Here is a 62,269-nt window from a genome sequence, read left to right as displayed (position 1 = left end):
TTGTAAATTAGCATACAAGATGATAAATTATAGTGCGAAGAGCAGCTGGAGGTGAAGTACAGAGGATCAAATTGAATGATGTAATGACAATACCCCTGTAACTGCGAATGCTTCAGGCGAAGGGACTCTGCAACACCGAGAACATCGAGAGCCCTCCATAGTAGTCTACATACACAAATGATAGTTTGAATATATTGACTAGTCACTAAACAAAGAATGTAACTTATGAATTCATGAGGCAAGTGCTAGAATGCAAGGTTTGGAGCATACAGATAAATAAAGAGTATAATTGAGTAATTCCTAATGAACAACTAAAGTAGCTTACTTTAAATTGTGAGTCTCCTTATAGCTTCTACTCTAAACGCAACGCTGCATGCCTTGAGATAAGTTGTGTGTTGGCCATTGTGGTCTTATTGTTTTGGTGATCAAATCCTGAATGCATGAGGGAAGAAACAATAATACAGTGAGCTTTTACAATTTCTACATCTATGTCTGCTATGGTCTTGCATAATTTCTGAGACATTTATCAGCCAAGAGTTATGCTGGCATACTTACCATTTTCCAAAGCTGGTGTACGAGAGCTATTTGGTAAATGCTGAAGGGAAGGAAGTCACCTGTGCCCTGTAAATTGGCATACAAGAAGCTAAATTATAGTGGGAAGAGTTGTTGGAGGTGAAGTACACAGGATCAAATAGAGTGATGTAATGACGATACCCCTATAACTACAGATGCTTCAGGCGAAGGGACTCTCCAACAACGAGAAAATCGAGAGCCCCCCATAGTAGTCTGCATACACAAATGATAGTTTGAAGATATTGACTAGTCACTAAAAAAAAAGTGTAACTTATGAATTCATGAGGCAAGTGTTAGAATGCAGGGTTTGGAGCATACAGATAAATAAAGAGTATAATTGAGTAATTCCTAATGAACAGCTAAAGTAGCTTACTTTAAATTGTGAGTGTCCTTATCCCTTCTACTCTAAACACAACACTGCATGCCTTGAGATAAGTTGTGTGTTGGCCATTGTGGTCTTATTGTTTTGGCGATCAAATACTAAATACATGAGGTTAGAAACAATAATACGGTAAGCTTTTACAATTTCTACATCTATGATTGCTATGGTCTTGCATGCTTTCTGAGACGTTTATCAGCCAAGAGTTATGCTGGCATACTTACCATTTCCAAAGCTAGTGTACGAGAGCTTTTTTGTAAATGCTGAAGGGAAGTAAGTCACCTATGCCTTGTAGATTGGCATACAAGAAGCTAAATTATAGGTGGAAGAGTAGTTGGAGGTAAATTACAGAGGATCAAATTGAATGATGTAATGACAATACCCCTGTAACTACAGATGCTTCAGGTGAAGGGACTCTGCAAAACTGAGAACATCGAGAGCCCTCCATAGTAGTCTGCAAACACAAATGATTGTTTAAGTATATGAACTAGTCACTAAACAAAGAATGTAACTTATGAATTCATGAGGCAAGTGCTAGAGTGCATGGTTTGGACCATACAAATAAATAAAGAGTATAATTGAGTAATTCCTAATGAATAGCTAAAGTAGCTTACTTTAAATTTTGAGTCTCCTTATAGCTTCTATAACAATGTGTAAACCCCCAGATACTTGTTGCACTATTCCTGTTATATATGCTCCATGTATTAGCTCAAATGCTCTGCATCTCCTATCCTCCGCATATTTCTTCAGTGCTGCTTCATTTCTTTTGTCTTCTTCTAGACCATTCGTGATTGTCATTTCTTCTCCCAAGCACCTTCCTAGCACCACTGCATCCTCAAGTGTAGAACATACACCTTGTCCTAAGACTGGAGTCATAGGATGCATTGCATCCCCTGCAACACAAACATTTCCCTTACATAGTTTTCTGAATAACACTGCCCATTGCAACCTGAAGCTGAGTGTGTTAATGTTAAAGTGTCTATTTGAGTTTTCCTTACTATATCCAGAATCTCCTCTGTATAGTCTCGAAGTATTTCCAATGCATTTTCCAATATACTCTTTGGATCACGTCAAATATTTGAATATACAACACATCCATTCAGGCATGCCTTATATTCTTGTTATTTTATGTCAAATAGTTCATAGAGCTTGTGACTACTATATGAGGATTATAATATCAAGATAAAAAATTCAAATGCAATGCAGTTGTTCAAAATTATCTGAAAGCAATATAATAGAAGGTTTCAATAATTTTTGAAGAATCCATTTTTAAGATTGATGATTTCCCACACCTACACATGATCCATAGAACAATTATAACAAAGGGTGCTATAATATTATAGCACAAGGAAGTGAACTCTGGGTTGTGAACCAGCAAACATCCTTCTCATTGCATGGAACAAAACCTGCCACAAATGTTCTCCCCAAAATAGCTGCGCCTTTGGCCCGAACTTATGTCCTTTAGGGTACGTTGCCAATCCCCTAATAACAGATCTCCCAGAAAGACTAGGGGCTGGAGACCCGACCATTCAACTACTACAGTATTCCCTCCATCACATCCTATCAGTACCTGTGAGTAGAAACAAATTCCAAATGGTTGAGAGAAACATGATAACATAGAAGATAGATTTAATGATCAAACTTGCATTCAACAGGCCCATATCATTTTTTCTCAAATACAAAAGGACATCTGGTACTCGTGTATCAGAGAAACCACCATAGAAATTCATGTCTGATAGAAACTAGTGCATATGGGTTATTAATATTACCTTTGTTTAGCAAGAGGGGATTCAATTCATTACTAAATTTACGCCCAAGTTTTACTACTTCCAATGGGGGTCAGAAGTTTGGATTTAAGATGCTACCTTAGCTTTGATAAGCATTCCATCTCCCAGTTTTACTATAGTTAAAGAAGAATCTGTAGACTGTTGAATGGAAACAACTTTAGCATTGAATTTGATTGTTCCTGAAGCCAATTCTTTTGCAAGGTTATCCAGAAGCAAACTCCTCTGCATGCATCGAACTTCATGATTTCCACTGATAGACAGGAAAAGTACTTATTATTACAAAGCATGTGAAAAGAAGATGACCGAAATAGTTAATGGGATAGAATGTACATCATGTCATAGTGGCAATGAGGGAGTGCTGAAGCCATCTCCTAGATGCAGAGATGACCAGGAATAGAAATAAAGAATACAAACAGGTATACCTTAGACAACGAAGCAACAGGTGAAGCATTAAAGTTGAAACAAAGAAGCAGAAGAATTAGTTTGAAAGAACCAAGCAGACTAAATTGAGGGATTTGAGATGAGAAGCATTGGATAAAATAATGGGAAAATGAAGAAAACATCCGATGTAAGTGATATTTTTTTTTAAATAGAAGTTTAAGGTACCCTCTAGATGTGAAATAAAAAGCTACCTAATATCAATCTGGATAGCCATGTTTTTTCTCCTCTGTTTTATTATGATTTTTTTGGATACCAGGTTTCATAGGTGCTGTGATTGCAAAGAATGTTAAGAATGTTGTGCCCAATAAGAATTGGCTTATATGATTTTGAATTTCTATTGGTTAAACTCAGGGTTCACACATTTTAGGAGTCCATATTCTAGCATGGCATGGACTATCTGCCATGGAATACCCCTCTAGTGAGCCCTATGGTCATTGTAATCTTCAAAATATTCAAATGAATATGGACATTTTTCTAACTGTCCACTGGGTGCACCTATATCAACCCCCATGTAAACGGTAAAACTAAAAACCTATTACTCTAAATGCAATGCTGCATGCCTTGAGATAAGTTGTGTGTTGGCCATTGTGGTCTTATTGTTTTAGCGATAAAATCCTGAATGCATGATGGTAGAAACAATAGTATGGTGAGCTTTTACAATTTCTACATCTATTTTTGCTATCGTCTTGCATGCTTTCCAAGACATTTATCAGCCAAGAGTTATGTTGGCGTACTTACGATTTTCCAAAGCTGGTGTACGAGAGTTGTTTGGTAAATGCTGAAGGGAAGGAAATCACTTGTGCCCTGTAACTGCGGATGCTTCAGGCGAAGGGACTCTGCAACACTGAGAACATCGAGAGCCCTCCATAGTAGTCTTCATACACAAATGATAGTTTGAATATATCAACTACTCACTAAACAAAGATTGTAACTTATGAGAACATCGAGAGCCCTCCATAGTAGTCTTCATACACAAATGATAGTTTGAATATATCAACTACTCACTAAACAAAGATTGTAACTTATGAATTCATGAGCTGAGTGCTAAAATGTAGGGTTTGGAGCATACAGACAAATAAAGAGTATAATTGAGTAATTCTTAATGAAGAGCTAAAGTAGCTTACTTTAAATTGTGAGTCTCCTTATAGCTTCTACTCTAAACACAACCCTGCATGCCTTGAGATAAGTTGTGTGTTGGCCATTGTGGTCTTATTGTTTTGGCGATCAAATCCTGAATGCATGAGGGATGAAACAATAATACGGTGAGCTTTTACAATTTCTACATCTATGTCTGCTATGGTCTTGCATGCATTTCGGGACATTTATTAGCCAAGAGTTATGCTGGCGTAATTACCATTTTCCAAAGCCAGTGTACGAGAGATGTTTTGTAATAGTTAATGGGATAGAAAGCACATAATGTCATAGTGGCAATGAGGGAGTGCTGAATGTTGAAAATAATACTGAGAGGGGGGTTGAATCAGTATTATCAAATTCTTTTTAAATTTATACAAAGATTTGTAGATGAAACTTGTGTATACCTCCCAGACTTATAATTTAATTTATTTTTCAGATGTTGATCATTAATCTGTGTGTTAGAATCATATAAGAGTAAGCAGGAACATAAAAGTATAGCAGACAGTCACACAAAAGAACACATGATATAAGGTGGAAAGACAATTTGGGTGAAAACCACGTGCTACAATATGTCTCTATCTTCTTTCAATTAGAAAATTCTTTTTACAATGATTCTGTATTGGTGTAGTCTTATACCAGTACGCAGGCTTCAACCTGTAGAAGGCTACAACCTTCTCTCATTCTCCAGACTCTTCTGGAAAGGAGCTACAACCCCCTTTAGCTTTTGTACTAGCTAAGGTACTAGTATGTAGGTGCTGATCTACATAATACTTCTCTTTTCTTCCCGGGATCACATCTCATAAATTTTCAAACTGGATCCATGAATATCAATCAAACATCAAATAGATCTGCAATCAACCAACTTCCTTGTACAAATACGGAATCAATAACTTCTCAAAACACAATACCAGTAACCAGACACCAATTCAAAACCCTGAACACTGCAGTAATAGACAAAAGCATATAAAACATATTTCCAGAAAAGTCTACAACTTCACCACTGGAAATCTGCATACATATGCATTATTCACTTCCTTAACCTACGGGTATCAACGCCTCCGTTGTGTTGAGCCTGCGGGTATCCGCGCCTGTAGGTATCCGTGCCTGTGTTGTGTCGAGCCTGCGGGTATCCGCGCCTGCGCTGTGTCAAACCTGTGGGTATCTGCACCTACGCTGTGTGAACCCTATGGGTATCCGCGCCTACGCCATGTCACACTTGTCGGTATAGTTAATTTATCAGACTTCACTTATGCCCTAGATTATCATATTTACAGATCTGATCATGCGCCAAAGAGATCTCGACCCATCAGTAGATCTGTCTTGTAATGCTCAGGTTTCTCCTTGATTCAGGTCCAGCTATAACTCACCAACCGATCACTAGTATTTTAGATCTTACTCATCTCAAGATATTCAACATATTTGTTGCTCCAGCCAAATGATCTCCTTTCCTTTTTATAGTCTAGGCCTAACTCAAACCATGGTCCAAAACCATAGAGATTTAATAATAGGGACCCAAAACCTGGGTTCAATACTTTAGATGCAAAACCATGGACCAAAACAATAGGATCAAAAATGTTGGACTAAATACCATGGACCAACCATAAGAATTCCCATGTGCTCACTTGTCTCTGCATGAAAGTGCGTGTACTCTATGCCCACACTTTTTGTTTGGAGCACTTGCGTACTTATCTGCACCGTTTGTGCGGCGCACCTGCATATGTCCACAGCTTTGTGAACAGGAACCTGTGGGTATCTCATTTTCTACAATTTTGAGATCTTGAAATTGTGATCTGCTATTTGAGTGAGTTGCCATCACGGACAACATTATGTCATCAAGCCAAACCTGTGTCATAATGCCAACAATTTCCCCCTTTGGACTTGATGGCAACCCAAGGTCACTCGAAGTCTTTTCTCCCCCTTTGACATCAAGGGAAAAGGGTTATGCTCTCCCTGAGTACATGCTGAAATCTCTAATCTGTTGTGCTGTCCAAGCTCCCCCTGACATATAGGCAAGATCTACAAGAAGATGTTCTACAAAAGAAATATGACTTTATACATCATAACAGACCTTCCTATCACCAAAGATTCATACATGCCACTCCCAACCAAGTGGGGATATATGATATAATAAGCATACTACATGATCCATCCTAGGCATAGTGGGGCAACCAAGATAGGCTGTTACATGACCTTGACAAAAGAAAGATAGAGATAAAATATCAGCATCATCTATCAATGATTATTCAGATCAGTATCTATGTTCCCCTTCTGGACTTTCTCCTCCTGAAATCAAAACAACTGAAGAATTGAACCAAGATCTTCTATGATAATGCCAAAAATGCATTATTATAAGAATATATGCTCCCCCTGAACCCATGCCAGATTGTCTCTGACAGACCCATATCGGACTCTTCTCATCCTTGCTTTTCTTCAAGCGACTGTACCCACATAAGCCAGCATATGTATGCGTATACCCCATATGAAACTCATGTACAAGCAAAAATCTCTAAAAACAAACAAGACTCAACAGCAAGATGATGCATCAATCACCCCCAGCTTTTGTCTGAGGTATTCAAAGGTCTTCCTGGGCAGTGGTTTCGTGAGAATATCAGCAACTTGTTCCTTAGAGGGAACATACTCCAATTTGACCTTTTGTTCAAGCACTTTTTCTCGGAGAAAATGATACTTGATTTGTATGTGCTTAGTCTTTGAATGCATGACAGGATTCTTTGAAATATTGGTTGCACTTGTATTATCACATAAAATAGAGATAGGTGGAGTGCAGGTGATTTGAAGATCTTGCAATGTTTGCATCATCCAAAGGAGTTGTGTGCAGCAAGATGCAATAGCTACATATTCTGCTTCAGCTGTAGATAATGCAATAGAGCTTTGTTTCTTGCTAAACCAAGATACTAATCTAGGACCCATGAAGAATGCACCACCACTAGTGCTTTTCCTGTCATACATGCTTCCTGCCCAATCCACATCAGTGTATGCATGAAGTGTGAGATCTGTACCTCTAGGATACCATAAGCGATAGTTTTGAGTTCCTTGAAGATACTTGAAGATTCTCTTAACTGCATGAAGATGAGTTTCCTTTGGATTTGCCTAAAACCTTCTAACTATTCCCACTGCATGCATAATGTATGGTCAGGTACATGTTAGATAGAGCATATTACCAATCATGGATCTATAGGTTGGTTGATGTACAGCTGCCGATTCATCATTTGCGCTGAGGCTGTCACCATAGGGGTACATACTGGTTTTGAATCCTCCATCCCATATTTCTTCAAGGTCTGCTTGAGATATTTAGTTTGTGATCGAAAAATTCCATCTTTGTTTTGTTTGACTTGTAAACCAAGAAAATATGTGAGCTCACGAAGCATGGACATTTCAAACACTTTTTGCATCACCAAGGCAAAATTTTGACTCATGTCTTCTTCATTGCTACCAAATATGATATCATCAACATACACAACAAGTATCACCAACTTATCATTGTCAATTTTTATATATAGATTTCTATCATTGGATCCTTTCAGAAAACCTTGTTGATGGAGGTACTTATCCAACCAATAATACCATGCCCTTGGAGCCTGTTTAAGGCCATAGAGAGCCTTTTTGAGTCTGCATACAAGTTTTGGATCATTTCCAAGAATAAACCCATCTGGTTGTTCAATATATACTTCTTCATTTAAGTCTCCATTCAAAAAGGCAGATTTTACATCCATTTGAAATACTTTGAACTTCTGAAAGCTAGAGAGAGCAAGGAACATTCTTATGGCCTCAAGTCTAGAAACAGGAGCAAAAATTTCTTCAAAGTCTATTCCTTCTTGTTGCGCATATCCTTTACAAACAATTCTTGCCTTCTTTCTAACCACATCCCCATTTTCATTCAGCTTATCTTTGAAAATCCATTTTGTCCCTATGACATTCTTATCTTTTGGCCTAGGAACCAACTCCCTAGTGTTATTCTTTTCAATCTACTCAAGTTCTTCTTCCATGGCCTTGACCCAGCATTTATCTTTGCAAGCCTCTCTTACGTTCTGCGGTTCAGTGGAGGAGAGCAATGCTAGATAGCTTGAAGCTTCTAAAATGGTTCCTCTTGTTTGTACACCTGCCTCTTTCTGCCCCAAAATTTGAGATTCTGGATGATTCCTCTGAATGTATCTGGATGGAGTCTTTTCTTCTATCCTTATCTGTTCTTCTGATGCCTCATGGGTTTCCTCTTCATCATGAATCTGATTTGATGTTGACAGATAGTCTTCACCATCTTCAAAATCTTCAGATTTTACCTGCCTAGGAGTGTTTCCTTCTTGATCAACCACTACATCAACAGTTTCAACAATTTTACCAAGTCTTTTATTGTAGCATTTGTAAGCTTTGCTATGGGGAGAGTAGCCAAGTAGAATGCCTTCGTCTGCTCTAGGTTCAAACTTGCCAAGGTTTTCATCAGTCCTTTTAATGTAGCATTTGCTTCCAAAATTTTTGAAGTATTTTACCATGGGAGTCTTACCGTACCAAAGTTCATGAGGAGTCTGAGTGTTGTTTACCCGGACATTTGTATTGTTGAGAATAGTAACAGTGGCAAATGCCGCTTTACCCGAGAAGGTTGCGGGACTTCTAGACTCATCAAGCATAGCATGAGCCATTTGTTGAACCGTTCTGTTCATCCTTTCCACTACTCCATTTTGTTGAGGAGTCCTCACAGTAGAAAATTCCCTTCTTATTCCATGTTCTTCACAAAAATTGAAAAATTCATCTGAGGTAAATTCCCCTCCTCGATCAGATCTGAGGCATTTGATTCTGCGATCTGATTTGTTTTCAACCAAGGCTTTGAATGGCTTGAACTTTTCGAAAGCTTCATCTTTATACTTCATGAGTCCTATCCAACACATCCTTGAAAAGTCCTCAATGAACAATATGAAATATTCTTCTCCTCGAGGTGACCTCTTCCTAGTTTGACCACATATATCGGTGCGAACAAGTTCAGGTGGCCTGCTAGCTGATCCTTCCTTCTCAGGGAAATTAGTTCTAGTTTGCTTACCAAATTGACATGACTTGCATATTGTATTGTCTGGAATTTTGATGTCATGAAGATCATGAACTGCCTGATATTTTCATGCTTTCTTTATCTGAGAGAAGCTAAGATGCCCCAGTCTTCTATGCCATAGCCAAGGTTCATCATTCTTTCTTTAAATAGAATTGTTGTTGTTCTCCCTTGAGTACATATAAGTTATTTGGAGTTCTTATGCCTCTAATCACTGTCTTTCCTGTGTCAAGCTCACGAACAATACATCCATTTGATCGAAATATTACCTCAGTTCCTTGATCACACATCTGGCTGACACTCAATAGATTATGCTTTAAGCCATCAACATACATAACATTACCAGCCCTGACCTTTTCTTTCAAACGAACAGAGCCTTTACCTTTTATGAATACAGGGGTGTCATTTCCAAATGAGACCTTATTTTCCTTTTCTAAGGCACTATATGACTGGATTTTTTCTTTATTACCTGTCATATGTTTCAAGCATCCACTATTGATGTACCATTGATTTTCCTGTCCTTCCGCATATAAGGCTATCCCACATCTTTCCAGTTGTGTTTCTTTCTTTTTCAATGTTTTGGAACTCAATGAGGATGGCTCCTTTTGAGTTGTTTGCCGAAACCTGCTTCTGCATTCAAAATCTTCGTGACCGAAGTTGTTACGAATAGAACATTCTATTTCATTTTCAAGAGCTAAGAAGTTATTGTAGGTTCTTTTCATGATTCCTGTCATACTCCTTTGTTTTTGAGCTTCCATAGTCATGATGGTCTTGTAGGTAACACATTGAGTAGCTTTATGACCAAATTTATGACAAGAGAAACATTGGCCATTGAAGAAATTCCCGCGATTATCAAATCTACCAACCATATGATTGTAGTTTCCATCCATTCTTGAGCCAATATGAGAATGATTTACCTGTGGTCCGTTGAGGCTTCTGTTCATCCTTGGCATAGATTGCCCCCGATTTACTTCATAATATTTGATCATTCTTGAAGCAAATTGTCCCTGATTTACCTGGTGATCTGCATTATGATTTTGCTGTCGATTGTCAACTTGTTCACTTCTCCTTGCTGCATCAAGATAACTTTTGGAGGTGGATGGATTCTACACTTGCTTCTGAGCTTGAGATGCTTATTCGAAATATCCGAGACCAATATTGATTAGAGGAGAATGCTGCACTTTGATAATCTCATCTAGAGTTTCAGATCCTTTAGCAAATCTGAGATTAAGGGCTTTTGCTTTCTCAATTTATTTTCTAAGTCCCACAATTTCACATTCTAACTCTTCATTGTGTTTATCTTTTTCAGAAAGTTTGAATGTTAGAGTAACTATAATCATATTCTTTTCCTCTAAACAAACTTTAAGTTTAGAAATTTCTTCATAAAGACCTTCTTCATTTATAGCATCCAAGAAATCATCATCTTCAAAAGCCATAAAAAGCCTATCATCATTACCTTGTTGATCTCCATCACTATTTGACAATCCATCACTGTCTTCATACATGTAATAGCTCTTCTTATTTACATTCTATTTTCTGTTCCATCTAACAGGTTCCTTACCTTTGTCTAGTTTATCTTTGTGAGGACATTTTGTAGCATAATGACCGACTCTACCACAAGAAAAAAATTTGAAAGGCAGCTTACCTCTGAATCTTCCAGTTCCCCATTGAAGGTTCTTGACAAAATTTGATTCTTCCTCTTCTTCTAACATATGTCCTGACTCATAGTAATCTCGTTTTCCTGAATCCTTGAATGCAGCTTCTCTCCTGTCTGATGGTCCTCCTTTTCTTCTATTACAAAAACTTTTGGATCAAACTTAGGAGACAAAGATCTTAGAACCTTTTCAACCAAAACAACTTCTTTTATTTCTTCACCCAAGTTTTTCATATAATTTACAATTTCACCTATACATAGGAAATAGCTAGCCACACATTCATCATTATGTATTATGAGACTTTCATATTGAATTCTTAGAGTTTGTAGTTTTGCTCGTTTTACCTGTTCATCTCTTTCATAGCTCAGAACAATCTTGTCCCATATTTCTTTTGCGCTTTTGAGCTGCATATCCTTGACGAATTCTAATTGAGATAGACTTCCTAATAGAGTATTGACAGCTTTTTCATTTGTTTCATACTACTTCTTACCAGTTGCATCTGTAGGAGTTGTTGATGGAAATGTGTACCCTATTTCCACAATATCCCAAACTTCTATACCAAGAGATTAAAGATAGGCAATGATTCTTACCTTCCAATAGACGAAGTTGCACCCATCAAAAATCGGTGCCCTGATAGATGCTTCTTTTTCATAGTTGCTCATGATGATAGATTTTCCTTCAAGCGATCAAGCTTTTCCTGAAGGACCTACTCTGATACCAATTGTTGAAAATAATACTAAGAGGGGGGGCTGAATCAGTATTATCAAATTCTTTTTCAATTTATACAAAGATTTGCAGATGAAACTTGCGTATACTTCCCAGACTTACAATTTAATTGATTCTTCAGATGTTGATCATTAATTTGTGTGTTAGAATCATATAACAATAAGCAGAAAATCACACAAAACAACACAAGATATAAGGTGGAAACCCAATGTGGGTGAAAACCACCTGCTGCAATATGTCTCTATCTTCTTTCAATTAGAAACTTCCTTTTACAATGATTCTGTACTAGCACAGTCTTATACCGCTATGAAGGCTTCAACCTGCAGAAGGCTACAACCTTCTCTCGTTCTCCAGACTCTTCTAGAAAGGAGCTAGAACCCCCTTTAGCTCTTGTACTAGATGAGGTACTAGTACGTAGGTGTTGATATACAAAAGACTTATCTTTTCTTCGTGGGACCACATTTCATAAATTTTCAAACTGGATCCATGAATATTAATCAAACATAAAATAGATTTGCAATCAACCAGCTTCCTTGTACAAATACTGAATCAATAACTTCTCAGAACACAGTACTAGTAACCAGACACCAATGCAGAACCCTGAACACTGCAGTAATAGACAAAAGCATCTAAAACATATTTCAAGAAAAGTTTGCAACTTCACCACTGGAAATTTGCGTACATACGCAATAATCACTTCCTTAACCTCTGGGTATTCATGCCTCCGCTATGTCGAGCCTGCGAGTATCCACGCCTGCGTTGTGTCGAGCCTGCGGGTATCCGTGCCTGCACTGTGTCAAGCCTACGGGTATCCACTCCTGTGCTGTGTCAAACCTGCGGGTATCTGAACTTGCACTATGTCAAGCCTGCGAGTATCAGCGGCTGTGTTGTGTCACACCTGCGGGTATAGATAATTTATCATACTTCACTTATACCCCAAATTATCAGATTTACAGATCTGATCATGCGCCAAAGAGATCTCGACCCATCAGTATATCTGTCTTGTAATGCTTAGGTTTCTCCTTGATTCAGGTCTAGCTATAACTCATCAAGCAATCACCAGTATTTCAGATCTTGCTCATCTCAAGAGATTCAAGACATTAGTTGCTCTAGCCAAATGATCTCCTTTCCTTTTTATAGTCTAGGCCTAACTCAAACCATGGTCCAAAACCATAGAGATCCAATACTAGGGACCCAAAACCTAGGTTCAATAGTTTAGATGCAAAACCATGGATCAAAACCATAGGATCAAAAATGTTGGACTAAATACCATGGACCAACCATAAGATTTCCCACGTGCGTGCTTTTATCTGCATGAAGGTGCGTGTACTTTACGCCTGCACTTTTTGTTTGGATCACCTGCGTACATATCTGCACATTTTGTTCGGCGCACCTGTGTTTTTCTGCGGCTTTGTGAACAGGAACCTGAGGGTATCTCATTTTCTATTATTTTGAGAGCTTGAACTTGTGATTTGCTATTTGAGTGAGTTGCCATCAAGGACAACACTTATGTCATCGAGCCAAACCTTTGTCATAATGCCAACACTGAAGCCATCTCCTAGATGCAAAAAAAATAATACGTTGAGCTTTTACAATTTCTACATCTATATTTGCTATGGTCTTGCATGCTTTTCGAGACATTTATTAGCCAAGAGTTATGCTAGTGTACTTACCATTGCCCAAAGCTGGTGTACGAGAGCTATTCGGTAAACGCCGAAGGGAAGGAAGTCACCTGTGCCCTGTAAATTGACATACAAGAAGCGAAATTATAGTGGGAAGAGAAGTTGGAGGTAAAGTACAGAGGATCAAATTGAATGATGTAATGATAATACCCTTGTAATTGTAAATGCTTCAGGCGAAGGGACTCTGCAACACTAAGAACATCGATAGCCCTGCATAGTAGTCTGCATACACAAATGATAGTTTGAATATATTGACTACTCACTAAACAAAGAATGTAACTTACGAATTCATGAGGCAAGTGCTAGAATGCTGTGTTTGGAGCATACAGATAAATAAAGAGTATAATTGAGTAATTCCTAATGAACAGCTAAAGTAGCTTACTTTAAATTGTGAGTCTCCTTATAGATTCTACTCTAAATGCAATGCTGCATGCCTTGAGATAAGTTGTGTGTTGGCCATTGTGGTCTTATTGTTTTGGCGATCAAATCCTGAATGCATGAGGGAAGAAACAATAATACGGTGAGCTTTTACAATTTCTACATCTATGTTTGCTATGGTCTTGCATGCTTTCCGAGACATTTATCAGCCAAGAGTTATGCTGGCGTACTTACCATTTTCCAAAGCCGGTGTACGAGAGCTGTTTGGTAAATGCTGAAGGGAAGGAAGTCACTTGTGCCCTGTAAATTGGCATACAAGAAGCTAAATTATAGTGGGAAGAGCAGCTGGAGGTAAAGTACAGAGGATCAAATTGAATGATGTAATGAAAATACCCCTGTAACTATGGATGCTTCAGGCGAAGGGACTCTGCAACACCAAGAACATCGAGAGCCCTCCATAGTAGTCTGCATACACAAATGATAGTTTGAATATATCGACTAGTCACTAAACAAATAGTGTAACTTATGAATTCATGAGGCAAGTGCTAGAATGCAGGGTTTGGATCATACAGATAAATAAATAGTATAATTGAGTAATTCCTAATGAACACCTAAAGTAGCTTACTTTAAATTGTGATTCTCCTTATAGCTTCTACTCTAAACACAATGCTGCATGGCTTGAGATAGGTTGTGTGTTGGCCATTGTGGTCTTATTGTTTTGGCCATCAAATCCTGAATGCATGAGGGCAGAAATAATAATACGGTGATATTTTACAATTTCTACATCTATGTTTGCTATGGTCTTGCATAATTTCTGAGACATTTATCAACCAAGAGTTATGCTGGCGTACTTACCATTTTCCAAAGCCGATGTACGAGAGCTGTTTGGTAAATGCTAAAGGGAAGTAAGTCACCTATGCCCTGTAAATTGGCGTACATGAAGCAAAATTATAGTGGGAAGAGTAGCTGGAGGTAAAGTACAGAGGATCAAATTGAATGATGTAATGACAATACCCCTGTAACTGTGGATGCTTCAAGCGAAGGGGCTCTGCAACACTGAGAACATCGAGAGCCCTCCATAGTACTTTGCAAACACAGATGATAGTTTGAATATATCAACTAGTCACTAAACAAAGAATGTAACTTACGAATTCATGAGGCAAGTGCTAGAATGCAGGGTTTGGAGCATACAGATAAATAAGGAGTATAATTGAGTAATTCCTAATGAACAGCTAAAGTAGCTTACTTTAAATTGTGAGTCTCCTTATAGCTTCTATAGCAATGTGTAAAGCCCTCAGATCCCTTTTGCACTATTCCTGTTATATATGCTCCACTTATCAGCCCAAATGCTCTCCATCTCCTCTCCTCCACAGATTTCTTCAGTGATGCTTCAATTCTTTTGTCTTCTTCTAGACCATTCGTGATTGTCATTGCTTCTCCCAAGAACCTTCCTAGCACCGTTACATCCTTAAGTGTAGAACATCCACCTTGTCCTAAGTTTGGAGTCATGGGATGCATTGCATCTCGTGCAACACAAACATTTCCCTTACATAGTTTTCTGAATAACACTGCCCATGGCCACCTCAAGCTGAGTGTGTTAATGTTAAAGTGTCTATTTGAGTTTTCTTTCCTATATCCAGAATCTCCTCTAGATAGTCTCGAAGTCTTTCCAATGCATTTTCCAATATACTCTTTGGATCACATCCAATATCTGAAGCCGCAACACATCCAGTTAGGCATGCCTTATATTCTTGTTATTTTCGGTCAAGTAGTTCATAGAGCTTGTGACTACTATATGAGGATTATAATATCAAGATAAATAATTCAAACGCAACACAGTTGTTCAAAATTATTTGAAAGGAATATAATAGAAGGTTTCAATAATTTTTGAAGAATCTATTCTTAAGATTGATGATTTCCTGCACCTACACATGATCCATAGAACAATTATAACAAAGGGTGCTATAATATTATACCACATGGAAGTGAACTCTGGGCTGTGAACTAGTAAACATCCTTCTCATTGCATGGAACAAAACCTGCCCACAAATCTTCTCCCCATTTTTAATACTACCTTTGTTTAGCAAGAAGGGATTCAATTCATTATTAAATTTATGCCCAAGTTTTACTACTTCTAATGGGAGTCAGAATTTTGGATTTAGGATGTTACCCTAGCTTTGATAAGCATTCCAACTCCCAGTTTTACTATAGTTAAAGAAGAATCTGTAGACTGTTGAATGGAAACGACTTTGGAATTGAAACTGATCGTTCCTGGAGCCAATTATTTTGCAAGGGTATCCAGAAGCACACTCCTTTGCACGCATTGAACATCATGATTTCCACTGATAGACAGGAAAATTACTTAGTATTGCAAAGCATGTGAAAAAAGATGACCAAAATAGTTAATGGGATAGAAAGTACATCATGTCATAGTGGCAATGAGGGAATGCCGAAACCATCTCCTAGATGCATAAATGACCAAGAAAAGAAATTAAGAATACAAGCAGGTATACCCTAGACAAAGAAGCAACAGGTGAAGCATTAAAGTTGAAACAGAGAAGTAGAGGCATTAATCTGAAAGAACCAACCAGACTAAAAATTGAGGGTTTTGAGGCGAGAAGCATTGGATAACAAAATGGGAAAATCAAGAAAACATCCAATGTAAGTGATTTAAAAAAAAAAAAAGAAGTTTAAGGTACCCTCTAGATGCGAAATAAAAAGCTACCTGATATCAATCTGGATAGCCATATTTTTTCTTATCTATTTTATTATGCTGTTTTTAGATACCAGGTTTCATAGTTGTTGTGATTGCAAAGAATGTTAAGAATTTTGTGCCCAATAAGAATTGGCTTATATGATTTTGAATTTCTATTGGTTAAACTCAACGTTCACAACTTTTAGGAGTCCATATTCTAGCATGGCATGGACTATCTGCCATGAAAGACCCCTCTAGTGAGTCCTACAGAATCTTGAAAATATTCAAATGAATATGGGCATTTCTCTAACTGTTCACTGGATGCACCTGTATCAACCCCCTGTACACGGTAAAACTAAAAACTAAAAACCTATGGAGGCTTAGAACACATCCTCTAGTCACAAGGTTTGGAAATTCTGGTAGCCTTACATTTATAGAAAGACATTGATCATCCTCCCTTACGAATCTTGATAAACAATAGCACAGGAATTTGTATGAAGAGACTCGAGCATTAGAAAAATATTGACAGGAAATAGATGAGTGCATGTGTTGTGCACGCTCCATCTCATAAACAGAACGAATGTGTAACAATTGTATATACCTATTACCTAGTTGGATGTGAAAAATGGTGTATATATAGAGCGTATACATGAATTAGAATTGTAGCAGAATAAAAAATGCATGGAAATGCTGGCAACCTTAGATTTCTAGCAAAATCAATGATACGAATATATACAATTTCATGAATTAGACTTGTAGCACCTCAAAAATGTTTGGAAATGCTAGCAGTCTAGGATTAATAGAAAAAAACATTAACCATCATCACTTGTGAGCCTCAATAAAGCAATGGCGAGGGCATTTGTTTGAAAAGAATCTGACATTCGCTAAAGGCTAACTGAAAATATATGCATGTGTTTTGTATGCTCAAACTCCTGAACAAAAGGATGACCAGCAACCCTATTCTATGTTAGATGTAAACAATGGTGGATGTACAACATGTATACAGGAGTTGCAGCAAAACATTAAAATATGATATAAATACACCCTGGGAATACATCCACTCAGTGCAAGATAAAATGGACAGAAGTATACACATGTATATGCCGAATCACGATAGAGATGAAAGAATCCTTTCATTCAGAGGTGGATGAGGAAAGCGTGATTCTCCTTTATTTCTTGGACCTTCAGCACTAGGTGGAATAGGTATCATTACTGGACCATTAACACTAGGTGGAGTCATGTTTGAATATAGTGAAACAAGTCTCCTCACTTCAACTAAATGTGTAACAAGCCTACCAGTTGATCCTTGGCAGATTATAGTTGACTGGACCTACAATTGGGTGAATTACATGAACGATCAAAACCAAAAACTTATGTTTGTATATGTAATAAAAATCCAAGAATATTTCAAGGACATATATGCAAGCAACCAAATAACTAGCAATTGTCCCAAAAGGTACAAAGAGAGGCTGATAGGATTATTAAATTAGAATTGTTGAATTTTTCTAGAAGAGTTAATTGGTTTGTGGAAAACCTTATTTTCTTGGATTGGATCATTGTGCAATTACCTTTCTTTAGATGTTTTGTTTATATCTATATTACAAGGAACACATTGAATGTCTTATTTCATTTTAGAGTAAGTTAAGTACCCAAAATCAAGAGGTTAAGTTAATTACCCAAAATAAAGAAACATTTATAGATGGCCATTGGCCAAGCATATACGAAGAATACATCTCATTCCTATGCAATACAAAATCCATATTTTCTTTTCTCTAAGTAAAATTTCAAAAACATGAACACATGCCATTTCATATGCACAATAAACCCAACTTCTGAAATTTCAATGCTTGGATGCATCCCATTCATATGCTACAGTAAACCCATATTTTCCTTAAATTTCAATCCATAAACACATCCATTCATGAGCCATAACAGAACCACAAAAAACAAAACCCGGCCTTGCAATGCCAGAGCATTATCCCCATTCAAAATCAAAGAAGTAGCAAATATAAACACTAGTGTTCCACAGTCTTAACTGCGCAAACCAATCATTTCCATCTGAAAAATCAAGAAAATAAAGATGATGACTAGTTAAGGAGATGATAGTGACCCTTTTTCTGGCCTTCTTCGACCACCTTTTTCCTAGGAGGCTTCATGCGCGCACACATAAAGAAGAATGTCGACTTCAAAAGCTCCAACGTTGTCCTACGACAGAACAAAATTGGACAACCCAGTTCCGGAAATAGGATATGCCTAAGATTTCCCCCAGTGGCAATCTGATCAGAGTTTTTGCATAACAGGGCTAGGTACTTTATGCGCCCTCTACTTTATAATCGAAGGCTGTGTCTCGCAATGGCAGGAAGGTCTTGTCGCTTGCCCAATAAAAATGGCAAGGAAGACATTCAGACATATCCACTGATTAGAAGCAGATATGCAATCAAGAAATGATTCACGCTCCCCTGGAAAAATGATGAAATGAAGAGCTCATCTTGCTTAGAAACCTATCTTGAAGATGCAAACATACCATGGAGCCAATTGCCAATTTAGAGAATTGAAGACCATGTCCAAAGATCCATGTAGATATCTTCGAACACGCTCACTTGAGAAGAACTCATCTTGAAAGAAATAGGGATTTTTTATAACACAGTAAAGCTCAAGGAAAAAAAGCTACCAGATGTCTCAGGAATGATGTGGAGAGAAGAATTGGACCTCTCTTATGCAGAATCACTCCAAAATGCTTTCCACCTTGGAGATTTTGAAGGTGCATGGGAAGTCACAACTGACTGCCTGTCAAACTCAAACCATGCTTTAATAACAAAATAAATATAACATGTCCTCCTACTGACACAAGATGTGAATTGATACTCTGTTTCAATTTCTGAGATGAGAGAATTACTTATGAGAATATTTAAGATATCTGCACATTCATACTGAGGTGGAATTCATCGAATGTTTAAGTTCCCTCCCTCTCTTCAGAAAACCCAAATAGAAATCATTTATTGGTTGCCCGAAGGATGAAAACATAGACCCATAGACAAAAAACTAAAATATCGAACAATCTACCTGGCTAGTGGGCAGGTGAAGCAGATGATAATTACTACTGAAAACCCTATAAGTCCCATCCATCTATTCGATTCCATGATCTCGACATGCCCATGCCCTATCCATTTTTTTTTGCTAGAAAATTAAATAAATAAATAAACACTTGAAAAATAGAAAACCATTGGAATCAGTTTTATGAAATCAAATATTGTTAATGATTAACATATAACATCACAAAATAGATACAACAATGTCAGGTTTCTTGTACAGTCCAATCATAAGGTGCTTTAGAATAACAATTTAACATCTGGTAGAGTAGATGAAATGAGAATACTATGAATAGAAATATCTGCAAACAAATTCCATGAAACATTCTTCTTTCTCATAGCATACCAAGAGCCATTCATGGATATGCTCATGATCCCATGATGTTTATCAACTACTATGATTCCTTCTGACATACATACCCCACTCTCAACACTTCTAATTAATGAATATGGTTGGTTAGAACTCTGTGAAACGAATCAGGACCAATTTCTCTAATTAATTTAGATGTAAGGTATCAATCTACACGTACCTGGTCATCTGGAAATAATATATTGATGTGCAAAGCAGCTCACAAATCACAACATATCTATTTCATGCCCTGTAAAAGCTTGTAAACGCAACCAGTGAGATAAAATAATGAAATTAAACAACATTTTGAACTGTTAAAAATAGAAGGAACGAAGGCCAAGTACTATGTAATCCACACAGTCCACCAAGTGAAAAGGCTAGCTGGCCTGGCTACTCACCGACAAAAAAATTTTAACCAACCAGCGGAAGCACAATATTTACCTGGCAGGAAGAAGCAGAGCACTATCACTGTAAACCCTAAAGCCTGCACTACCTCCTCCATTTTTCTTTGATTTGGCTGGACCGCTTGTAAAATTTGAAAGCCATCAAAATTGAATGATGGACGACATCAATTATTGCCATTAATCGAGTTTCCCTCCAATATTACATTTATGGGCAACAAAATAAATATAACAGGATCCAACTCTGTTTCAAATTCCAAGATGAGAGAATTACATGACGAAAATATTTAAGATGATAGGATCTGCACATTCAGACTCCAGCGGAGTGCATTGAATGTTTGACTGTCCTCCCTCCCAATAACCCGAACATCAGTGATTTATTGGTCACCCGATGGGTGAAAAGCGGAAAAGCTAACCAAGTTTGGGTCTGCATCCCAGCTGGATTGGATGAGAAGACGTCGAACCAGATCAAGCGCAGGTAGTTTTAATTGACAGTATTAGTATTCATATACAGATTACAATTAATAGTTTTGCAGATTTCAGAAGATCTTGGAAATTTGATGGACATGAGATGAATTCATTCATTTCTATCAGATTTCTAAAATATCCCTAAATCTGAAATAAGGTTAGGCTTCAGGTGAATAGCATCAATTCATATTTTAATCACAATTAACCAGAAGTCTGTATAGTTGATTGCAGATTCCAAAATATTCTGAAAATTTGATTTGATAGATATAGTTAAATTAACTGTGCTTAAAATCAATAACAGTAAATGTTTTCAAAATATGTACTTACTGATCGATCCATATGGAGTTAAAGATTTATAGTTGAAGCCGAAAACTTGGGTTACATTATCAAAGTTTGGATGTTGTGCAACTAATGTCTAGTCGGTGTAGTTCATTCTGTAATTGAAATTTGTCACTGTGATATTCACTCTCCAGTACTCTTTGTAATTCAACTTCACATGCCAGTGTACTCTGATCGGGCACATATGATGGGTGCACTATAGAAGTGGTGGCTGCAAGGTGTTTGTGGCAGAATTTGTCCCCAACAACTTAAGAACTGGTGAATCGGTACTGCATCAAATTAACAACACAATTTAGAATCTGATGAATCTAGATTTGGTAGAAGATCAAGGTTTTTTTGCCAAATTTAATTTGATTGAAGATTTTAAGAATATTTTTAAATCTTATTAACAGTAACCTAATTACATATTTATTGGATTTTAAAATATTTTACCAATCTGCCATAAAGATAGAAATGACTTCGTATTGATGAAAATATTTTGGAATGTAATGAACCAAAAAGAAAAAGAAGTTGCTGCTATCGGTCAGATTTTAAAATATTTCACAAATTTGCAAATTTAAAATTAATTGAATGAATTTTCAAGGGAATAAGAATCATACTCAATACAAGCAGGTTGAGTTATGTTGTTCTGGCAAGCGCAGGCGCAAGTAGGGCATGGTGTTATAGTATCATTATAGAACGATGATAAGGAGACACAGCATGTTGAACTTTTCTGAGCCAGGAACTGAGAATATGTGCATGTTACATTCCATGTCACTGCACAAGGACAAGGGAAATTCAAATATAAGACTTAGCCAGCTCAGAGTGAAACACATAACATTCACAAATATATAAATTATGAGGGATTATAATAGTGTATTACTCAGAACTTGAGTGGTTCTGCGGCGATCTGGACTAAAGAACAGGCTGGGTTTAACAATCTTAGCAGGGCCACAAGTATAACCCAGTCCTGGAGCCTTCAAAGTGAAATTCTTTGGCAATTTGACAGTTTTGTTAGTGGTCCCTGAATTGCCCACACTAACTTGGAAGGATGCGATGGAATTTGGAGGATCCTGAGCCCAAGATGCCAATGCTCCACCTTTGCAGCAATTAGTAAATTGCTGATTGTAAGGCACACCTAGTAAGAGATCAACAACGGTGGGGTCCTTCTTGCAACAGTGTGGAACACCTACTTTCCATTTGGAGCAATCTCCTTGCTCTGTTGTCTGGCCACCAACCACAGCCCAGATGACCTCCTTTTTTGCCCAGTGCCAACCCAAAGTCCATCCTGGGGGGCTTGGTATATGGCGGTACTACTGAAAATTGTGCATGGTCATGGCCACCTACAGAGGGAAGCTCATTAGACTCAGCAAAGAGTAAAATAAGTTCTAGCATGAAGATTTTCAGGGAATTTTTAGTAAATTGTACCAATGTTTCTAGTGAATACTTACTTAATTTTAGGGACATAAAGCTAATTAAAAATGAGTGAAGTATTTACTCAAAATATCGAACATACCAATCAATACAACACAATTTATCAGAAATTTTCATCAATATCAAAATAAACTCTACCTGACTTGAAGGTTTTCCAAATTTGTCATCATGTCAAGCTTTGAGAATTTAACTTGTAGGCTACTAGGAATGAAATTCAGAAAAGCTCAACATCTATTTCAGGAAAATGAGGAAAGGGAATTATAATTCAAGACCTATTTGATGAAAGGACATTACTTGCAACATATCCATTTGCAGTCGAAGACACAATATCCCATTTGTTTGTCATGTTACTATTTGGATCCAATGGATCATAAGCACTTGTAAAGAAAATTTGCAGCAACCTCAGCAACGATATATTAATAGCCAAGTTGAACACTAAATTGGTGTCTGATCCCCCCTTGTTTGTGAGACAAGGGATCTCATCCACATAGAAATTTGACTGCTAAAGTCTACCATACATGTTAGGGAACCTATTTACTTTTTGTACATTGACAAATCAACCAAATTTGAATCTGATTCTACTGAAAACTTCAAAATATGTATCATAAAAGTAGCTTAGGGTTTATTGTCCATTATCCAAAACTTCTTTAGAATCTCAATTGCTTACTTACCCGTGTTCGAGGACCAGCTCACCTCAGCTCAGCCAAACCTCCAAGACCAAGAAATAATAGATGTCAACTTCACTTGCCAGTTTCTTATTGCACCATGCGATAGAGTTTTTTAAACTAACTGTTAGGACCAGGTAATTTACATACAACACAAATATAATCATATCAAATTTATCATAATCAAACAAATAATAAAATTTAGGACCTACACCGGTCTTAGTGATGCCTGTAATCTGTAAGTACTCATAAATCCATGAGTACCAAGCACAGGAGGCTACCTTAGCCCAGAAAAGGACTTCTTCAACTTGCACACATGGGTATCCCATCCTAACAAAGATATTATATTTGAACCCAAGCTGAAACAAAACCATGAATCACTCTTCCTACCACCTACATCTCTGCCCCTGTCAAAATCCACTAAAGCATGCAGCAGCTCAAAGCACTGTGCCAGTGTGCCCTTTAAGTACCTCACATACCTCAGACCATGGAGCATATTTGCAGCAACCTCAGCTCAACCATATATTAGCAGCCAAGCTGGACACTAAATTGGTGTCTGAGCCCCCCTTGTTTGTGAGACAAGGGATCTCATGCACACAACAATTTGACTGCTAAATTCTACCAGACATGTTAGGGAACCTATATACTTTTTGTACACTGATGAATCAACCAAATCTGAATCTTAATCTACTGATAACTTCAAAATATGTATCATAAAAGTAGCCTATGGTTTATTGTCCATTATCCGAAACTTCTTCAGAATCTCAATTGCTTACTTACCCCTATTCAAGGACCACCTCACCTCAACTCAGCCAAACCTCCAAGACCAAGAAATAACACATGAGGTGTATGTCCTTCATGTCAACTTCACTTGCCAGTTTCTTCTTGCACCATGGGATAGAGTTTTTTTAACTAACTTTTAGGACCAGGTCATCTACATACAACACAAATATAAGCATATCAAATTTATCATAATCAAACAAATAATACAAGTTAGGACCTGCAACAGTCTTAGTGATGCCCATAATATGTAAGTACTCATCAAAAAAACAAAGTACCTTCAGAATTTGTTTTGTTGCACACATAATTAGTTTATGTTTGGACCCTCACAACCTAGTGCGCTCCTTAGAAGCTAGAGCGATTCACGTTCAAGTTATTAAAATTTAACACATATCAATCCTTTTTGTCCTCTTTTTAGGAGGTGCTACATTAATTGTGGGTGTGGAATGCTCATCACATTGAACACCCTCCTCATTATTTCTATCTCCCATTCGCGGAAATTCAACAATGGTTTCTTGCCAAGGTTCAAGAATGACTATTGGATGATTTTGTGAAACAATCAAATCATCATGTGCTTGTATCTCCTCCCCATGCTCACTCCCAGATGTTTCACCTGATTCCTATACACAACAGACTTTAACTTGTTATAATAACATTAAAACCTCCAATTGATTTATTGCATTATTCATATAATATTATAAACTACTAACCTCGGATCCCTAACCAGTAATTAATTTTTCCCCTCGATTTATCATGTGTTGGCGAAGACCTTGGGAACCATGTAATAAAGCATATTTTAGGTCTTCCTCTGAAGCTTCCTTTTGAAACTGGTGAACCTACATTAACAAAGATAATCATATCTATAAGGTAAAATAACTAATAAGATACAATTAACTCAATGTGATCATGGTTAATTTGCCTAAAATACAAAATATAATAGATGGAAATATCACTTACCATACCACCACGAATACTATTATATCCACTAGAGCCTAATTTGTGAGATCCAATTTTTGACACCCTAGCCTGGGTTGCTTTTCTTGTATCTTGTAGGCCTCTCTTAGCTCCTCCTTGTACAGATGGTGTATAGTTTGGATTTCTGAGGACTTTCCTCTTAAACTTGGCGTCTTTCATATGTTCATCCCATGTCACTTGGTCTATGATCCAAGCTGGACGTGGATACATCAAGTTTTTTGTCAACTTTGTCACTAAATTGGACCTCTTTGAGTGCATGTATTTACTTGCAATCTATAAAATAAGTTCCTTATCAAATCCAGGATTACCAAATGCTATTACTACATCTTTAAATAGTTCCTCCTTTTTGGCATTGGCTTGTTTCCTCCAATCCATTTGGATGGTATTTCCAAATAATTGTTCTGCACAACGAAAAATAAAGTGATAAAATTTCAGCCATGTTTCATCCTTCAAGACATTTCCTTTTGAAGTGAGCAAGATTATAACTTCTTGCATTACTTTTGTGGTCACCAATGATATTGTTTTATTCTTTGGGATTGAGGAAGGTTCCCTTATAGATGCATTAGGCACTGTGTCACTTACTTCCTGCATTTACAATGAAATTGTGGAACTATTAAGAACCCAACCAAAATATGAAACCATTTTTCATTAATAAAATAATGATCCTAAACATAGCAAATGAAATTATAAAAAAAATAAAATAATTTTATCTCTTGATCTCTTGCAGGAGCTACACTCTCCAACAATGACATTTCCCATAACTGAATTTGTTCAATTATTTCTTGTCTGATTTGAACATTTGCAGGAATATCTGGTAGGAGCCTTAACATTATTTTTTGTGAGTCTATAAGACTCTTCAAAGAAACTTGTTCTAGTCGTGGTGGGAGAATGCTGACTAGACCCACATTTGATGTAGAGGGCATGTTATCAGGTTCTGGTCTAGGTGTAGATGGCATAACATGACCCTCTATACCAACAGATTGTATACTTGTTGGAGTCACCCTAGAAACATCTTGCAAGGCACAAATATAAATAATAAGATGGAATAACAGATGAATAATGTTGAAATATGTAACTAGGTTTGGTCTTCATAATGACATATAATCACAATTCTATGTAATTTATGTAAAAAAAGGAAGAAGAATATTATTTTGTTATGCTTGAGGCATGGGTTTCATGAACACATGAAGAAACAAGTCCCATTATAGAATGACAATATCTCGGAAGACTCATTAAAAGAAGTTCATGAACGTGGCAAATGATCAATGAAATGTATAGTAAAGTTGTAAATAATCATGGCAACCAAAATACTAATCAATACAGATAGGTGTCCATGAGGTATGTATAATAATTTTCTTTTAAAGGGTCCATCATAAGATGTAGTAGGGTTGAATTTATGGGTTTATATTTTAAGAAATACCCTAGTATTTAGAAACCTTAATCTTAAGGTACTTGTTCCCTTTGATTTGATTTCTAGGGCATGGGATAAACTCTATAATGACATAAAGGGAGAAGAGTATGATCTAAGGTTTGAATTTAAGAAACCATAAAAAAGTAACTTGACATCATGTTTTGGAATAATATATTGTTTGGGTTACTTGTTAAAATAGTATTATATGTACAAGAAGAAAAAAACGGATGGGGTGATCCATTTGAAGGCATGATGTAGCTCTTCGTAACACCTCATAAATCATGGAGTCATTGTGCAAAAGCTTTATTAAATATATGCCCTAGTTTTCTCAACAAATAACATAATCAAACTCACATAAATAAATGGTTGAATCTTACATCTTGCATAACATTAGATGTATATGGGGCATTAATGATCCCTGCATGCCAACATCGGTTGTATTGAGGGGCATAAATTAATCCTGCATGCCAACAAAATGCACATTTAGTAAAAACACAAATATTAATAAATATATATAGTGAAATAAGTTAAGTAAATGCACAAAAATATTGATCAAGTTTTACCACTCTCATTACCTTAGATGTTTTATAAGGTGTTTTAGGGGTTGGAATGACTTTAGCAATTTCCTTCATTCTACAAACATAAATTAGCATAATATAATAAGGAATATAAGATAATTGAACATATAAAAGACAATATTCAAGCTTACCTCATGCATCATCATAGCAGCGTCTTGCCCTCGTGCATTTGTTAACATTTCCATAAAAGTAGTGAATGTCATTGAATCCACCATAGTAGCATCAGTAACACCCATGGGTACATTCTTAAAAAAACACATAATAACATAAAAATAAGAAAATCTTGATCAAAAAACTGATAAGAAAATAGAATCAGTAACACCAAATATGTGTTGAGTGAGCATTGAATATATGTCCAACACTTTGAGGAAAGCTTATCAGAGTGTTCCAACAACCATTTAAGTAGTCATAAACAAACTTTTGAAGTATCATTTGAAAGTTATTTCTAAAAAAAAATCCAATCTCTAACTAAATAAAAAACATAAATAATACAAATACAAAAAAGCAACATAAATACCTGGTCTGCCATTTTGTATAGAATAATGTAATAGAAATCTGCGAAGAAAAGTTTTTGGACACTAGTTAGGATCATTACATAAATAAATGTTGAAATATATGAAAACGTGTAAAACCATAAAATTATTCTAAAATATGTTGGTTTAAACTTCTATGCATGTAATACTAATTTCATTGAGCAATTCTCTCGATTATATTACAAAGGGTAATGCATTGTCTTAAATTGTTGTCGCATAATGCAAAGTAATCTCTGTAGAATATCTCCTTGCTTCCTACAAACATTACATCACTATCTCATTGCAGTCACAATCAACTCCAAACCAGACCTTGCTTGCCTTAAAACCCCAGACCATACCTCAAGATGATTTGCTGCCACATAAAAACCTTAGGGGTGATTCGTTGCCACAAACAATCCCTTATAGGTGGTTCGCTGCCACAATTGATACCTCAGGGATGATTTGTTCTCATCAGCAATGCCTCAGAGGTATCTTTCTGTCTCAGAATTGCCTCATAGACATGTTGCTGCGATAGTGAAGCCTTAGATTTATTGTGTGCTATAGATAATGCCTTAGAGATAGGCCAATGCCTTAGATAATGCCTCAGGGATGATTCGCTACCCAGATAATGCCTCAAGATAGTTTTCTGCCACAGTTAGTGTCTGTTCGATCATTTATATAACAACATTCAGAAGTTGGATTAAAGTGAGAGATTTTAGAAAATTAAATGAAAGTCTGGTTGGTTGACTCTCTACAATTATGGATTGAAACCAACGAGGTTCCATATATGGTGTTTAAAAAACAAACAGTGTTCCTAACAAACAAGCATCATTTTTTATATAAAATATTTAAATAAATTATCACTAGTTTATATTAAACTGTGAAATCAGCATTTGAAAAGCAATGCATATGAAGCATATTAAGCATGCATGGAAACTACTAATCGGAGTCCAAAGAATTATTATGGTAGATGAAGCAATATGGTCTGTTTCATTAGAAGAGCACCAATATGAAATAAAGGACCCTGAAATATGCTTGGAAAATGAAAAGACATAAAATAATGAAGAGTACTAGTGGGAGAGAGGGTATAAAAACTCAGAATTATGTTTAACACTCCAATATATTTAACCACACGTGGAATAAGTGAGTTCAAATGAATGACAATGCAGTGAATGCCCATGAGCTCTGGTTTCATCAATTCATGAGTAAATGTTGGTGTGGGATTACACCAAATAATGCCAATTTCATGCCTCATACTTCTCAAAGACCCAAGCTACAAATATCATGGTTTGGTATTACACCTATGCGTAGATTTGTGGAGATTTGAGATGTTCAGAGGAGAATCATTCATATTTCCATAACACCCTCTAGAACCTATTTCATTCTAACGAATTAGAGTCTAGTGCCAAACACATGATCACCTATCCAAGCAAAAGATCATCCCAGTGCATTGCCTAGAATGGTGGATATCAAGTGACTCAATGTGGCCATTTATTGCACAGAAGTTGAAATATATAACAATCAGCCAATGGGGTGTGAATTTTCATAAAAGGATGACCTCATTTCTCAAAACACACCTAAAGGAACTAGGATTGTTACAATGTTGTATGTTGGTTTAGGGTGCAACACTATCATGTTATAAGACACAATTGCATATCAAAGGTTATACTCCATGGGATACATAAAGAAAATTAATTTTATTTTCTTAATGAAACACAACCCAACCACTAAACATGTGCTTGAGCATTGATTAATTGTTAGATTATGGGTAATCTCCACTTAAGACCACATGGAGAACCACTACCTTTATGTCTCCATATACATAAAGGTGTGCTACTTTAGAAGAGCACCAATATGCAATAAAGAACCCTGAAATATGCTTGGAAAATGAAAAGACATAAAATAATGTAGAGTATTGGTGGCAAAGAGGGTATAAAAACCCAAAATTATATTTAACCCTCCAATATAGTTAACCACACATGGAATAAGTGAATTCAAATGAATGACAATGCAGTGAATGCCCATGAGCTCTGGTTTCATCAATTCATGAGTAAATGTTGGTGTGGGATTAAACCAAATAATGCCAATTTCATGCCTCATACTTCTCAAAGACCCAAGCTACAAAAGATCATCCTAGTGCATCTACTAGAATGATAGATATCAAGTGACTCAAGTGATATCAAGTGCATCTCCTTGCTTGAATTCTTTGTTTGGATTGGACATTAGTGATCCATTAAATATGCCCAAGATTATGGAGAGTAATGATGCATTATTTTGTTAAGGTATAGTTGATTCTCTTACAGAAAATATCTCAGAGATTGTTACAGAAGCTACATGCAAGTAGGAACTTTACCAATTTGATAATCCTTTGAAGACCCCTGAGGTTACAGAGGGATATAATATAGATGTGGAAAAGAATGAAGTTGAATATGGAGCATGCCAGGAAAGCATTTTTATTGTTGATTGAATAACTGATGCAAGTCCAATTAGAGAACAATTGTTTGATATGGACAACAATGAAAAACATGAGTGATTCATTGACCCTACCAAAATTGAGGGAAACAATGGCCAGGAAGCTGGAGAGACCCAAAGTTTCAAAGTTGGAGAAAATATACAAATTGTGGTGAGAAAGCAGGAACCTTCCCAATTTGATACTCAATTGAGGATCCATGAGGTTACGGAGGGATATAATATATCTCCTTGTTTAAGCACCTGATTTGGCCTGGACTCCAGTATTCCATCCAAAAGTTCAGGAACTTAGAAAAAGTTACAATATATCCCCTTGTTTAAGTATGAATGAATCTCTTCTAGAAGACAAGGATGTGTGCAATCAACAACTTTCCTTGGATAATCCATTGAAGAGGCTTGAACATGCTGAGGGACCAGAATATGATACCCTAGTGAAAAATCTTGAGCTTATAGAAATTGATGTGACATCAGAGACTGAATATTTGTCACTGCATGTCCCACTTGGAGACCATGTGTGTGTCATGGAGAAGGATGCTACAGTTTTGGATGGGATAGATCATTCTGAAAGTATTCTCCTCACATAAAATCCTGTAGAATCTGAAGAACTAGCTGAGGTTTATACTATTTTGGATGCTATGAATGTTCCTAGTAAAGGGGATTCAAGAAGAACCAAACTTGTATACAGAATATTGACTTTGAGCAATAGATTACAAAATTTTCAATTGGACTTACAAGGACCATTCTCTATATTGTTGATAAAGAAAATTTCCATATTATATGTGATTTTATCTTGATGGTAAAAGAAATTTGTGTGTGATATGGACCTATTTCCTGCTAAAGACATAGAGTCTAGTCCCAAACACATGATCACATATCCAGGCAAAAGACAATCCCAGTGCATCTCTTAGAATGGTAGATATCAAGTGACACAATGTGGCCATTTATTGCACAGAAGTTGAATTATATAGCAGTGAGCCAATGGGGGGTGCATTTTCATAAAAGGATGACCTCATTTCTCAAAACACACCCAAAGGAACTAGGATTGTTACAATGTTGTATGTTGGGTTAGGGTGTAACACTATCATGTTATAAGACACAATTGCATATAAAAGGTTATACTCCATTATTAATTTAAATTGTGATGCTAATTTATAGCTAATTATTGATTTTTTTGCATTACAACACTAAAAAGAAAATATAATTGAGTGAAAAAAGTGGAACCAACATCACAAGAAAAACCCAATATGGTATGATGTCCTCTTGAAGAAACCAACCATGTCAAATGTGAGGAATATCAAGCGAGGATGAATGTAGAAAAACCCCTAAATCTTGCAGAAACTGTGAGGATCCTAAAGTAGAAACACTCCTAAATCTTGTAGAAATAGTGAGGATCCTAAAAGAAATACTCTAAAGCTACGTGATAGATAATGAAAGGATAATCCAAGAGAGAGAAAGACCATTAGAATTGAATTCGTTGTTGCTAGAAAATCTATCTGAAATTTAGAAGTAATTGCTACAAAGACCTAATGATACCAATGATTAATTTCAAAGATAAAGATTCATTGAGAGGTTAAAAAACACATATTATCTACAAATAAAATGAGGAAAATCACCTCCATAAAAATACACCATGCTAAAAGGATAGATACATCTAGTAACAAATCATTATTTTATTCATCTAAGGTTGGGATAGTCAATTCATATGAGCTTCTTGGAAATGGTTCCAAGAATGAATTACATAAGAAAAATAAAAATAAGCATTCTTGAACAAAACTTCCTCGAAGGAGAATAGATTCAAATCACAATAATTCAGGACTTTAGGAATTGGTACCAAGATGAGTTTCTTAGCCAAGATAAAGCTATAATAGAAAGATATAAGTGTGAAAAAATACTAGATAGTTACTTGCAAAACAAGAAAGAAGAGAGAATAAAACAACTAAGAAATTGACTAATGAATGAGAGAGAAAATTCAAATTTCTAATAAAATCTAATAATATGTTATTGATGAACATGAACGTAATATATAGACTTTGCTAGAGACCACTTAATTCAAATTAGGTTTGGGTTCCATGTTCATGCACTAGTATAATTCAAAAGTAGTTTCCCTAGTTGGAAAACACGTTAAGTTATACTCAAAAACTCAAATATACCCGGAAAATAATTCCAATGCCTACGTCTATACCATGAAAATAATCCCAATTCCTACATCTATACCAATGAATATAGCTACGCAAGGAAAATAATACCAACGCCAACATCTTTGCAAGGGAAATACATGAAATTGAAAGGAAAATACCTGTGGAAAATAAACCCTTTGTTTTCTTCCTTGAAACTTCTAGCTCAGCTTCGAGTTCCTTTGCAAAATAACAGTGAAACACCCAACATATAAAAACTAGAACAATTTCGTGCCAAAAAGATTTTCGGCCTCTACACCAAGAAAGTTTTGGTGGTTTCAGTTGTCTTGTTTCCATTTTAAGATGGCCTAGCCCGCTGTTTCCTATTGTTTCCCACACATGTCTCACACTTTTCATAAGAATGAGGGTCTTAATATCTATCTCCCACCACCCATGAATAAATGAGTATGTACTCTGCTGTCGTTGGGCCTCATGCCCTTAATGCCCATCATAGAAACCCTAGTCTCGTGGCTCTCAAACATTGGTGTTTGCCTCTCCATTTTCTCGACAAACCCTCCATTGCAATGGGACAAAGGAGTAGGAAGGTTTGATTGATGAGGAGGAGGAAGGTTTGGTTGTAGAAGCAAATGTGTTGGTTCATTGTAGTGTGGAGGAAGATTTGGTTAATGAAGATGCAACACCATTTTCTAGTGGATTCGTAATGGAAAGTCGCGACAGGAATTAGGTAGGGAATGGAGTAGTTCCACCAAGCCCACTGTTGGATTCCATTCCATCAATTCCTCCCAAAATCCCAATTTCTCATGTCATCTGGAGAATCCCTCTGGAACAAATCAAGGCGATTATCTAGCCATCTCTTAGCACAATAGAAACAAAGTGACATTGGTGTGGCACTGTCACCATCTTCATGAATCTGCAAACATTTCTCAATATTTTTCATTGCTCTATTCCTTGTAGAAACCCTCTGTTACACTAAAAAATGTCACCATGACTATTTGCAGTTAGTATGGCTCCATCCACTGTCATACTATCCTCCTTGGCAAGTCTCATGCCTCTGCTCTTCATGTCAAACTTCAAGAAAGAGAGAAAAGTCATTAAAAGTCAATTATCTCTGGTACGCAGTTTCTCTTATCCTTACCTGCGTGTACGCAACCCAAGTTCACAATACCTGCGTACTTGTATGCTCTGTATGTAAAGGAGTGGGTGCGTACTCCTGTAAAGGTCAAAAGGCGCAAGTTTCACTCCAAAAAAGTTACTTGTGGTCATTTCTAGAGTCTTCTAGAAGCTTGTTTGACGTATATGAAGCGCCTCCAGATGGTTCATGTATCCCTACCAAAGAGGAACTTATCCCATCAAGAGGGGAGCTATCCCATCCAAAGAGGGGCTTATCCCATTGATGGTGGACCTGAATAACTTCCTCTAGAGCACTATAAATACAGTCATTGGGCCAAAGGGAGGGGAGGTTGAAAGCTGAACATTCCTAAGGGTAGATGCTGCTGGAATTAGGACTTCCTTGTAGAAGCTTGTGAGGAGAGATTACCATCTTTACTTGTTTCCATTGGGAGGTGGGTGAGCTGATCAGAGTAAGGGAGAACTCTTGTGGACCCTGGGAGGAGCTTGCACAACACCAAGGCTCAGGTTGTAATGGTTCCTTTTGTTACCTTTTAATATAAATTAGTCCATTCTTCTCAACAATTTGTTATTTATGAGTTGTTTCATATACTCCTTGGTCTATATGTTAAATATGTTTTATTTTATGTGATATTCAGGTGCTATTTAATCGTTTGATTGTTAGTGAATGCAGGTTTCGAAGGGAAGGAGGAGCTCATCCGGATCAACGAAGCTGGACTACTACAACAGCGTTGGATTACATGTAGGATCTAAAAACTTGATTTCTCATATTGTAAAAGCATATTTAGGGAAGGATTGCTCTTATTTGTCTTGTTTGTCATTAGAAAGTCTTAGGCTTCTAGGAAGGTCGGTTGTGTCTGCACTAACGACTCTTTCCGCGTGACAAAATGGCGACCTGCTCCTCTCCACCCTATAATTGCCGTCGGTCCTTTTGCTAAATGGGGTATCGATTTTATTACATGTAACCCTCACTCGGCCGGGGGGCATGCATATATCATCCTTGCGGTTGATTATTTTACTAAGTGGGCCGAGGCGATGCCTACATTCGAGGCAAGTGGCAAGACAGCAGCGATTTTCGTATTCAATCATATTATTGCTAGGTTTGGTGTCCCACAAGCGATAATCACTGACCATGGGCGCCATTTTCGAAACATTATGATGACAGAACTTACAAGCCAGCTTGGCTTACGTCATGATAGTTCTACTCCTTATTATCCTCAAGCAAACGGTTTGGTTGAATCCATCAACAAAGTTCTAGTTATCATGATCCGACGAATCATTGGTATTCATCGGTCGAATTGGCATAACATGTTATTTTCAGCGCTTTGGGCATACCGAACCTTAGTAAAAACATCAACAGGGTTCACTCCTTTCCAACTAGTTTATGGTTTGGAAGCAGTGTTGCCCATTGAATGCGAAATCCCATCACTTCAAATGGCTATCGAATTACTTCCAGCTACTTCCGAAGAGGAGAAGCATCTGTTATACTTAGCTAAATTAGATGAGACTCGACGTGACGCTGCTTTGGCAATCGAGACTCACGCAAAAAGGATGAAAGCTCAGTATGATCGTAATGTGACCCCTCGTAATTTTTCGGAAGGAGACCTAGTGCTATTATATGATCAAGCTAACGATAAATTAGGTGCTGGAAAATTCGTTCCCATGTGGCATGGGCCCTACATTGTCAAGCGAAAGCTAGCAAAAGGGGCCTATGAGCTGGTAGATTTTGATGGGGACTCTTTGGGTAAGCCCAGAAATGGACTTTACCTAAAGAGGTATTATGCTTAAATGATGGGTATGGAGATTCAGTTAGTTTTAGTTAGGTTACTTTTTCTTTCTAGCTGGTATGTTTGCTTAGTTTAGACAGTGTGCTTAGCTTAGAGAGTGTGTTTTTCGTCGTTATTCTGGCTTATCTTGGTTTTACTCTTGATATTGCAGATGTCGACGCCTCTCCAAACGTACATTGGATTTGCTGATGGTGCTTGTCGTAGTACACAGAATATCTCTTCCGCAGCTTGGGTTATCTATTCGCCCTCTGACGAGTTAGTTTCTATGCATGGGGTGAGCCTCCGTCAAACAACAAACAACATTGCAGAATACAGTGCAGTGATTGAACTATTATCTGAATCTATTTCATTTGGGATTCAGAGTTTGATAGTGAGGTTAGATTCTGAACTCGTTGTATTACAGCTTAATAGAGTCTATCCCATTAGAAATCCGGTGTTATTAAGATTGTTTTTGAGGGTGCGTCTCTTGGAACGTGAATTTGATTACATTGAATATCAGCATATTCCAAGGTCTTTAAATACATTAGCAAATGCAATGGTGTCTCGGATGTTAAATAGACATTTGTAACAATCATAAATGTAAATTTATAAACATTTCATCACACATGTTTAACAAAATAAGCCGGTAATAATGATATATATAGATAGGAGTGTGTCAAAAATATACATCGTCTTCGATCATAGGTTGAAAAACACCTTATGATCGGCAAAAATGATAAGTACAAAAAACCAAAAATGTCGCATGTGTCTACAAAAGTGACTAGCCAATCACTGGTGGTGCTCTCTATATGAGACCACTGCCCGCGCTAACCTACACAGGAACCTCCTGAAAGGTCCTGGGACTGCGACCACATAGCGCTGAAGTCGGATAGGAATGTCATCTATAGTGGTCTATGGTATACCCGCCGTCAGACGCTCTAGATCCTGTTCCAGCTCGGCTAAGGTCTCTGCAGCCGCATCCTGTGGGGCCGGTGCTGCTACAGCTGGTACTCTTCTCTCAAAAGCCCGGAGGTTGGCCGGACGCCGTGGACCTACATCTGCATTTTGAAAATTTGTGCTGTCATTTTTGAGACGATATATAAAAAACAAAAAAATAGATAATTTAAAAAAAAAACTTGTGAAAAATGAAATACCTCTGTGGTCCCATTGTTCTCCCTGTGGAAGAACCATGTCCGGATCATTGCGAAAATCCATTCCGGCATAAGGAAAATCCTGGATCGCAAAGACCTAGCCCTCCAGCCAGTGAAAGTAACCATCAGGAAATCGAACAACTACTGCTCCCTCATCAGGATGTCGGGCCCTTACTGCAACCCATCTCATCAGCTTAGGCTCCCGAGGAGGCCCAACTGGAACTGTAAGATGCTGGGGGATCAGCATTGGAACTCTCTCTAGGGCAAAGCTCACAACTAAAGGCCCATATCCAAAGGTCTTCAGTTGTCCGTTCTTTGCCCTGGTTAGTTGGCCCTTCATATTGGCCAACACAGCATCGCACCAGTTGAAAATGGTGCCTTGGAAGCAATCTATAGCCATCCGCATTTGGGAACCAGTGGCTATGTGCAAAGCGGCAACACCGCAAATTCTGGTAATTGTAAAGGCAATTACCATAAGTTCAGGTCGGGATATGTATTTGATTTCTATCCCCTTATCCTGGTTTTGATTGTTGCACCACTCTAGCCGGAGACTAGCAAGGGATTGGCCACCCGGCCTAGTCTTGAATATAGAGAGTTGCTCGCCCCTGTTAGGCAAGCCAGTGAAAAAGTATATGTCGGAGGACTCTATCTCGAGCTGGTGTTCTCCGATGTAAAAACATTGATCTTGAATGTTCCACCTTTCAACCAGCCACTCTAAGAATGGCACTTGGGCCCTCATGCCAGGTATGGCCCAGTACTTGTAGAGACCGCATGCCTTTAAAGCATCAATGGAAGGTTGATGACCTATGGCAGCCAAATCGACATCTTCATGTTCTCTTTCACGCCAATCTAGCATGGTGGGCAATCTACACACCAAAAAACATTAATTAGAATTCATAAAATAAAATTTTGATGGTTGATTTTTGTGTTTGGGGTTTGAAAATCCGCTTTGCGCGAAGTACACACCCCGCGGTCAGAAAACAGAGTGGCGGGACGCAGCTGTTCTGAAGGTGGGCTGCGTCCTCCGACCATTTTCCCATATACGAAAATGTCGGGGTACGCAGGTCGCCCATGGGGCACCTGCGTCCCCCGAAAAGCGTACTATAAAACCCCAAACCCTCCAAAGAATCAAACTAAGACTTGAAATGAAATTCTAGACGGATGAAATTGAAGAGGAGGATGTTGTGAAATACCTGAAAGAGACGGTGCTTGATTCTGACGGTCGGATTCTCTGCAAAGTCCACGGGAAGTTTCTTGTCAAAAGCCCTTTTCTCAACCTCAACAGTAAAATGGTAAAAATGACATGGTAAAAAGTCTTTTTATAGGTTTTTTGGATAAATGAATGCTAAATTTGTTTATTTTTCACCATGAAAGGATGTTTTTCAATGTATTTTTGCCCATCTTAAACAGGTATGAGTAATGTGTTGTTTTTGTGCAGGACAAAGGGACTTTGGGGTAAAATCATCATTTTTCACGAACCACGAAATTAGAGTCATCTTTTAAGCCCTTTTCTGACTCCTAAAACATGAAAAGATTGCCGAGCGTTTCTTTTACACTCGTTAAAACGGAATTAAAAGACGGTCCTCTTACAGCCCTTTTCTGACCGTAAAAACACGAAAAGATTGCCGGATTTTTGTCGTTTCAAATTCGATACTAGAAATAAAACGACATGCCTCTGATCACTTTTTACTTTTCAGGTCAAAGGCATTAATCATGAAAGTACTCCTTGGTCGCGAGATCAAGCGGTTCTCTCAGGTATTATTTTATACTTTTTCGGGCTTGGGAGACACAAATTTATGAAAATGTTCACCTTGGAGTCTTCTTTAGTTTTTTCAAACTCTCTAAAATTGAAAAACGCCGAGTTTATCCTATACTGGACTCATTAAAATTTCACAGTAAAGGACCTGTTCGATTACAAACAGGAACAGACCACTCCTTCGTAGGGTCCGAATCTAAACTAAGTTGGACTCATCCGAAGGATGAGCTTATAATCAAGCATATGTTATCCTCCTCAAGCTTGTAAAAAATAAAGAGGTACTTGCTAGAAATGGTGGGGGAAAAGAGAGAAGAATGAACCTATTTGTCATCCTTTGTTACAGAAGAACCTTCTCACCGCTCTTGAACACGACACTTTTCATTCACCTGGGTTGGGAAATCCTTTTCCTTAAAGTTGATCAAACCACTCTGAAAGTCTTCAACAGTTTCTGGGTATTAACTTTGGGTCAATTGTCACCAAGCCATCTGTCGTGTCGTTATGTGTTCAAGAGGTCTCTGCAAATAAACCATTCATATGCAAAATACTTGTCATCCATTTGACCATCCCTGAGTCAGTCCTTACAGCAACATTTCTTCAACTTGAACAATGATTTCGTGTTGTGGGCTTGCCTGCAACGGGTCACTTTCTATCGACATCAGCACATTATCTAGAAATATGACTTAGAAATCGTCAGTACTTTGAAGTCTGCATGCATCAATGGCAGGTTTCTCGCCTTTGACGACAGTTTACATCATTGGCTTTCGATCAAAGGATTCCGTGACGTGTTCGACATCAACCCATTTATTCACATTTCATGGATTGTACTGGGTACTTTGGGAACCATTGACATTACTGGTGGTCTCTCTCACACTTGTTAACGGTTTACATCATTGACCGGTAATCAAGTGGTTTCTACCATGCTCGACATCAACTCATTTATTCGTCTGGATAGAATCGTACCAATTCGGGAAGTAGAAATGAAGACCCTGGATCTAGTTTCCACCATCCAGGCTACGAGGAGTTTTGTATTCATTATATAGTAGACTAATCATAAGCAGATGGCTGCGTCCATACTGTGTCTACAAAAGTCTATGATTGTGATGTACTGCAAAATCATTCTTGTATCAGAGCAGTAGTTAGATTGTTAGTTAAAGTTTTCAATCTGAGTATGGGAATGCCTACCTCAGCGATGATATCATCTTATATATGTATTTTGTGTTGAATATTTGCAGGTTCTGACCGGGTCCTCTGCAAGATACTCCTTGAAATGATAAAGTACTTCACCCTTCCTAGATCATAAAAACCCTAATCTACTACAGGCCTCGCACTTTAGGGGGCAATCTGTTACACTAAAAAATGTCACCATGACTATTTGCAGTTAGTATGGCTCCATCCACTGTCATACTATCCTCCTTGGCAAGTCTCATGCCTCTTCTCTTCATGTCAAACTTCAAGAAAGAGAGAAAAGTCATTAAAAGTCAATTATCTCTGGTACGCAGTTTCTCTTAGCCTTACCTGCGTGTACGCAACCCAAGTTCACAATACCTGCGTACTTGTACGCTCTGTATGTAAAGGAGTGGGTGCATACTCCTGTAAAGGTCAAAAGGCGCAAGTTTCACTCCAAAAAAGTAAGTTTCACTCCAAAAAAGTTACTTGTGGTCATTTCTAGAGTCTTCTAGAAGCTTGTTTGACGTATATGAAGCGCCTCCAGATGGTTCATGTATCCCTACCAAAGAGGAACTTATCCCATCAAGAGGGGAGCTATCCCATCCAAAGAGGGGCTTATCCCATTGATGATGGACCTGAATAACTTCCTCTAGAGCACTATAAATACAGGCATTGGGCCAAAGGGAGGGGAGGTTGAAAGCTGAACATTCCTAAGGGTAGATGCTGCTGGAATTAGGACTTCCTTGTAGAAGCTTGTGAGGAGAGATTACCATCTTTACTTGTTTCCATTGGGAGGTGGGTGAGCTGATCAGAGTAAGGGAGAACTCTTGTGGACCCTGGGAGGAGCTTGCACAACACCAAGGCTCAGGTTGTAATGGTTCCTTTTGTTACCTTTTAATACAAATTAGTCCATTCTTCTCAACAATTTGTTATTTATGAGTTGTTTCATATACTCCTTGGTCTATATGTTAAATATGTTTTATTTTATGTGATATTCAGGTGCTATTTAATCGTTTGATTGTTAGTGAATGCAGGTTTCGAAGGGAAGGAGGAGCTCATCCGGATCAACGAAGCTGGACTACTACAACAGCGTTGGATTACAGGTAGGATCTAAACACTTGATTTCTCATATTGTAAAAGCATATTTAGGGAAGGATTGCTCTTATTTGTCTTGTTTGTCATTAGAAAGTCTTAGGCTTCTAGGAAGGTCGGTTGTGTCCGCACTAACGACTCTTTCCGCGTGACACCCTCTCTGTTCCCTGAAACCCTCTATGTTCCTATATATACTTTTGAATACAAATTGGCAAAACCAATGTAATTAAGGTATCAAACCAATGAGTCATGAGTGATCTTGCAAAGCCATCACCATTGTTGACAGATGAATTTTTTAGTGCAAAAATATGATCACGAGTTAATGAAGATCAACGTGTTTCTACAAGCAGCTTTGAGAATCTAAGTGTGGAATCAACATATTAGAATAATTTAGAACCGATTGTGTACGCAATTGGAAATAAATTGGTATTTAAATCGAATATTGGTTCCTTGTTCGATTTAATTCATTTAAAATGAGGAAATCATACTTAGGGAAACTCTAACCTGCAAAATTGAACCTCAAAAATATTAAATAAAAAATGAGTACATCAAGCGTGTAAAAATGAAATCAAACCTTTGCACATTGACCTTGGCAAAATGAACCTGGGTGCATTGGCCGCAAAATAACTGTGAAAAACATGAAATCGAAATGGGTACATGGAGCATTTAAAATATGAAACACTACACATGTTCCCTAAGATAGCATTAACCGAGTTAAATATTTTAACTAGAATTGGAAAACTAAGTCAATACTACCTAATTTAACTAGCATTTATTTTCAAATAATCAAGTATCAAAGCCAACGAGTTATGATGATATCTATGTGAATCGTAAAAGTAAGTCAATACTACCCAATTTAGCTAGCACTATAAATATTATTCAAAGACACAATGATAAGCATTAAAATTTTGTTGAATAAATCTAGTTACTTGTCATGTCTTCATTGCTAAGTTTTGGTACAATTATAGGGTATCACATTGTGATGTAAATGTAGTTTAAATTAAAATTTTTAAATTACACCATTTATTACTATATCTACTAAACATAATACAATGACCACAAGGTACCACTACTCATACTAACGTGACAAATAATTGAGCTACCACTATAATAAAAAGATTTTCACTACCATGGACATAACTAAATTAGGGATTACCTTTTCACATGTATAAAAAAACATATAAATATAGTTTACCATTGTTACTTCTATCACACTACTTATGGCAACACTTACTTTAAGACAATCTCCCCTTAAAAATAAGGACATGACTATTGAAGCAACCTACTTTAATAATATAAAACAGAAACACATTTATTATGTTGGGACAAATATAATAACCTTGGATCTATCAAGGGAGGAATGGGGTCATATTACTATAAGTGAAAACCTCTTTTACAATGTGAACTTTTGAGTAAATTTTTGCATCATATTTATCATCTCAGCACTTATAGATCTTTGTGAGTTCTCTTAAATAATTTTATTGTAATTGTTTTAAAACTAACATCGGACATTAAGTCAAGCTGACCATTCCCTTTCCAAGGCAGACAATATTTCAACTTGGCAGTTACCTGCATTATAACTTAATATTAAATACTATTCTTATTTTTTATATTAATATGAATGCTTCTAATATTTAATATATCGTTAAGTAGATTACCCATTGAACAATTAGTGAAGTATATAATATTGGATGAGAGAGTTGTAAGGCTAAAATTTTGGCTACCATGGGTTAAATTTGGTGTTTGTATCATGTCATGCAAAATTAGATTTCACACCTCTCCAGGAATCAATCAAAATAATTTACACATACCAATCAAAGGCATTCAATATATGGTTAAAGTAGTGGTTGGGAGGAGTTCATTGTTAAAAACATCCAAGGGTTTCCAAAATAGAGAAACAAGGGCATGTGTTTGATTTATGGGCTAACGTTTGAAAATTTTCTACGAGAAGAGGAGTTGGTGGGAGTCCTTATGGCAAGGGCTTGCACCTCTTCCTTTATTTCTTAAAGTAGGCTTGAAATAAGTGATTATAGATATATGATACATATAATATGCAAAGCTCTCACAACACAATAATATTGAACATTTTCATGAGACATAACTTAATTTATTTTCAATATATTTTTGCTTTAAAAAAGGCAATATATGCTACCATGATGCAATACAATGATTCACCAACATTGGGCACCAAAAAAATGAATTGGACCATGGATGTTACGTAAGATCACAATCATCCATGATAAACTATGATTATTAGCCACTCGGTAATCAAAGGCACAATGCAGGGACAACATGTATCCATCTTGGAGGATAGTGGGGAAACCCAAAATTTTATTGATGCATAGTTGGTGGAGTGTAGAGGCATTCATAGATTGATATATATCCTGAACAACGTGGGCGAGAGAGGATGCCCATGGTTCACCTTAGTTGTCTTCTTGATTGTTGGTTAGATATGTTGAAGATATGGTTGATGGGACAAGTGTTTAGGATATGGTTTATGGGTCGATATTGAAGTCAAAATCCTCCCTTAACCCTTTAGCCAAAAAGATGTCTCCTCAAGTATCTCCAATAATATCATATGAAGAGTCATAATATTTAACTTGGAATTATGGCCCACCATGATCATCTAATAATTAATTGAAATAGCAATAGACCCAATTTAGGGATTGGGTGGATCATATGGTGGGACTATGCTAGTGGGAACCCTAAATAAATAACTTGAAACCCCTTTGATTTTCTACCTTGATGGAATTCATCTCCAAAATTTCTTGTTGGATACACAAGTCCTGAAAACATGACAAGGAAGACGAGAGGAAGTTGACAAGGACATTAGGTTGTCGTAGAACATCATAAAGTGCATCCACATGGATGAACATGGAATGGGAATTAAGGTCATAAAGTCATAAAGGTCACAAAGGTGCATCAAAATATTTTTGGAGTGTCTCAAAGGTAAATATACAATTCTTGTCTCGTATAAAATAAAATATACATTTATTGTGGTGATAGTATCCATAAGATTCTTAGAACTAGTGGTATAATGTTTGGCAATGAATGAATAAGCAAGAAAAGGGGGAAAGTATCTAACAAATATGGTTAGAGTACGGATATTGTCATAGATACTTTTAAGTACGGATATTGTCTACTAACAAATATTCTGTAATTTGCCTCCACCATCCTTGTAGAAATTATGGTGTAGAGTTGCAACTACTTATGAATTTTTAATCAAAATGACAAGACACAAACCTACTCTATTGCTCTCTCGAAGTTAATTCACAATTTATAACAAAAATTTCATACATGCAATAAGAAATAACACACATGCATACATAATTTTTCCCGAGGAAAGAAATATGCTAAAAAACCCAATCTCTGCTCGCATTAATATGCTGAATAGAAAATTATTGCAATTTATTTGCTCAACTGAGCACAACCTGCAAGTGAATAACCTGTCTCTCTTCTCACTAAGAAGCTATAACCCAGACTTAGTAAATTTCTACCTCTGTTTGAGCCCATATTTCCTTGCGCAATTCCTTGAGAAATTAGGCCACTATTATTTAGGAATTTTTACAAAATGGATTGTGAAATTCCCAAGGTTGATCATGTGACTACATGCAACACCTGCACACTAAAGGCTAGTCTACAATTGATGTTACATTGCCTTGGAATCTCCACCATATTTGGGTAACTCGAATTCTCCATGCATTAGATATGTTCCACGATAAGTACTTATTCTTGGGGCTTCGTTTTCAAGGCAAAGTCCAATGTTCACTCTAGACTAACTACGATCATCAATAACCACTTGGCGAATGCTAGTAATCAACCAGTAAACCAACCACACAAGAATTTGAAACTGAATAGGTCAAAATGAAAATTAAGTATGTTAACACAAGAGTTCAATAAGAACTTGAATTTAGTTACTCTTGCCTACTAGGGAGATATTTCCATTAAAGGAAATCATAACACAAGAAACAACACAACAAATAGATCTCGAACAGAGCATAATGATGTTGCTGGGGAGGGATATATCATTGTGGAGGGATGGATTTAGTTTCTAAAATGGTCTCAACTCAGTCTACCCAGTTGGATGGATTGTTTATCTCAGATACATTGAGATTGGTTAAATTCAGCTTATCAAGTTCATGAGGGTAGGAAAGGGAGGAAAAATAGAGATGGGAAGCTTAACAGTCATCTAGAAGGAAAATATATGCCTGCATTTAAAGGGAAAGGGAATGCTAGGGGGGTAAGTTGACTCAAACAAAGGGTGAATTATGTTTCCATGAATGGACATCATGAGACTGTGTTTAAGTTTCACCATTCTGAAGCTGCGAGAAGATTAGAGTGTAAGCACAAGAGAGAAGCTAAACATCTTGTGGGTTGTGAAGAGGGCGAAGAAGGCCCTTTCTGGTTCTTCCTCTTTTATATTGGAGACACAAGATTTAAGAGTGTTTATAAGGTAGCAGTAAAGATGAGATGGATTGTCAAGCATATGTTGTCAGCGGTGTTGTTGGATTGTCACAGTGGAAGAAATTATCTAATGGATAAAATGAATGTCTACTGAAAAAGAAAATTTCAATGTTGAGGTGAAACTTGGGAGGGGTAGTTGATGGTTCCCTATGCTAGGTCAAGTGCTTGCAATGGATTAAAGATCAACTTCTACTGCAAGGTATCACGATAAATATGAATATGCAATAACTGCACCTGAAAAATTGGAAGTCAAAGTCTAGGACTCATTATAAAGAAGCGGTTCAAACAATAACCACTAAGTTTTGAATGGGATCTAAAATTTGACTTTCTCAAAATTAAATGAAGTTGGAAACACTCTGAAACAACTCAAAACAAGTAATGTTAATATTAAAAATTTAAGTAAAAGCTGACATTATCCTTATCTTTCCTTTTCAAAAAGGAAAGGTAAGGAGAATGTCAACTTTTACTTTAACTTTAAAAATTAAATATTACCATTAATTACTAGGTTTAGGTTTTGTAGGGCCCTCGAGTTAATAATTTTTTTTTCCTTTTTAGTATTTTTTATTAAAAAGTTATTATTTGGTGGTCATTAGCTATGTTGCACTACATTCTTCATAATTGGTCAGTTTATTAGAGAACTAGTGAATTTGGTGTTTTAAGGTCAGTTCAATACAAGACCAACCTTATCCACCCTGAACCACCGAACTAGACTAGTACAACTCTAAAACCCTTGGGACCAACCAATTCCACTAGTTCTAGGCTAGTTCCAATAAGAGTTTTCGCTTCTCATCTTCCTCTAAAGTTGTTTTGTTGGATCCTTTTAGGAATGGTGATTTGGAAAGTGCCATAAACTGTCGAATTGTTGTGAGCACCTAAGATCATAAGTAGTTAAGCCTTGGCAAACAAAAATTTACAAGGACCTAGTACAGACATCCCAAAAGATATTTAGTGAGGATGTGCATGCAAGGAACTATTACAGACCTCCCAAGATACTTAGTGAGGACGTGCATGACCAAAAAGCATAAAAAAAAATATCCACCCTCAAAAACCATGCCCAAAACATTGAAGTGTGGTGCAAAAGAAATTTCTGGTAGGCTATTAATGCTACCAACAATCATTCACTCTCTAATTTCAGAAGAAGCTCCTAATCAAGCTACCTCCTCCACTATGGTTATAGCAAGTTCTTGCAACTGTGTGAGGTACAAGAAATTAAAACTACCTTCGAATCTCCACCAATCTTTGGGAACTTGACTTCTCTTCATGCCCCAACTATTTTGGGTTGATTGATTAGTTAACTAGATGATCACTGAGTTTCACTGAAGTCCCACTGCATAAATGACCTTCCACTAGTTCCTCCAAAAGTTAGAACTAGTTTAATTGACAACAACCTAAGATAATTGGCCTTTATTGCCACAAGTTAGAAATCGCATATGTAGAGCTGAACTCTAACTCTTCCAACTCGAAATTATTTAGTAAACTAGGTGACAAAAGCCATGTCACATAAGTTAACATCATCCAAGTTTCTTGTCGATGTGGAAATTTGAATATTTTCAATTTAATCAAGGAAAAATCAAATTGAGAATTTCTTGCTGCATTTTTCAACACATAGTTCATTGGAATGTATTACTTTCACTATGAACTTGGCATAGTTGACATGTTAATTTCATAAGGTTTTGGGCCGATGTGGTTCTATGTGTTGTGTATATAAATAATAGGTGTCCAACTCTTGCTATTAGAAACAAGATTCCCTATGAAATGTGGTATGGCCACATTCCTTTGGTGAGGCATCTTAGGGTCTTTGGTTCCTCATATTATGCCTTCATACCTAAGGAATAGATAAAAAAAACTCAGTGCAAGGAGTCACAAATGTATCTTCTTTGGGTACTCATACCTCCAAAGCATACCATCTCTGTGATGAAGTGAATAAGAAGTTTATAATATCTAGAGATGTGATCTTTCTTGAGTCTTCCAAGATTGACAATGTTGTTGAGTGGTCGCTTAATTGTTTGGATATATTCGAACATGCAAAGTATTTTCAAGAGTTTGATAGTGAGATTCCACATCTCCTTCTCTTAGCTCTATAATTTCTATGAAGAGCCTTGAAGAAATCAAGTTGAAGGAAATTCTTTCACTTGCTTTGTCAGGAGAGAGCTAAGAGACTATTGGCAGCAGGTAGCCGAATCTGACAAGGGGTGAGGGTACATGCAAGATATAAAGCAAGGATTAATGCAAAGGAGTAATGAAGAGGAGTGTATTGACTACATTCATATCATCAAACATCTTTCATCCCACATAGGATGCCTTGCATCGTGCCTGGTTAGTCATAAGATCATGTTGGTCACAACCTCAGTAGCTTAAATAAACAAGTGGTAATACTCTTCATCTTCTAAGCTATGTAATAAACAAGTGAAAGAGAGCAAGACATGTAGAGAAAACAAATGGAATGACTTTCAGTTCTTGCAACCATGAATATCATTGAAGACGAAATGATACGACAATGATAAGCAAACTTTTAAGCTACATTAAGAGGTGTATTTCAAAAAACGTGCTTTGTTTCCCATACCTAGCCTCCAAAGGGTTATGCATGAGATGGATCCTTCATGTGGTCCTAATATTCTATCATACCTTGGGTTTCTTGGTCTGCTTATTTTTCTCCTCAGCTCCTTGAGAATTGTCTATCATCTCATCTTTCTTCGTGGCACGTGAGAGACATAATTGTGTAGTTTCAACGGGAAGCGACTGTTGCAGGATGAGGCCTTGGGAGGACACATTTACACAGTTTTAGGATGTAAGGCACTATTATGGGATGAGGCTTTGGGAGGACACATTTATGCAATTTCAGGATGCAAGGCAAACTGGGTACTCAGGGAACAAAACTGCACAGTTTTTGGAGACAGTGGGTTCCAGCTGAGGGAAGGACACTGGAGGAAACCACTGCACATTTTTGAATGGTAAGGGAGGTTGGGATTTCTGTGCATTGCATGGTTCGAACAAGCAACGGGAAATCTTGAGGGTCAGATTCTTAATTATGTTCACATTCACCATCAGGACAACCCTGGCAGCTTCCTCCTGGATTTGGAACATTATTGTCTTAAAAATGGTGAAGGATAGCTTCTTTACTACAGAATTTATCCCTAGAGAAAACAACATTGTTCAGTCCAAATTTTGGGCCTATTTTATCCTTCGAAGTAGTATATTTATCACAAGAAGGTTTTTTAATAGTATCATTCATGGTGAGCAAGAAGACCTTCCTTTTCTAAACCTACTAGCAATTGTTGGTAGGTGTCTCCAAAAATATGCATTTCCAAGCCCCAATATTTGAGAAAACATTTAATGAGAGCTATCATAGAAGATATGCTCTTCAGGATGCATAAGTGCTTGAACCAATCTTTTTCCTTGTACTCCAAGGAAAGAAGAAATACCATAGCATCTTCCTGTCTTTCCTAAAATTTTGAAATATGCAAATAAATCAAATTCATGTGAAAACAAGCATTAAGAGGAAACAACCAAACAATAAATTGAAAGAACTCAACCCATATACTTTAATTATAAAAAATTAGAGGAAATTTGATAAAATCCCCTAGGAAATAGTGTTCAAATTAAATATATTTTGATAATCAAGGGTTTGTAGAACATTTATCACAATATTGAGCTAAGCTAACGGTGTATGGACAACTAACAGAAATACCTCCACCAAAGGAGGAACAAACAAAGAGGAATGAAATGTAAAATACTTACCACCTCAGTAAATTCAATTAAGAAAGATTTTCCTCTCATGGCAAAACCTTGCAGACACTCCTTGGCTTCTTTGGCATGCTCAATGGGCTTGAAATACAAGTGTGTGGTTCCGTTGTGGGTAAATGACTATGTTGTCGATCTCCACAAACTTAATGAACTTTTCCATGAGCATACGTTCTTTTGTCTTGCTGGACACATTACCTAAACATAGATTGTGAGAAGGAGAGCTTCCTCCTCCTCACCTCCCTTCGCTTAAAGGCCATTCCCTGGTGGTGGAACCCCACGAGGGTCGTGGTTGAAAGGAGTCAAAGCACATTCTACATCAAAAAAGAGGTCCCTTGAGTTAAATAATTGGAGGAAAAGAATCAAAAGCAAAATCAGTGCAGATGAATTTCACATCTACAGTTACCGATTTCCACAGACCAGGCTATAGAGAAGTGCCTCTTGGATTGGTCATCGATTCCCTGAGGATACATCTCACAACCCTCCCTCGCTCACCTACAAATAGATGTATATGAGTCATGCACCAAGAATCATGTGTTGACCCTAGCCATGGGCAGCATTGATCTTCTCCTCTTACCATTTAGTGCCTTGATAACTCTGGTGTGAAGAAAGTGAAATTTTATAACCCCCTTAACTATCCATGCCCTGATAACTTCCATGCGAAAGAAATAAATCCTATAGCCCTAAAATTCTAAGAAAAGACCAAAAATTGGAAACTACAAGCCATTTCTAATTTAAAATAATTGAAAAGTGAATATGTTGAGACAAAAATTTCATTTTAAGATGAAAGGATGCTCAGCCATGAGAAGTTGGAAAAGGTGAGCGATTTTTTATTTAAAATAATTGAAAAGTGAGTAAGTTGATACAAAATTCTAATTTTAAGATCAAAATATATTTTTGTGTTAAAGAAATTTCTTAAAAGCTTCATAGTAATGATGAAAAAATATATTTAAAAATAAATATATTATTTTAAATAAAAATATATTAAAAAAATATAAATTATTTTAAATATTTTTTAATTACATTTTTTAATAGATAGTTTTATTTTTCTCCCTAGAGACATTATTTTTTGACTTTCTTAAAATAATATGAAAAGAATATATATATATATATATATATATCTATATATATATATATATATATCTATATATATATATATATATATATATATATATATATATATATATATATATATAAAGTTTTTTAATCATATTTTATGATGTTCTTTTAATTATACTTTTGTTTTTTAGAGAAAATATGAAAAAATATATTGAAAAAATAAATAGATTATTTTAAATGTTTTTTTTTAAAATTAGATGGTTCTTTCACTTGGGGTAGTTCAACTGGTGATGGCCATGGTATGAAGTCTTACTGAACTAGGGATCTTGGGTTCGAATCTTGTACTACCCTCCCCTCGTTGCGGGGTGAATAATGAACATGTAAAATCGAAAAATGAGAGTCCTACCAAGTTTAAAAAAAAAAATTAGATGGTTCTTTTTATTATATGAAATTATTTGTAGTATGCTTATTCAACTTCTCCATTCTCATCTTTACCATTCTCATGCTAGTTATTCTCATCTTTCCCATCCTCATGCTAATAGGAATTTTAATGTTATCTGAATTTATGTGTTTAGATTGGAGTTTGGAGGCATTATTCAAGGCTTAAGGAATGCATTTATATAGACACTAATCTCAATAGTCATTCATCACCAGAGGAGCATCTTGAACTGATGCAGAAAGTCCTTAGCACATTCTTTATCCCACTTCTATAATTCACTGCTATGTTTCGACATGCTTTATTTGAGTGATGCTCAGTAACCCAAAAAATTCCCATTTATAGCATGGATCAGGACTTGCGTTGTTGTATATTGTCCATAAATGATAGTTTTGAGAGTGATTTTGTAGAGAATGAACCATGCTCATTGGTGGGATGGCATGACCATGCTTATTGGATGCTTATGGGTAGATTTAAATAAATTGCATTAGATTGTCCTAGCTTGAGTGGTTTATACCATAGGATTGTGCAATCAAATAATGTCGCATCATCAAAATGATTTGTGAACGATTTGGTGGAATGTAAATGGGAGAGACAATAGTTTACCCATATCCATGAGATCCATTACCGATTTACCTTGTGCCAGAAGTAGTTGATCCACCACCATAAGCCCCCGATAATATGATCTTACACACAACCAATCAGTTAACTCTTTTAGTACCTTTTAAAGAGTTTTTCCTTAGGGCTTTGTCCCACTTCCATAATCCATTGCTATGTTTCAACATGCTTTGTTGATTTTATGTTATGGAAAAGCTAATAGATAATTTTCAATAGGTTGGTCAACATAAGTGTGGATCCAACCTTAGCCATGAGTGAGAATGATGAGTCACAAAGATAGGGTCAGTTTTGAGACTCTCCTTTGAAGGATCTAGCTCTAAATTTATGGAATTTATTGGGATTCACTCATTACCTTTGAATACTACTATTCTCCTATCATGGGGTTTAAGCACATAACCACTTAAGGTAGTCGGTAAAGTTTCTTTAGTGAATTGTCGCACCAATAGCCCATAAAATATATTTTTGGGGATTTGCACTGTGAGTCTAGCTGTGAAAATTGAGCCATAGAGATAGGTGAGAGCTATGCATAGCTCACTAAATGTATTTCAAGATGTTATTAGTCTATTGGATATAGAATTAGTCTCTTTTTATTTGTAACTTAGGGAAATGGAAAATTTGTGGAGGCAAGCTCCATTCTTCTTCTTTCACCGGGGCATGTCAACGTTCAGGTGATGGAAGTTTGGGGTAATGGTTACATACAGACTACTAGGAAGACCATGTAGCAAGATGCCCATCTCCAGGGAATTTCACAGGTGTCAACATTGGTTAAATTTCTGCTAGATTAGATGAACAATAATTGTCATGTACAAAATTTCATATGTCATGAACAAAGACTCATCTTGGAACAGGTGAAAGAAAGTGAGAGGCTTGTCAAAGACCTGATAAACAAGGATAAAATCCCCAAATGAAGAAGGAACTTTTGGTGCACTTTTCAAATTTATTTTGGTCCAAGGAACTGACACATGATGAAGTAGTAATTTCTATGCAAGTTTTGATTCTTCTTATGTTGGTCCATGCCTTTCAAAATGGTCATGCTATTGATTCTTCTATTATAAAAACCATTGTTGAAAAGATGATTGATCCACTTGAAAGGATAAGTGCAGAATACAGTGAGCCCTTAAAGACAGAGTTTTTGCAGCTAGCAATGCACTTGTTGAAGTATGTCCTTAATGATCTTATGGACTGTAAAAAGGAACTTGAAAATTTAGTGGAAAACTATCTCACTCAAAAGGAAAGTGCCAGCAAGTCATGTGCCTTTGTTATGTTTTTCCAATATCTTCAGGCTCATGAAGTTCTTGTGAAAACCATACTTCACACATTTCTTGAGATTTAAAAAATGTCCCAACCAGAGAACAAGGATATAGTTAACCGAGCTCTGCATATATTCATACCACAACTATCACATATATTTCTCTTGGTAGAAAGCAAGATACCTCTAAGGATCCATTATATGAAGGAAATACTAGTTGAAGAGTGTCATTCAATTTCTAATTTGGTTCACATTTTCCAACTTACTTACGGCATTCAAACTTGTTTTATAGCTACCAAGCCCAAATTGTGTCATAGATGCTAAATTTTCTCTGTCACCTTGGACTGTATCAAAACACTCCCCCAAGAAAAAACATCTAGCTATAGAGCTTGTTGGGCTTCTTGTTGCATGGGAAAAACAACATCAAGCAGAAGCACATGCAACATCAGACACAGAGGGGCATGTTCAGTCTATGGATATGCCACTTTTGACTCCAGTTGTAGGAGGTTACATGATCAGAGTAAGAGTACATGCAAAACATCCATCTGATGCTTCAGGCTTTCCAGATTCTTTGACCAAGAAAGTTAAAAAATAAAGTGGCCTTCCTAATTTTGAACCCAAGGATAAAGAAATGTCTACAATATACAAAGAGATGTTAAAGCTGCTATCGGAGGCTTTGGAGGTTTGGCTAGCAGTTAATGTAAAGCTCAATAATTTGGAGGCTATAAATTGTTCACAAGAAAAAGATTATGGCAGGAAATCCTACATCTAAAATACATTTCCCTGAGAACTATCACAAATTGAATGAGATCCCCATACAAGAACCAAAAAAGGGGGTAAATTTTTTGGAAAGATATATCATCTTCTTACCATTTAATTGGATCTTACCTAATTTGGAAAGTAGGAAACAAGGCTAGCATCCAAGTGGCTACAAATTTTTGGATAGGCAAAGAGGTACACTACAAAATGCCAGGTCAGCTCATGGAGCCTTTTAAGCTTTAAAGGCATTTAGCACCTAGTAGATCTATATTTCCCACACACTCACCAATCCCTAGATTAGGTCTAGAGTAGTAATATCAACTTGGGGCTAATACGGTCAGCAACAATCCAATGGGAGGAGATGAGACTTCAACTAAATAAGGCTAGAATCAAGAGAAGGTGAGAAGAGGATTCAAATGCTTGGAGTGAAAATCCAACCTAGGGTACCTACTCAATTAAATTGGCATATGAATTTATTTTTAACCACCAACAAATCCAAGACCCACCACCTTTGTAGCGAAGCATTATCTGAAGGTCAAGGCTCCCCCCAAATCTATCTGCTTCACATAGTTGGCACTAAGAAATACCATTTTCACATGCAATAATATTCGATGCAAAATTTTGGAAGGCCCAACCAAATGTCCCCTACATGAAAGAGAGATGGTAAATCACTTGTTCATAAATTTCCACTTCTATCTAGAGGTTTGAAGCACCATTGGGACACCTTCCCTTTTAAAGGAAACTAGGTAGGGAATTCACTAAAGCAAGCCCCTCATTGGATTATCATAAGGGAAAATGGAAAACTCCCTGGTCTTACTTCTTGAGGTACAACTGGCATGCAACACAATTTTTTTAAAGAGAATTACTCCCCCTTGGAGGTCTTCAATAGGGTGAGAGAAAACATGGGATATATTAAAGCCTCACCCATTCAAAAGGCCCTCATGGATCCCACCAACCCAGAGAGAAGATAGGAATCAACCCAAAGAATATTCAACAAAGCCTCTAGCAACAATCTAGGTGGAAGTGGTGGTAGGATATGGTTACAACTACAAGATGGAAAAAGGATAGTTCAAGCTCAAAGTAGGGAAAAGTCACCTAGTTCAAATTTGAATTCAAGCTTGACAACATTGAAGTTTGACAAAATTTCACGAATGAAAATTTCCCTAATAAAATTTGGCATTAAATTTGACATCTTATAAAGTTTAAAAATACATATAATAGATGAAAACTTGCATGGAAGAAAGTTAACACTTGTCAAGTGGATGAGTCTATAGAAAACATGAAAAAAATTGTAGGGTTGGGACCATGTTTGCAACGTCCACTTTGAGGTCTTGTGGAGGAGGGTTGTCGATGCACATAGTAGTGTCCATGACTTGACAATTGGGCAAAGTCGAGACATGTAGAGTGTAGATTTTCCATGAATTTGATCTGTTGCTATGAACAATCTGAACCTAGTTCTATTCATAAGACACAAAAATTCTCTACTAGAGTGCAACAGAATAGGAACGGAGAATAAAATAGAGTCACACAATTCAAAATGTTTTTTTTACTAGGAAATCCAACTAGGAAAACCCTTTGCTTGATGATAATTTTATTGATAACAGAAATTGAGAAATTGATCTGCTACAAAAAACAATTGTTTCAATCTGAAAGACACACCTATCTTTCCTACTTACTCTAAGAACGAAATCCTTACAAGATTGTTGATATTTCCTGCCCTCTACTAACTTATGCACAATCTTCTCTCGCACACTCTTCCTCTCACAAGCTCCACGCACAAACTTGTACTTCCTATTGCTTGGGCTCACCAACTCGTGCTCACCAAAGTAATGATTAATCTTGTGCTTTCACTCATTTTAAAGCAATTCAAATGGCTAAAATTAGTGATTTTCTAATTAAGGTAAGTGTTTTTGTGATTGATGAAATAGAATGAGTTAAATACTCATGCAACATGTCCTATTTCAAGTCAACCACTTGAAACTCAATCACTCATTCTTTTCCTTAATCAACTCACACTAGAAGATCAAAACTCTGCCTTCAACTTCAACACATTAGTTAACTGCCTCATGCACTCCTAATTTTAGGGAAACTCCATGCACAAAAAAGGAAATGTTGACACCCAATCTTTGGGATTAGGAAAACTTATGTAAATTTTCTAAATAGCCAAAAATAAAGGAAGATAAAGGATGAAGAGACATTGGGAGACGAAACCCAATAGTCTCTCTCTCCTTGTATATATTCATATTCTATTTTAATGAGAAACACAATTTGATTCAGAGTTACAAACCTAGCCTGACATGGTATCAGAGCAACAGGTTCCAATTCAACTCTCTCCTCTTGTAACTCATATTCATTAACATATTCTGTACCATTATTTCATTCTATATTCTATCCCTTTGTGCTCTATATAGCTATGTTCTTATTCCAAGCATGTGCCCCTACTGTATATTCCATGTGAGGTCATTTGAAGTCCTGAGAAGACTGTTGAATTGTGCCTGGAATTCCTACAAATTGTGACTAATTCTTTCAATGGTGTGTGCTCTCCTGCAACAACGTTGATTTGCTGCATGCAAACCATGCATTGAAATGTGTTGGATTGGTATGCATTAGAATGTGAGTTGTTAAAAACTAACACTATTGTAAAAGATTCGTGGCATATAGATTACTTTGTTCATAACGCTTGCGAATCCTAAGTATTATCTAAGTTCTAAATAGGCTTACAAGTCATGTGTATGAATGTTTGGATGGTTGTTTAAATGTTGTGGTGAGTCCTTTTTAATGGTCGTGAACCATGTTGTTTGGTGCATTCAATGCTTTCTGTGTTGGAATTCTACCCCTATAATTTGCGTTGATGTCTAGCTGGTTCATCAGTTCATCACTGTTTGTTGGTTCATCATTGTGTGTTGTTCGGTATCATAATTTTATTGCATCGGTGCATTGCTTATGGCAACAACATTGAACAATCCTTCATTGAAAATGGTAAAACACTTGGTAAAGCGAAAGGAAAAGCATTTGAATCTTCTCATTATCTTGTGGCACATTGCAACATTGGAGTAATTGAAGACTTATTTAATGCTTCACTTGCTTCATGGAAACATGCTTGGTTGCTTGATTCATGACTTTCTAAAGAGATTTCTTTAAAGAATTCACTAAGAACCAATGGATAAAGCTATATACTCTCAACATTCTCCTAAATTATTAGTTGGAAAATTTGACAACCACCTGCAATTGATTTCAGATTCAAGAGGTACTTAATAAGGACTTGTTGGAGAAGAATAATTGCATGTTTGATCATTGGGAAGTATCATCCCTTGTACTTGGTTTCAATTTGGTTGCCTTCTACATTGGGTACTTATTGGTTTGGTCAGTGACTATTATATGTCTTGTTTTGATATTTTAAGTGTTCAATTCCTTCTAGGTTTATAATAAACAATCCTTAAATGTTGATATATGTAATTTTCTACGAGTCCATCACCTCAAATTTTCTCATCAATTTTCCCCTTTAAATAGGTTAGAATTCTTGCATTCTTGCATTCAATATAGCTACTAGTCCAATAGGTGCACCCATCATTGTAATGATCACACACATCTCATATTACTTACACACAACTAAGCATGGGAGCTGAGCCAAAATTTTAATGGTCCTCTCATACCAAATTTTGGAGGTCCCTTTGGGACCTCATACTAGCGAGAGTCACAAACTGTTGTTGGCAAAATTTTCGTTATCAAAAAGTATGTGAATTATTGATCAAGGTCCATAATAAGGTTGAGAACAAAAAATTTGGTCATTTAAGGCCTTAAGATGGATCCTAAGGCTTTTCTCCAAAAATTTTCAAGGTGGGAGAAGTAGTAAAAATGACACATAAAGTTGATTCCTCCAAATATTCCGCTGTAAAATATGGCTGAAAAATAATATATTGATCCAACCACAATTATTTATACTTTCATCTTCGAACATATCTAAGAACATATGAACAAATTTCCTTACCTAGAGAATCTAAGTAAAAGGCCTACTCACATTGCTTAGAAGAACATAATATGCCATCCTCAAAATCCTCCACCTACTCAAGTTAAAAAATAATATTAGGCGAAGGAAAAATTACATTTAATCCTAACACACCAATAGGATTTTTTCTACTTGTTTTAGCAAGAAATATAATTATATTAATGAAATAAGATAACTACGTAATCAACAAATGTTAACACTCAAATGGTTTAGTGAAAAATTTCCATCACCTAAGGAGAGCACATAGACGAAGGAGATACTAAAGATGAGGCTCCCATAATAGGTACAACTTAGCCTCCACCCATCAGTATACCATTCTAGTAGTTTGAGTTAATTTGATTGTCCCTCTTTAATGCATCCATTAGTATAACACATGAACTCTTGAAGCCTAATATTTTCATATATTGAAAAGGCTTGGTTGATCCAATCCCTCTACTCTAGTACTTCTCACATGGATACATTGTCAATATATTGTGTGTAAACTTAAGATAATTTGTGATCCCATTTTTAGTATCATGAATTAAACATTCCCATCCATTCTCTACTTTATTTTGTATAAACATGAGAAGGAGACATAAAAACGTGACTTACTAGTGACAAGACTTCTAAATAGTCCACAACATCATAAGATGATCCATAGAAATATCACTAAAAGTCAACCCATATTAAATAGTTATCAATTTAATAATTCATTATATAGTTTAATATATGTTATTTTCTAAATAAACCATGGTTGATAATAATTTTGTTAACAAGCCCCAAAATATGTTTCATACTTTTGAATGAGAAACTAATTACACTTGTGTTCTTAATTCACCACAGTTGTTTCTCCATGAAGATAACTTATGCTTGACAGGATTTATAAGGAAACAACATTGGTCATGAAGAGGTACAATAATGGGTCTTCTGTTTCAATGTTATCAAAACCAGATGAGTCATCAAAATGGTCAACCCCAAAATTTTAACTAGACTAGAGCCAACAAAACTAGACCAAAAAATTGATTATTCAAAAAATACATAAAACATTCAAATTTTAGGTAAAATCATGTACATTCATCTGCATTCATATGATCAACCCCAAAATGTGAACCAGAGTGGAGCCAAAAGAAAAAAAGTGAGCAAAAGGTTATTAAAAAAATACATAAAATATTCAAATTTTAGGGAAAAACATATATATTCATCTACATCCATGTGAATCCAAATAATTTACAGACAAATATATAATGTTTATCATTTTTATATTAAGTAGGAGTGCATATAACAAAAAAAAACACCAACTACATACACCTTTGAACCATAATACATCAACAAAGGTTCTCTAAATGAACTCTACAATCCAAAAATAAGCATAGTACTAATGACCAACTATAGTGACATAGTTGAGAGTCTAGAATTTAGAATTTACAATCTTGTCATATGGTACGAGTGTCTATTTGTGGTTGCATTGATTTTTGAACCCCCACTGTCATGACCCTAGTGAAAATGTACACCTTCACTCAAGCCACAGAGACACACATGTCATGACAAAGGAGTTCAACAATCAATGCAAGCAACATCAAGGTACGTTGGTCTAGTGCTATTGATTCAATGTCAATTCCATACCATCATACATCATAGAATCCAATGGACACCTTGCAATCCTACCAATCTTGTATTCTTGAAACCTCTTTAACCCTCCTAAATTTTGAACGGGATCTAAAATTTGACTTTCTCCAAATTGAATGAAGTTGGAACCACTCTGAAACAACCTGAAACAATTAATGTTAATATTAAAAATTTAATTAAAATTTGACATTATCCTTATCTTTCCTTTTCAAAAAGGAAAGATAAGGAGAATCTCAACTTTTACTTTAACTTTAAAAATTAAATATTATGATTAATTACTAGGGTAGGTTTTGTAGGGCCCTAGGGTTAAGATGTTTTTTTTCCTTTTAGGTGCTTTTTATTTAAGAAATAGTATTTGGTGGTCATTAGTTATTTTGCACTACATTATTTGAAATTGGTCAATTTAGTAGAGAACTAGTCACTTTGGTGTTTTAAGGTCAGTTCAATACAAGACCAACCTTAGACAATTTGAACCACTAAACTAGACTAGTACAACTCTAAAACCATTGGGACCAACCAATTCCACTAGTTCTAGGCTAGTTCCAATAAGAGTGTGCCATTCTCATTTTCCTCTCAAGTCATTTTGTTGTATCCTTTCAAGAACGATGATTTGGAGAGTGCCATAGTCGGACTATTGTGAGCACCTAAGATCATAAGTAGTTAAGCCTTGACAAACATAAATTTGCAAGGAACTTCTATAGGCCTCCCAAAACATATTTAGTGAGGACGTGAATGCAAGGAACTATTACAGACCTTCCAAGACAGTTAGTGAGGACGTGCATGACCAAAACGCATAATAAAAAATTATCCACCCTAAAAAACCCTAGACAATAAATTGAAGTGTGGTGCAAAACAAATTGTTGGTAGGCTATTAATGCCACCAAAAATCATTCCCTCTCCAATTTCACAAGAACCTCCTACTCAAGCTACCTCGTCCACTATGGTTATAGTAAGTTCTTACAACTGTGTGAGCTACAAGAAATTGAAATTGCCTCGGAATATCCACCAATATTAGGGAACTCGATTTCTTTCCATGAACCAACTATTTTGGGTTGATTGATCAGTTAACTTGATGATCACTGAGTTTGACTAAAGTCCCACTGCTTAAATGACCTTCCACTAGTTCCTCCAAAAGTTGGAACTATTTTAACTGACAACAACCTGAGATAATTGACCTTTATTGTTACAAATTAGCAATCACATATCCATAATTAAACTCTAACTCCTCCAAATCGAATTTATTGAGTAAACTGGGTGACACAATTTATGGAAATTGAAATTTTCTCAATTTAATCAAAGAAAAATCATATTGAGAATTTCTTGCTGCATTTTTCAACACATAGTTCAATGGAATGTATTACTTTCACTATGAACTTGGCATAGTTCACATGTTAAGTTCGTAAGGTTTTGGGCTAATGTGTTTCTATGTGTTGTGTATATAAAGAATAGGCATCCATATCATGCTATCAGAAACAAGACTCCCTATGAAATGTGGTATGGCCACATTCCTTTAGTGAGGCATCTCAGGGTTTTTGGTTCCTCTTGTTATGCCTTCATACCTAAGGAACAGAGAAATAAACTCAGTGCAAGGAGTCACAAATGTATCTTCTTTGGGTACTCATACCTCCAAAGCATACCATCTCTATGATTAAGTGAATAAGAAGTTTATAATATCTAGTGATGTGATCTTTCTTGAGTTTTCCAAGACTGACAATGTTGTTGAGCGACAACTTAATCGCTTGGATAGATTCGAACATGCAAAGGGTTTTCAAGATTTTGATAGTGAAATTCCACATCTCCTTCTCTTAGCTTTATACTTGCTATGAAGAGCCTTGAATAAATGAGGTTGAAGGAAATTCCTTCCCCTGGTTTGTCAGGAAAGAGCTAAGAGACTACTATCAGTAGGTAGCCAAATCTGACAAGCAGTGAGGGTACATGCAAGATACAAAGAAAGGCTTAATGCAAAGGAGTGTACTGACTATTTACATATCATGAAACATCTTCCATCCCACTAAGGCTGCCTTGAATTATGCCTGGTTAGTCATAAGATCATGTTGGTCACAACCTCCCTAGCTTAAATAAACAAGTGGTAATACTCTTCATCTTCTAAGCTATGTAATAAACAAGCGAAAGGGAGCAAGACATGTAGAGAAACCACATGGAATGACTTTCAGTTCTTGCAACCATGAATGTCATTGAAGACAGAATGATACGACAATGATAAGAATTCCTTTAAGCTACACTAAGAGGTGTATTTCAAAATATGTGCTTTTTTTTTTTCCATACCTACCCTCCAAAGGGTTATGCATCAGATGGATTCTTCATGTGGTCACGATATTCTATCATACCTTGGGTTCATTGGTATTTTCATCTTTCTCCTGAGCTCCTTGAGAGTCATCTAACATGTCATACTTCTTCATGGACTCTGAGAGACATAATTATGTAGTTTCAACGGGCAGTGATTATTGTGGGATGAGGCCTTAGGAGGAAACATCTACATAGTTTCGGGATGTAAGGAAAACTGGGTAGTCAAGAGACAAAATTTCATAGCTTTTGGAGATAGTGGGTTCCAGCTAAGGGAAGGACATTGGAGGAAACCACTATGTAATTTTGAATGCTAACAGAGGTTGGGATTTCTGTGCATTGCATAGTTCCAGTAGGTAAGGGAAAATCTTGAAGGTTAGAGATGTGAAGTGAGCAGTTCAAGAAAGTTTGATGAGGCTAGGTTGCTACGAAAACTTTGAAATTTGGCTAACTGTGGGATTAGTGGAATTGATGTGAAGAGTGATAAAAGTTGACTATGATCACACACCTAAACACTTAATAATACAGCATAGACCATCTAGAACATATAACACATAATTCTCTTCATGCAACAATCTTTGTGGCAGCTTACGACAAGTGTGGCTCCAATGATAGACTTCGTGAGGATAAAGGCGACACTTGTGTAGGAGTGTGTGAAATGAGTGCGAAACATGTCTATGTTGTGAGGACAACCCATTCTCACAAATATTTCCCCTTGAAGCAAAACAAACCTCCCTTTGCATGACAAGCGACAACCCCCATGCCCAAAGATGACACATTCTATGTAAAGATAAAGCATGAATGACTCTTAATTGTTAATTGTCTTAAATATGTTTCATCTAAAGTGGCCATTGTCTTAAATATAAAGTTTTGTCTTAAAATATTTTTGTCTTAAACTGTTTTTGTCTTAAATATAAAGTTTTGTCTTAAAATAATTGTCTTAAATTGTTTTTGTCTTAAAATAATGTTGTCTTAAACTATTTTTGTCTTAAATATAAAGTTTCGTCTTAAAATGTTTTTGTCTCAAACTACTTTTGTCTTAAATATAAAGTTTTGTCTCAAAATATTTGTCTTAAATAGAAAGTTTTGTCTTAAAATATTTTTGTCTCAAACTTCTTTTGTCTTAAAATATTTTTGTCTTAAACTATTTTTGTCTTAAATATAAAGTTTTGTCTTAAAATATTTTTGTCTCAAACTCTTTTTTTCTTAAAGTTTATATTTAAGACAATTCAATTTATATTAAATTTTAAATTAAAATAACTAAAATAAAAATTGACTTTTTAAGACAAAATATTTCTTTTGTCTTAAAAAATGTCTTAAAAGTGCCCTTGGTGTAGTAGTGATAGGTTGTTAGTGTAACTGGTTCCAAACACTCATATCTATAAAAACAAATCCACTTTGATCTTTACGAGGTTGGATTTCACCACAAAAGAGTAGTTATTGATCTTTGTGATAAGTTAGTTTGTATGCTTTGAATCCCTAGATTTTTTAGCATGTGTTACCTTGTTTGTTTCTACTTTTTACAAGACCTTAGTTGTGTATTGTGAATATTATTTAATGTTAATAATAGAAACTTGTTTTGATTGCATCTAATGGAAACAATGCCAGAAGTTACTGATCCGAATGGGATCCTTAAACATATTTCATGACTGTTTCAAATTATGTCAGATCAAATCTTATGAATAACAAGCTTATCAAAAATGACCTCTGGACAATGGAAATTGTGCCCAGAATAGAACCGCGAGGACCCTCGGTCAAAGCACGCTAATTGTTAGCCCATGGAGACCACACATGGACGCAGATTGGCAATCAGAAGCCTGGATTGAGAAACAGAGGCAGTTTCTTATACGCAACTCATAGGACAAAACCCTCAGAGAAGAAATG

The 62,269-nt window shown here is 36.4% G+C and overlaps 2 pseudogenes; both read right to left on the bottom strand.

Moving 5' to 3' along the window:
* Window positions 1–1,567: 1,567 nt before the first annotated feature.
* Window positions 1,568–15,236, bottom strand: LOC149142540 (monooxygenase 2-like; annotated as a pseudogene).
* Window positions 15,237–15,388: 152 nt separating this feature from the next.
* Window positions 15,389–22,468, bottom strand: LOC149142539 (protein COBRA-like; annotated as a pseudogene).
* Window positions 22,469–62,269: the final 39,801 nt, after the last annotated feature.

This window comes from Pinus tabuliformis, chromosome X (assembly GCF_031772625.1).
Source record: "Pinus tabuliformis cultivar Carrire ecotype Pingquan chromosome X, CPIR1, whole genome shotgun sequence".
In the NCBI taxonomy this organism is placed as follows: domain Eukaryota; kingdom Viridiplantae; phylum Streptophyta; class Pinopsida; order Pinales; family Pinaceae; genus Pinus; species Pinus tabuliformis.
Note: the sequence above shows the minus strand (reverse complement) of the source record. Positions and strands in the feature narration are given on the sequence as shown.